The 72,089-nt window shown below is 36.3% G+C and overlaps 5 protein-coding genes across 8 annotated transcripts in view; 2 read left to right on the forward strand and 3 right to left on the reverse strand.

The window, feature by feature from the left end:
* Positions 1 to 6,127: 6,127 nt before the first annotated feature.
* LOC122282175 (MDIS1-interacting receptor like kinase 2-like) lies at positions 6,128 to 7,708 on the reverse strand. Its single transcript, XM_043094130.1, has 2 exons — positions 6,520 to 7,708; positions 6,128 to 6,435 (listed from the first exon to the last, which is right to left on the reverse strand). The coding sequence occupies exons 1-2, from the start codon at positions 7,520 to 7,522 to the stop codon at positions 6,128 to 6,130; spliced, it is 1,311 nt and encodes a 436-aa protein (XP_042950064.1). The 5' UTR covers positions 7,523 to 7,708.
* An 18,273-nt stretch (positions 7,709 to 25,981) lies between these two features.
* LOC122282176 (uncharacterized mitochondrial protein AtMg00810-like) lies at positions 25,982 to 26,862 on the forward strand. The gene is made up of 2 exons (XM_043094131.1): positions 25,982 to 26,104; positions 26,512 to 26,862. The coding sequence occupies exons 1-2, from the start codon at positions 25,982 to 25,984 to the stop codon at positions 26,860 to 26,862; spliced, it is 474 nt and encodes a 157-aa protein (XP_042950065.1).
* Positions 26,863 to 33,797: 6,935 nt separating this feature from the next.
* LOC122280759 (galactose mutarotase) lies at positions 33,798 to 35,896 on the forward strand. Its single transcript, XM_043091773.1, has 5 exons — positions 33,798 to 34,050; positions 34,149 to 34,198; positions 34,380 to 34,503; positions 34,622 to 34,720; positions 34,926 to 35,896. The coding sequence occupies exons 1-5, from the start codon at positions 33,867 to 33,869 to the stop codon at positions 35,543 to 35,545; spliced, it is 1,077 nt and encodes a 358-aa protein (XP_042947707.1). The 5' UTR covers positions 33,798 to 33,866; the 3' UTR covers positions 35,546 to 35,896.
* Positions 35,897 to 39,523: 3,627 nt separating this feature from the next.
* LOC122282709 (vacuolar protein sorting-associated protein 29) lies at positions 39,524 to 44,340 on the reverse strand. Of its 3 annotated transcripts, none has more exons than XM_043094699.1 (4): positions 44,178 to 44,340; positions 43,848 to 44,002; positions 41,559 to 41,696; positions 39,524 to 39,982 (listed from the first exon to the last, which is right to left on the reverse strand). In XM_043094699.1, the coding sequence occupies exons 2-4, from the start codon at positions 43,977 to 43,979 to the stop codon at positions 39,677 to 39,679; spliced, it is 576 nt and encodes a 191-aa protein (XP_042950633.1). In that variant the 5' UTR covers positions 43,980 to 44,002; positions 44,178 to 44,340; the 3' UTR covers positions 39,524 to 39,676. The 3 variants fall into 3 exon arrangements, with proteins under 3 accessions (XP_042950633.1, XP_042950634.1, XP_042950635.1); XM_043094700.1 differs by lacking the exon at positions 44,178 to 44,340 and adding an exon at positions 44,140 to 44,166; XM_043094701.1 differs by lacking the exon at positions 44,178 to 44,340 and adding an exon at positions 44,108 to 44,165.
* A 21,823-nt stretch (positions 44,341 to 66,163) lies between these two features.
* Positions 66,164 to 72,089, reverse strand: part of LOC122282615 (probable serine/threonine-protein kinase PBL3) — an 8,407-nt gene continuing 2,481 nt past the window's right edge. The window contains exons 2-7 of one of the 2 annotated variants that reach the window (XM_043094556.1): positions 70,449 to 70,626; positions 68,770 to 69,110; positions 68,554 to 68,689; positions 68,088 to 68,224; positions 67,605 to 67,728; positions 66,164 to 66,919 (exon numbers count right to left, since the gene is read on the reverse strand). In XM_043094556.1, the coding sequence (XP_042950490.1) occupies positions 66,468 to 66,919; positions 67,605 to 67,728; positions 68,088 to 68,224; positions 68,554 to 68,689; positions 68,770 to 69,110; positions 70,449 to 70,482 (1,224 nt within the window). In that variant the 5' untranslated portion in view covers positions 70,483 to 70,626 and the 3' untranslated portion in view covers positions 66,164 to 66,467. The remainder of the gene's footprint in view (positions 66,920 to 67,604; positions 67,729 to 68,087; positions 68,225 to 68,553; positions 68,690 to 68,769; positions 69,111 to 70,448; positions 70,627 to 72,089) is intronic. The other variant, XM_043094555.1, reaches the window with a different exon arrangement.

Raw genomic sequence — 72,089 nt, forward strand, 5'->3', positions numbered from 1 at the left:
ATAGATTTTATGAGGTTTTGGCAAAGTTTTAAAGTTTAGGGCCTTATAGATTTTAGGAATATAAGTTTCTGGTAATTAAGGTGTTAGGTTCGACAAGCCTTGGGGGGAAATAATTAAATTTCGAGTTTTAGATTTCGTGATTCGAATGAGTACTTTGGTGGAAATTGGGGCTTTAGATTTTACAAGCTTTTAAGGTGAATGTTTTGGATTAAAACCACCAATCTTGAGAATTTTAGAAAATGATTTATTATCTATTAATGTTTTAGAATTTGAAAGATTTGAGAAGTCGATTTTTTTCTATTATGGGATGTAAGTTCTTTGATTTTAGAGGTTCCGGAAGATGATTCTTATTTGATTTAAGGTTTTAGAATTGCAAAATTGAAGGACTGATTTATAATAGGAATTGAGTTCTTAGTTTTACAGACTTAATGCTGTAGCTTGATCTACTCTAGTGAGTGATTAGTTTGTAACCATTAAAATGGGGTTGATTAGAGTTGAGTTATTGATATGAAAATTTTTCTAGAGCAGATTTCTTTGAGGATTGGAGGTAATGATCTAGTTCGTGTATTTCTTTGAGGATTGAAGATATCGAGCTAGTTTAGAAAATAATTATTGTTAACTCAAGGTTGTAGTAGCAGATTTTAGGAAATGATTTTATCGATTCGAAAGGTATAGGTTCATCAGGGTGCTGGAAATAGTAGATTTTGTGTTGGTATTGAATACGATTGAATTTGAGGTTATATGATCCGTAGACTTTTGGGAATGGATTCTTAGTAGGTTTAAGGTCATTCTCGGTACCAAACTTTAAGCAATGGCTGGGTGTTGATTTAAGGATATAAGTTGAGTAGATTTAGGAATGATTCTTTCTGAGTCGAGGATATAAGTCCAGATGATGGAAATGTTATAATGGATCACTTGTACGTTTGAATGATTTTTGGTGTTGGCTAAGAGTGCATGGGATCAATGAGTAGTAAGGGTACGTATGTATGGATTTCGGAGAGTGCTGGTCCTAGTCGCATCTATTTTTGGCTTGGTAGGAGTTGAAGAGGAATCTGCGTGGTAATATTAAATTCAAGAGATTTTTGGCTTTGAGTTGTTTGGTAAGTTGAATGGAATGTGCAGTCGAAGTGGGTTACCCATTGGGATGGTGGTTTGAAATGATCGTTGTGTTTATCTTGAGAATTAATTGCGACTTGAAGTCATAGGAATTTTAATTGGTGAGGCTATACTTTTCTTTGGAGATCAAGTATCTAGTTGGGAGAATTGAGGATATGGTTATTCAACTTGAAAGGAGATCGTTAGGTCACCATGTGTGGTGTATGAAGTAATAAATCTTGGAAGTTGAATTTGTGCATCAACGGTGGGTAGCATGATCATATGTATGAAGTAATGAAGCAGCAGAATCCTTGAATGTTGTTTAATAGTTTTTGATGGATTGAAGATTTAAACAGTATGGCCTGTCTTGAGTTTTTTTTGTGAAGTGCTATTGAAGGAATTAGTTGTGTTAAAACTAGAGTTTTTGAGAGTACAAGTAGGTGGGTGAGTTACCAAGAGCGTTTCGATTATGTCTGGGTGAAGTCAGTAGTAGTTTATAGTAAGTGAGTTATTGCAAGATTAGATGTTATTCAAAATATAGGAAATGAGCTTGAAGTGTGGGATATCGGATAGAGGTTATAGGCGCTCTTGTTGGTTGGCTGGGAAGAACTTGGGCCTTTTGGAAATGTTCCTTATCTTTAGAAGAGACAAGTGTATTTTGGGATGAGGTTATGTGTTTTCAAATTGGGGCTTAGAGGTTGATTAGTACTGGTTTCTGTCATCAATCAATGTATGTATTTTTGCGAAATGTTGGTTTTTGTTTAAGGCAGCGATGGTCAACTGAGGAATGAATGAAAATTTGTGGGTTTTGGAGGTATATGATTTTCTATGGAAATGTGGTAAAAGTTTTCTTGTGATTAGGTGTGGATTGAGCTTGTTCTTCATGATATTAATTTTTTAGGATATATCCTTTATGTATTTTAGTGAGTTATCAGAGTGCGCGCAAAAGCATGATATTTGGAGATTTTTTAGAAGTTTCAATTTTGTGTTGATTTTTAGAAATTAGTAGTAGTTCAAAGTTTTAATGGGAGATTAATCATTTGCTCGTGCAATTTGGTTTATGGATGGTTAACTTTGGAAGTGGCTATTAGGTTACCAAAGTTCGAATGGAATGAAAGTTTGGAAGTAGCAACAGTTGAGGTCCAAGACGATACCTTTGGTTAAGGTGGCATGGGGAGATCCGTTAGCTCAAGATTTCTCTTGGGAGCGAGTAGCGGACATGAGGGAGCAGTACCCATACTTGTTTGAGTAATGACAGTACGTTTCTTAATCTTGGTCATAGGTGGTTTTATGTGGAATTATGTGGCTCGTTTTTAAGTTGGTGTTTGATCTTGCAAATTTCGAGGACGAAATTTGTTTTTAAGGGGGGGAGGATGTGATGACCCGCTTTTACGTGTATTTTCACTAAAAGGTTGTTTTTAATTTAATTAATATATTAGTTTATTTATTTTAAATTAATGTATTTTAATTGGTTTTTAATTTATTTGATGTTGTGTTTAATTTATTTTAATCGTTTTACGGTTTTTAATATCGTTTTCGGCGGATCGGTTTTTGGTTTCCGAAGTGAGGATTGGACCTCATTTCTTTTCTTTTCTCTTTATCTTTTTCCCTTTTTCCTTTTCTTTTTCTTCTTTTCTTTCTTTTCTTTCTTTTTCTTCTTCTTTCTTCCCCATTTCCCCTCTCCCGCGCGCTGCCCCTCCTTTTTCCCCTTACTGTCGCTGCCACTTCGGCCGCCCATCGCGCCGCCGTTCGGTGGCTATGTTCTACACCACCCCCACCATTCTCTTCCCCCCCCCCCCCCACCAGAGTTCATCCCCACCAATTTTTAGAGCCATCGGACCAGCCGTTAGCCGCCACGAGCCCCTAGAAGTCACTGCACCTGCTCTGTTTTTCCCCCTGTCGCCGGTTGCTTTCGCAGCCCAGAACCGCCACTCGCCGGCAGCGTGGCCTACACCACCCACCCAGTTTTCTTCCCCTCTCACCGGTGAACATCCCCACCAAGTTTCACCTCCATCCGAGCCACCGTTAGCCACCACGAGCTCCTCCAAGCCATACCGTCGCACCACCTCCAGCCACCATCTCTTCACAGCTCCTTCCCCTACCTCTTGCCGACCTAAACCACTTTCTGGCCTCGATCCATTGCCGGAGCAGCTCCCACGAGCTCAACTCCATTCAGCCCCTTTTGGCCTTCGACCTCCATTTTCACCACCACCCACGGCCAAAACTCGTTTCCCTTAGCTTCATAAATATCTCAAAGTCATTCCCTATCAATCCCGAGTCTTGGTTTGTCTCCGTTCGAAAATGGATAATTTATTACCCACGGCCACAGTGTAAATTACACTATTACGTTGCTTTCCTTCCGCCGTTTGTAACGCCGCGAGCTTTCTAAAAATACCATATAGCGCTGTAAGTAATTTTCAAACTCTACTTTTAGATTTAAATATATTTTTCTCATTCAATAATTATTTGTTGTTGGTTGGCTGATTCCGGACTGAGTCCGAGGAGTTCGGGGGTCGGATGGATGGAGGACGGAGTTGCTTGTTTTATTGATTTATGGATAGTTGATTGTTTTGTGCATTGATATCGCATTTACATGGTGCATGCACATGCGTTTTATTTAATTTGAGAAAATCATGTTTTATTGGCGTAAGTGGAGTTTCGGGTGCGTGTGTATCACGACCCCAAGCCGGGATGGGGTATTATTCCGATGGAGCTCCTCTGGTCACTCGGGAGCATAATAAACTGAGTGACGTCCCCTGGGTTGTCACTGGGCGATGACGGGAGCGGGGGCTAGAGGATGCTTGGCTACAAACGCGTCGGGCGCAGAACCGGGCATCGCTCTACGCACCGACTCCGTGGCCCTTCGCTGGCGAGGGCTAGAGCATGCTTAGCTACGAATGCGCAGGGCACAGAACTGGACATCGCTCGTTTAAGTGTCACATGCGTGATCATTATCTGTGGTGTGGTAGTGGAGCCAGAGTGTGCGGATGACCCCTAGGGGAGGTCATGGTGCATACAAATGAATTGGTTATGGTTTGAGTTTGATATGGGCCAAATGTGACTTTTGGCGTGATATTTGGAAAGGTTATGTTTTTGGGCCAAATGGGATTTTTGGCGTGTGTGAAAAAAAAAATATGATTTTATGGGTTTTGCGCATTGGCATCCTTTCATGCATATTGTTTGAGTTTTATATGTTTTTATCTAGTGGTATTTGGATTTTACTTACCTGCGGCACCATTTTTTGTACCGTAGATTTTGGTGCAGAGTTCGAGGAAGAGGAGGAGGCCGAGCCCGAGGATACGGCTCCGCCGGGGTGCTGAAGTTAAAGTTTAAGGTTTGTTATTTGGTTTAAAAACTATATTTGTGTTTTGTAATATTTTATTACGTATGTTTTGAACAGTTTTGTATTAAACAAGAAAAATTCTGGTACTTAGTTATGACTTCATTTATCCGCTGCGTATTTCTTTTTACACATTTGTTGCTTTTACACACACTTGGCACACGTCGGTAGGGTGGTGACCCGTGATGTCATCATCCGGACGTCTCGATTTCCCCATATCCGTGCGTGGGGATTTGGGAGCGTCACACAACACATCTTTCACGTGTATGTTCTCCATAGCCAACAGCGATGATAGTGAGGGCATGAAATCACTTGGATGCTTTCCTCTAATGACTTCAATTGCCAATACACCCAAGTTATACACGTCACATTTTTCAATTACTTTTATTGTATAGGCGAGCTCTGCAAAGAAAAGAAATAAAGGAAAGATGGACAATAACATAATTTAAAAGCTGGTGCAATATATCCGTAAGTGCTTGTAGGGGAAGTCCAATTGGACGAGTTTAGCTCTTAAAGCTTAGCATTTCAAAGTCTGAAACATGAGCCTCAAATTGAGAATTCACAAGATGTTGCTACTTGATATGTCACGATGAATAATCAAAGGGGAGCATTCATGGTGCATGTACAACAAGGCATATGTCATACCTAACAATACTCAATCTCCTAGAACTAATTTTATTGCATTATATTTATTGACTTATTTGACTTATTGCAACATTTGAACAGTTATGATGTTTTAATTATAATTTTTAAATATAGTTTTCTTATTTTAAATTTGATATAATTGCAACTTCTTTCAGTTTGAACCTAAAGTTTAATAAAAACTATTAAGTACTCAAAGAATATAGATGATTTGGTACCCTCATTCTATCACAACATGCAATGTAATTAAAGTTGGTTAAGTAAGCATCAAACTTAACTATCATGCCAACGTATATATAATAGGATGTCAGTACCACGTGTCCATATTCCAAGACTACCAAATAATAACTCTTCTATCAGGTTAAATTTTTTCATTGATGATGCTAACACAATACATTTATAATAATAGCTCTACTAGTGTTAGTGGGGAGGATCCTCCCTCAACTTGGTAGCCTCCCCATGTGTGGTGATTTTCCGGGGCCTCCATATGGTGGCAACTGTACGTAGGGAATTACCTCCCACCCTTTGCTATTTCTAGTCAAAAGCTACGTACTATTTGTTTTTCATATTTTATAGAAGATATAAAAAGTATCATGCAGCTCTAAAAAATTATATATAAGAGTACTTCTAAATTAAATAAAAGGTAAAAATTAGTGTCTCAAGCTCCCACTTTTTAAAATTAAGCTCTTCAACTCCAAAAGTTTCAAATCACATGGATTTCTATTAAAAAATTTATTGAGAACAAACAAACCTTCAAGTTGCAAAAACTTGCAACATTTATACTCCCAAAAGACATTTTGATTGATTAATATAGCTGGAATTAAATTGAAGGACATGAGATGATAAAAAATAAAAAATAAAAAGATACGTTAACACTCATACAACTGAAAACTAAAGTTACACATAAATACTTGGGATGGAAAGAAAATGCTCTAATAATTATCTTAGCCTAGCACATGATTTTAGTACTTATTCTCATTAAATATTATCTCGATAGTCTATAACCTTCAATTCTTAGCTTTCATGTTGGCAACGCACATCTGGATGGCACTAGGAATTTGTAATATCAATCAATAACACTTGAGAAATCATGTGCATGGTCGACCTTGATTGGGGATAGACATTTAAGCATTTCATGGCAAGTTGTATAACTATTTTAAGTTCATTTTCAACTTGAGCTGTTGGAAATGGAAGCCGTTGCTCCAACATATCTTTCGACTGTATGTTCTCCAAAGCTAACGGCATTGATAGTGTGGAGATGAAATCACTTGGATGCTTTCCTCTAATGACTTCAATAGCCAATACCCCAAAGCTATACACATCACATTTTTCAGTTACCTTTATTGTGTAAGCAAGCTCTGCAAAGAAAAGAAATGAAGGAAAGATGGACAAAATCAATACATATGCATACTATTCTTTGATAGGACAATTAAATAACTTACCTGGTGCAATATATCCGTAAGTGCCTGCAAGGGAAGTCCAATTGGATTTGTCTAGCTCCAAAAGCTTAGCAGTGCCAAAGTCTGAAACGTGAGCCTCAAATTGAAAATCCAGCAAGATGTTGCTACTTGATATGTCACGATGAATAATCGGAGGGGAGCAATCATGGTGCATGTAAGACAAGGCATATGCCACACCTTTAACAATATTCAATCTCTTACTCCAGCCCAATACTTTGGCAGCATCTTCGTTACCCAAGATTAGGGACAAGCTACCCCTCTCTAGATACTCACAAACCAAAAAGGAATGTTGCACATGGGAACAAAAACCATAAATTTTAACAATGTTTCGATGTCGTATGTCCATCAATGCCCTTATCTCATTCAAGAACTCCTTTTGAAATTTGCTCTCACTAGCATCATGCAGTGGTTGATTGAATTTCTTCACAGCTACAATGTCACCTAAAGCTAGCTCTGCTTTATAGACAGTTCTATGTCCTCCGTTCCCAATGCAATATAGAGCATCAAAACCATTGGTCACTTTTATGATTTCATCATACAATGTTCTTCCATTGAAATGTAATATTGAAAGAAACGATACTTGGCCCTCGGTCTTGCTTTGTTTGGATTTTAGATCTGTCTTTCTTCTTTGCATAAAGAGAATAAGCCCAAAGAAAGAAAGTAGTACAAAAATTGCTCCTAAAAGTGAGAAAACGAGAAGAAACACGACTTTGTGTCCCCTTTTGGAGCTATGTCTGTATATAATGGAAGCATTGCAAGGTTGTAGTCCAGTAACATTACGGCACAATCCCTTGTTCCCTTGTAATGCTTCTACAGGAGCATATAGAAATGCGTTGCTATTGGGAATGGGACCCTGCAACTCATTGTAGGATATGTCAACATACATCAAGCCATGCATTTGTTCAAATGCTTTCGGAATCAAACCAGAAAGAGAATTGTGGGAGAGATTTAAGATCACTATGCTCTCCAATTTCTTAATTTCCATTGGTATCTCTCCATTTAAAAAGTTGTAACTTATATCTAATTTGGAGATATGAGATAAGGTTAGGAGGTGGGCTGGAATCCCTTCGCTAAAATTGTTGTGGCTTAAATTCAAGACGATCAATTTCACAAAGTCCCCAAAATTTCTTGGAATTGACTTACTCAGCTTGTTTGAGGACAAGTCAAGGTATTCAAGATTTGTCAACGATCCAAATTCAAAAGGTATAGCACCAGAGAGTTGATTGCCATTCATTCTTAATCGCTCTAAAGATATCAACCTTCCGAATTCTTTTGGAATCATTCCAACTACATGATTTGAAGAAAGATCAAGTTCACCAAGCCGAGTCCAGTTTCCAATCTCAGGTGGTATGCTACCAGTAATATTGTTCCTACCAACTAGTAGGGTCTGTAATTGATGACAGTCTCCCCAATTACTTGAGGAGTCCTCAATGGGCTCAGGACTTGGAGTCAGTGGAGGAGGTACATTTCTTCTTTGTCTTTTTGGCGGCATACTTGGAAATGATTATATATAACAAAAAATATAATTAGAATAAATTTATTATTCTTATAAAATTCTATAATGGTTGTATATGAATAAACTTTTTAGTACTTTTAGTCTTCATCTTCAGATGTATTTTCCATATTTGTTTCAGAATCTCTCTCTATAACATCTTCGTCATCATCATCAAGCTCTTCTTCGTCATCCTTATCCACTTCCCCCCCGGATTCTTGTTTGTCTTCTTCTTCTGACTCTTCTTCTGTACTTTTCTCACTTTCTTCAATTGAATGATAATTTAATGAAGACGGGTCGAGATGGATGAGTGGGACGTCATCTCTACATAAGGGGAGCAACTCGAGTGCACCGAGGTCAATAAATAAGTTAATACCCCCTCCTCCATCTTCCTGGTAGGCAGCTCTACATTTGGAGTGTCATCTTCATCTCCACTATTGTCGTAATCTACACTATTTCCTACTTCATATATATTTCGAGGGACAAATTTTTGTACAACTCGCCAAGTTATCTCTCCATTATCTTCATCAATACTTTTCATTGGATCAATCAAGTAATAGATTTAAGTAGCTTGACAAGCCAGTACGAATGGATCATCTTCGTACCATTTAGATGCAATATTGACACTCGTAAAATGATTATCCCTAAATATCGAATCCCGACCACCGCCTAGATCCCACCGATCACATTTAAAGATATATGTTATAGACCCACCCAGATATTTCAATCCAATAATATCACGAATGACATCATAATAATCAATATCATCTGTTCCATGACTCCCCTCGACCAAGACACCACAGTTTTGAGTCTTTCTATTATGTTCACGGTCCAGAGTATGGAATCTATAACCACGGGCCAATGCATATAATTCAAAAGAGACTGATCCGGGATCACGAGCACGTTGTTCCAATATCTAACAATTTAAATAATGTCATTTATTAAATATTAACTAGAGTTAAAACTTTCATCATGTAACATATACTATAGAGTTTAGTTCATACACGTTGTTCAAACCATCCAGAAAATTCTGACTCGTGTCTTGCCACTATATCCTCTACGCCTTCCATCTTAAGTTTGTCCATGTGCTCACTGTATAAAATAATTTATCATATTATTTTACATAACAAAAGTTATAGTTAACCTTATTATCTTTAGAATTATTTAAACCTTGTACAACGACATACCTCAGATAGTGATCAATCTCCTGACAATTATTTAGCACGTACCACCGAACTTTACCCAACTCTGTATCAAGTAAATCATAACCCGTTTTTGCACCCAAAGGTCGTACATTCTAAGAAAATACTGATAGCTCACGAGGAGGCAGAGCAGCAAGATCAGCATTTTGTTCTTGACGAATAAATCTTGTCTCAACACCACAAAGATATAAAGAGCAAAATGTTAACCATTCATCGTGTATATAGGCCTTTGCTATTAAACCCTCAGCTCTGGCTTTATTCCCAACAGTGCGCTTCAGTCGACCTAAATATCTTTTAACTGGATACATCCAACGGAACTGTACCGGTCCACCCAACATTATCTCTTGGGGTAAATGTATTGCTAAATGGACCATGACATCAAAAAATGACGGTGGAAAGATTTGCTCAAATTTACATAGTATAGCAGCAATGTCTTCTTCCAGTTTCTGTATCATATCTCAATTCACTACCCGAGCACACAAATCCTTAAGAAACATACACAGTTCGGTTATGGCAACACATACAGCAGATGTAAGCTTCTCACAAATTACCACCGGTAATAACTTCTTCAAAAATACGTGACAGTCATGACTTTTCAATCCGCCAATTTTCCAGTCATCAAGGCTTACGCATCTACTGATATTTGAAGCATAACCATCTGGCAACTTCACACCTTGCAACCATTTACAGAAGTCCATCCTCTCCTCCCTTCTCATTGTAAAACATGCATGCGGCATGACCACCCTCTCACCTTCTACTCGTAAATGCAGATTATGTTTAATTCTCATTCTCTCAAGATCTTTCTTTGTCTTAATTGTATCTTTCATCTTTTTATTGATGCTCATCAATGTACCCAGTATATTATCACAAATATTCTTCTCTATATGCATTACATGCAAACTATGTCGCAACATGCAGGACGACCAATACGGCAACTCAAAAAAAATACTACGCTTTGTCCAATTCAATTTTGCTACGCCTCGTTTTCTCTTGTTCTTTCCCTGACCTTTGCCAAAATTGTTTGTTGCCACATGTACCAATTGTTCCAGGATCTCTTCCTCAGACAACTCATTTGGCGCAATTCTATCTTCTACTCGTCCATCAAACTTAGCGGATTCTGTTCTCCATGCATGATTTGTTGGTAGATAACGTCGATGACCCATGAAACACAACTTTTGAAAATATTTTAACCACTCACTAGTAGTTTTTTTATTACACATCGGACATGCTAACTTTCCTTAAGTACTCCAGCCGGAAAGATTCCCATATGCTGAAAAGTCATTTATTATCCACACTACCGCATCATGCATCTGAAAAGTTGTTGATGTGGATGCATCATAAGTTCTGACGCCTGCTTCTCATAACTCTTTCAACTCTTCAATCAACGGCTGCAAATATACGTCAATGTCATTCCAGGTGATCTCGAGCTGGGGATAAGCAAAGTTAACAAAAAGTTGGGCGCCTTCATGCACCTCCATGGTGGAAGATTGTACGGAATCAATACTATAGGCCAAGTGCTATAACTTGTACTCATATTTCCAAAAGGGTTGAATCCATCAGTTGTGAGTCCGAGGCGCACGTTCCTTGCTTCTATCCCAAACTCTAGATACTGATTATCGAAAGATTGCCACGCAAGTGAGTCAGCTGGGTGCCTCATAAATCCATCATTTGTAACTCTTTTCTCTTTGTGCCACTTCATATCGTGAGCTATTTTCTTACACGTGTATAATCTTTGCAACCGGGATTTCAATAGGAAATATCGCAATACTTTAACCGGCACGCTTTTTTTATCCTTCCACCTCGACTCTCCGCATATAGGACATGCTTGTTTCTCCTCGTTCTCCTTCCAATATAAAACACAATCATTCTTGCACGCATGTATGGACTTATACTCAAACTCTAATCCCTTTCTCAACTGTTTCGCTTCATAAAAGTTCTTCGGCAATCCAGATCCTTCAGGAAGCACTTCATTAAATAAGTCTAATACCATGTTTATTGCTTTGGTTGATATTCCACACAATGACTTTATGTGAAGCAACTGCACAGTAAACGACATTTTAGAATGTTTTGTACAACCTGGATAAAGCTCGCGCTTTGCATCTTCCCACATTTTCGAAAAATTTTCTGAATCATTCCGTCGCCCACTTAGGCCATTGTCATGAACCTCATCCATAAACATTCCAGCTCCAATGTCACCCAACATCTCCTCCATCTCATCTCGCTCATAATCATCATCCACGTGCCGCAAATTTTCCCGCTAACTGAATAAGTCATCCGCTGATTCTGCATACGGCTCACCATGAAGTACCCATCGAGTATACCTCAAATCCATACCATTCACAAATATATGACTTTCAGCTTCATCCAATCCTATCGCACACAAATTTTTACAACCTCGACATGGACACTTAATGTAACCACGACTATCAGTAGAGGCCTTTGCAAAATCAATGAAGGTTCTTACTCCACGCGCATAGGGTATGTAATCTTTTCCAAGTCTATTGCGTAGACGCATCCAACTTTTATCCATTTCTAAAAACATCTAATTTTTTAGTAACCCGTATAAGAGTTAAATACACATGCATGTCATGATACATCATGTTCAAAGTACTCTTTCTCAACGTAGTTGGTCCTATCCCATTCGAGATTATATTCTCCATATTGCACAAGACCCGTCACTCTACTACTTTGAATGTTAGTAGAAATTTCGGCAGCATTTCTCCATAATTCTCCAAGTATACATGTTCACATATAGGGATTATGACCCTAAGAACAGTATACCCGAAGAACAAATGAGGAAGATACCGAAACTTCATACTAAAAGTTCAAAGTAGGAATAACGTTTATGTGCAATACAGATAATATAATCTTAAACTGTCCACACTGGACAATTCAGGAATTAATGTACACCTAAATGTACACTAATTCCCAAACGGGTCTAAGGTTATTTATGCAATATTATACAACATCTAACAAAAAAGTCTACAAATAAATTAGTACACATTGTTTGAATTAACATTATGTACTAATAATATTTATATTATTAATGATTGATAACACTTAGAAATTATTTGTAGACTTATATAATTCCTAATAACCAATTATACTTATTATCAGTTATATAATATATAACACTACTACAAAATACATTATAATTAATATTATAAATTACTGATAACACTTATATTTTATCTGTTATTATATAGCATAAAATAACAATTTTTACTTATTTATTTCCTATTTAATAGAATATATAGTAAATTAGATTATAATTACTAGTTATACTATATATTGATAACACTTAATTGTTATCAGTATTATATAATTATTACTATTATTGCCAAAATTATTATTATTAAATAAGTTATTATTATTATAATTACTTATCTATTTCTTATTAATCCTTCTTTAATACTATATATAATTACTTGATAATTATTATTAGGGATTGATACTAATAACACTATACAATATATTATTAGATAAAATATTTGTTATTATTGAGCTATTAGATTTTTAGGAATTATTATTTTATAATTATAATTTTTAATAATTGTTAATATATAATATAGATACTTATTTATTGATAATTTTACTAATACGAATTTTAATTCTTACTATATAATTATGCCTTATAATTGACACTTATATTTATATAATATTTATTATATTAGTTATTTAACTAATTATATCGATAATAGTTGTAAATAATATTATAACTTATAATTATCGTAACTATTCAAATATACTATATATATTGCATATAGTCCTCCAATTATATTATAATATCTACTATGCACAACAAATAATCACACTATTTACTTTTATCGAAATTGTTATATATATTCTTTAATCACAACATATTACTAAAATAAACACATAAATTCACAAATAATTATTATTCAACACCATACACTATACTAAAACATTATCACATTAAGAATAAACATATTCAATAGCAACAATTTTTCATTTCAATTCATCCAAACAACACAATCCATATCACAAGTTAAATCCACAATAAAAATGTAACAATAGAGTTTAGTATATATACCTTGTGCTCAAAATAAATTCCTCTTCAAAAATCACAAATTTTCAACAATTCCCAACAAATGATCCTTCAAAAAATACACAATACTAGTTAGTTAAATATATATAAAAAAAATTGACAAATATCATGTAAATTACAAATAAAATAGAGAAAATTTTATTACCTTAATGCTTAAAAAAAGCCTTTGCAAACTCTCTCTTACACTAACTCTCTCTCACTCCCTTTCTCACTCTAACTCTCCATTTCTTCTCTCCCTCTCTCTAAAACTCTCTCTCTCTCTCTCTCCGAATTTCACGCACGCTGAAAGCATAAATGACTCTGCTTTCCTGTGCGTGAAAGTTTTATATTCTGATTGTTATACAATTAACGTTCGGACGTTCATTAATGAAACGTTCGAACTTTAATTTACCCACCGAACGTTCACACAGTAAAGTTCGAACGTATAATTATCCCGCTTATCATTTATACCATACGTTCGAATGTACAATTCTCCCACCTACGGATTCGCTCATCACGTTCGAACGTTATACTAAACGTTCGAACGTACTGTTGATTTTTGGTTTCAGCGGAAAAATTTCCTCCGAATTTATTATTACGTCCGAGCGTTATTCAATAAGGTTCGAACGTAAATTAGATTATCTCATTTCTTCATAATAGAAGTTAGTATAATTAATAAATAATTTAAATATTAAATTATAATATTTAATATATTATTTAATATATAATTTGTACCAATTATAATATATATAACATAACTATTATATAAGAACGTACTATATATATATTATAATATTATTATTAACTAATAATAATAAAATATATTATTATATTATAACTATAATATAATAACTATATTATATATTATAGTTATAATAAGTATATATGTAATATAGTATATAGTACTAATTGTATATTATACTAGTATAATAGTAGATATTATAGTATATCTAATAACTATATTAAAGTAACATAGTTATTAGATAATATAGTATAAGTATTATATAGTATATTATCTATATATAATAACTATACTATATAGTATCTATATTATATAGTATATATTATAGATATAATATGCTACTAGTATATTTGCTACTTGTATAGTAATATAGTATATATGCTACAAATATATACTATATTATAGTATATAGTAGTGTATATATATATCCAGCAATATATATATGGACTATAGTAGTATATTAAAGTCATTTACATATAATATATAACTATGATATATATATTATACTAACCTATTATATATATAATTATATTAAGACTATATGTAATAACTATATGTAATATAGTAATAACTATAGTGTAAAAAACGTTCGGACGTTACCATTTAAACGTCTGGACGTTTTGATTAACGTCCGAACGTATACGTTATACGTTCACATGTCGATATGACGTCCGAACGTATAATTTATAACGTTCGCATGTAGATGAAACGTTCGAAAGTTAACTATATATAAAACCAAGCCCGACGGTTTCCAGGCCATTTCTCGCACTAAAACTCTCACTCCCTCTTCCTCTCCGCCACGCACGCCGCCACAACCGTCACTAAAAGGTAATGTGCCCTCCCCATCTTCTATTTATTACCATTTTAATCGGTGGGTTTCAAAAATTCGAAACCCACCGTAGGCTGGTTATTGTTCGTTGCATTTCCGGCCACCATTCACCGTAAATTGATAAAATAGGACCGTAGAAACTATTAGTAGATGCTTATTTTGGTTGTTTGTGGCTTCGAAACATGCGTTTTGAAGCTTTCAGAAATGGTTGAGTCGACTCAGCGATTCCGATTCGTAACGTTCAGACATCACGACCCAACGTCCGAACATGTGACCTTTACTATTCCTTACATTCGCACGTTAAATTGTAACGTGTGCACGTAATTTTTGACGTGCGAACATTTTATCCAACGCTTTAACATAATGTTGGATAAAACGTTCAAACGTAAACTGTTGGCCTTCTTCGGCTAGTAAGAATGTCCGAATGTATGACGGTTCAAATTCATTAGGTTCGAACATTGATATCATACGTTCGGACATAATGAACTCAATCGTCCCTTTTTATCAAACGTTTAAATTAAACGTTCGATAAAACGTCCGAACATATCATCTTTGTACATTCGCACTTGACATTGTTAATTTTAACGTGCGAACATACTTTCAATAACGTTCGAACGTTTTCTATTAAAATTTTTTTATATTGTTTCTTTTTATTATTGTTATTATTGATATTGAAAAAGTGAAATTATTTAAAAAAATTTCTATCAAAATTATGTAAATTTATAAGGATGATATTTTAATTTTCTTTATAATCCATATATGTCATAATACGTATGTATCTGTGATTCTAATCATTTTTTAAAATTTTATAACTTACATTTTTTTTAATTTTCAGGATATAGCTCGGTATATTGCGACAAGGAAGCGAGGGAGGGATGGAGGCAATCCAGACATTGCTTGACTGGAGGCACGAACTATTATGGGGGAACGAGAAATCCTCATTAATGAGTTTGATGAGCTCAGCTGGGAGCAGAAGACGCTGAGAGACGTCTTCGTCACCAGAGGCTGGGGCCCCATATGCACATTGAGGGGAAAGATTTACCCCTCAATGGTTCGAGAGTTTTACATTGGGATGGCCACCATGCCTAACGATGCATCATCCCATACTCTCGAACTACGTGGTGTACAGTTTCAGTTCTCGGCGGATGTTATCGTTGACTTACTCCAGATTCTGCGTATACTACCTGAGTCGATAGCTGCTCAGGCTGGTGACACAGCAGCTGCATTTTCCCCGAGCATATTCGCGGCAGATCCAGCCGCTTCTGCTTCATCTTTGGGCCCTGTTGAGTTTACGCCCAGTCATGAAGAAGATCGACCTGAGGGCGATCCTATTGCTACTGAGGTTGGTGATGATGAGCGGGACCAGGATTTCTACATCCTCACTGGCACGGACCGCACGAAACCCGATAGGCCGAACTCGTTCAGCTAGAATCAGCTATTGCCTTTCTTTCGCATGTTACACATTTTTGTTGCAACAAATGTAGACCCTGTGGCACAGAAGAGCACATTCAGTTGGGCTCATGCACAGTTCCTGATTCTCTTGGCACGTGGTGAGCCCATTGACTTGCCCTCATTATATTTGAGCGGATCCGTTACGAGGCCAGCATCGTTACCATGGATAATCTCCCATACGGAGTCATCATCAGTCGCTTATTACTAGCCTAGGAAATGCCACTCCAGGCGGAAGAGATGATGATAAACCAGATGAGCCCCATCGACATGACCACACACTGCCGGAGCATTAGACAGGGGAGAGGTTCAGCTTAGCGTCAGTATGGTCTTACGCCAGATCTTGTTTCCCCGACCGAGTCTGGGCCGATGTTGCTCGCCCGTCGGCGAGTACTAGTCAGCAGTCAAGAGTTACATTTGCTGGGGATGTGCGACCTGCTTAGGTTGATGCAGTGATGACAGATATGAAGGCGCATATAGACCGACAGATCGATAGACAGATTGCGCATATAGATCAGGCTGTCACACATATTGCACATCATGTAGATGTGCTAAACAATAAGGTTGAGACATTAACTGAGGAGTTTCGATTTTTTGTAAACCAGCAATTCTAAAAGTTATTTGTAAAAATTTATCATATTTTATTTTTTATTTTTGACATATGTAATGGACACAAATATTTAATGTATGTATTGTGTAGCTTAATTTCTACTCTTAATTTTTTTTTAATATAACGTTACTCAACCTTACGATTAAAAATATATATATTATGGTTAATTTATGCAAATTAACATATAACGTTTGAACCTTATCACTTTAACGTTCGAACCTTGACGCTAATATATTCACGTTCGCACGTAATTAGATAAAACATTCGAACGTTCGTGCTAAAAATTTTACGTTCACACGTCAATATACGTAACATTCAAACGTTATTGTGACGTGCGAACGTATTATGTGAAACGTCCGAACATTTTAAAATTCTTGCCCAACATTTAGTGACAGATCTCACAAACCGTCACAGTAAATACGTTTTAGTCACAGTTTGGAAACCGTCACTATTTATAATCTGTCACTAAAAGCCATATTTGTTGTACTGTTACAATATTATCGAATATTTAACATTTATTGAATTCGGCAACAATAAATGTTGTAGGACTTAATTATTTTCTCTCTCTCTTTTCTACTCAGAGGTTTCAAGTTCAGACAAGAACTCAAGAGATCATGATCTCATCCTTTCGTATACGTACAGTACCCTACTTCCTCGCGACAATTTTGCCGCAATTCAAGGTTGAAAATTATGGGAAAAGGAAAATATGTAGTCTTGGAAGAATATTTGTGCCTTCATCGACTATCTTGTGTTGTGTAAGGAGAGGTTTGGGGTCCATAATCGTGTTGAAGGAGGCAGTACTCTTCCTTCCAATTATTTTAGTTCCTGTCCATGTACGTACAACTAGCGTTGGGAAAAGAAAAACATGTAACCTTGGAAGATTATTGCATTTTTGTGCACTTTTGTCAAAGTCTTGGTCCCTCATTTTGTAGAAAGAGACATTTGTGTTTCATGATGGTCTTTATAAGAGCAGTAAATAAATAAGCCACTTGAGATGGGATCGATCAAATTCAACTTTAAGTGCTCGATTTATTTTTCATGATGCTTTATTTTTCATTCAGTTTTGTTTCTTAATTTATTTATTTATTTATTTTTTTCCACGATCGAGCACTTTGAGAAGTGATCAGAACTTATTCAGTAGCTCCATTTTACTTTCCACTTACATGTTTTTAGGAACCGTATGTAAAGTCGGTTAAAAAAAGTACAAAAATGAAATAAAAGAAAACACGCAAGGGATGTAGGAAATGCCATTAAAAGAGAGGGAGGTCTAATGTAAGTACTCCATGGGTGCTTGCCATCCAACTAGCTATAGAGTCGATGGAGAAAAGAATTTGGGAAGGGTATTTCCTGCTATGCCCATTCTGGTTGGCGTGAGCCTAGCAATGAGTCCCGGTCCAGCCCGAGTCCCACTATTCCAAGGCCCCACAATAGCCCAAAGGGGGCTAGTCCTCAAGATCATCTCAAAGAAAGAAGAATGCATCATGTGGAACCATAGACAGGGACAAATGGGACCCGCCGACTCATGCTTTACCTACTAAACCTAGAATCAATTAATTATTTAGTAGATGAACAGGAGACGCTATGATGCCCTGACTCCCACGTACAAAAATGCGAGAATCGTGACGTCAGTATGATGACAACACGAGTCACGCATCCCAACATTAAGTGCTCCAAGCGTATGTAACATACAAAAAGTGTACAACAAAAGTCCCAGCTGGTAATTTACATTTAGTCAACTATGTACCAGAAGTTTAAATACACGCATATCAAAATAAAAATATTTCAAATATCATACAGTTATCTAGTGAAAGTAAAGTAAAAAGTAACCAAAAAGTATATAGCCAAAAAGCGATACACAATCCTAACCAAAGTGATCACATGTCACTCATCCAACGAAGCTGATCCCTCAAGCTCAACATCTTCATCTACATCAAAATCTACGATTCCATAAAATGGAACCATGGAATCATAGGGTATTGAATACCGTGAGTTTATGAGTCTCATAAAGTAACTAACCAAAACAACCCAAGAGATAAAAATATATTCATGCAATCAACAAACATGCGTGCACAAGAAAAAACATGCATATGACCCAAAACCATTCCCCAAACATAACCACCAGCCATTTTCCCAGAAAATGGCCCAATCATAGGATCCACCATTTGGGCCATTTTTCTAGAAAATGGTTCTCATAGCTATTTATTAAAAACCTCAATTTTTTCAGAAAATTGCCCTTTAACCAATTAGGAATGTAGACGAGAATCGTAGGCGAGACTCTACCACCATCCCTACCATATGCACAGTAGGCGGGAATCACAGGTGAGACTACCACCATCCATACAGCTCCCATTGTCGACGAGAATCGCATGCGGGACTACCATCATCCCTACTACGCGCACTGTAAGTGGGAATCACAAGTGGGACTCTACCACTGTCCCTACTTACCACTGTCTCTATAGTTCATTTATCCTCTCTTTCAATCTATCAGAGCTCTGTAGGCTAGAATCACAGGCGAAACTCTACCATTGTCCCTGATTACCACCATCCTTATAGTTCATTTCTCCTCTCTTTCATTCCTTTCAATCCATTCAAATACACATGTACCCAAAATCTTTTTTCAACATGAAAACCCAATTTTCATCCTTAACACATGAAAATGCATGAACATAATGATGAATGTCATCACACCAAACATAACATATAAAAACTCAAGCATAAATCAATTCACAAACAAATCCGTCCTCCTATCCAACCCGACCTCCATACTTCTCGGACTCAAAGTCCGGCACAACCAACCAAACTGCAAAAGATTTGTTAGTGCAAAAATATAGGAAATCTCAAGAAATTCTTTGGAAAATTATTTATATTGATGAAATATAATTTTCAAACGAACAAGGAGGTATAAGAGGTGGTTACACAACAACGTAACAGTGTATTTTAAACTATGGCTGTGGATCTTAAAACTGATCCAACAAAAATAATTTCAAAACAATGAGTTAAATAAAATAATTTAAACGCAGTGACTAAATAGAAATAAAATAATAAAATCTAATAATAAAACAATAAAATATCTTAGAATAAAGAGCAATTTAAATGATAAATAATGATTAATAACAAGAAAGACACATTGAAATAAATTTCACAACTTAAAATATCATAAAATAATATAACAAAACTCATAAATTTTAAAACAAGAGGACCAATAATAAAATAAATGAAATAATTATTTAATTAAAATACACGTAAATACGAGGTATCAACAGACACAGATAACCCACATTCTCTGATAGAGGGGACCAGAAGTGATTGCGTCATTCATCCATGGCCGGGACTCTCCCTAGGTGCCACACTGCATTAGTGGCGTCATCCTAGAAGTCATGCCGCATTAATGACTCTACCATAGAAGACTATCGCATTAAATGTCCAGACTATTACAAACATGAACGAGACGATTCCACCCTGAAAAGGGGAACAAAATGTCCCCTCGAGACCTCTTATAAATGCCCATCCCATGTGCAAAAAACTCTCTCTTAATTCTAAATACTCAAGCTATCACAATACGTACGAAGAGACAAACTTAAGTATCGGAGGTTCCCCAGACAACCCCAAGCCACTTTCTTCTTTGTGTTCGCATGTGAAGATCTTGGCTCGAGCTGTTAGGACCTTGCCTAGACGTACAAAATATGATGTTAATAGTGTCGCCATCTATGTGATCTTTTCTATAAACATAATGTGTCCTTTTTATATCGGTGACAACAATGGTGTACAGGAACCAAGAGAACCGACCAACACCAACGAGAACCAACCGCTAGAGTCAAGAACTAACCATAATTGGTCGGGAGGCAGTGTTAATTTGAAGAACCAACATAGGCCAATTTGGTCCCGGCCAATTAAACCAAATGACATCGTTTGGAATTAGGGTTCGAATAAATCCCTCCCCTTCCTCTTCTTCTCCCACCCGATCTCATTTCTCTCTCACTTTCTCACTCTAAGCTCTCTGTTTCTCGCTCCTCTCTCTCTCTCTCACGCAGCAAGGCTACGAGTCTGCAACCTTTATTTCGGTGTTTCCCCCATAAGTTCCTCTTCATGTCGGACAGTAGGTGTTTGTGTCATTGTGAATCTTGGCAAACAGAAAGATTTCTTCCATGAGTCTGTAAGTTCCTCTCCATTCCTCATTGTTGAGTCCGTGAGTCTATCAATCAATGATGTTTGTAACTTTGTGAATCTGTAATGATTGCATTTGATTGTTTGTAACTTTGTAAATCTATGAATCTCTGTTTCTCATTCCTCTCTCTCACATTGCGCCACCGACGATGTCAGTGAACCAGCCGAAAGAAAACCAAGACTAACGTCAACAGTTTTCTTCTGTTTCACCTGCTGATTTCAGTTGAGATAAACACATTCTCACCTTATCGATGCGGTTTCAGTTTTGGACCAAAACCACATCGATACCTTCTATTTTCACCCCTAGGTGACAACCCGTTCTAAGACAACTCGAGGACCATAAGCCTTATTAGAAGGCATGGAAGCACGCTTTTTGAAAATGGAACAGTTGGGAAAGACACTGATGGCATAAGTGCAAACACCCAAGAGGAAAAACAAGGCCATGCGGGTTGATACTAACAAGTTGCCCAAAGACATTAAACCCAGCCATAATAGGCAAGACGAGTCACGAGTCATTGGGAGCAGGGGGAAGGGCACTGATGATGAGGAAAAAAAAGGATGTAGCATGAATTTTGTGACCTCATGGACAAATACGAAGTGATGGCCAAAAAGGGTGGAGCCTCATCCTTGGTGGACCAAATGCTCATAGCACGAACCTGCCTTATAGCATGAAAGTGATGGTTGTGTTGTTGCCATTAAAATGCAAGGTAGCCTAAATAGACTTATACAACTAATCCAAAGACCCCTTGAAGCACTTGGATACCTTCAAGACTTACATGACCCTTCACGGATTCATTATGGAGTTCGCATGCAAGGCCTTCCCATTGACTTTGAAAAGATCGATGCGGGTGTTCACATCACTAGCACCGAACTCAATATGCAACTTCAAGGACCTGGCTCACCTTTTCATCACATAGTTTATGACTAGCAAGATGAGAAGACGACCCACAACTTACCTCCTAAACATCAAGCAGTGAGAGGACGAGAGCTTGAAAGCCCACTTGGCTAGATTTAACAAAGTGTGCATGACTACTAATGACTAAGACGAGAAGATTACTCTCGTTGCCATGTTGGGTGGTGTATGGCTTCAAAACCCCTATATGGTTGAGCTAGCTAATAAGACCCCCACTACGCTACAAAAATTCATGGACCAAGAGGATGAGTTCATAAATGCTAAAGATAAGCTATGGGTGTTGACAACATGAAGAAAGACAAAGCTGGAGCAAGCCGACAAAAAGACCAAGATGTTGACCCAATCCAAAACAGAGGAAAGACCAAGGGTGAACACCGAGGCACAGGGCGAGAAGATTCTCGACCATCGAAGGGGGCAAGCACGAGACATGGCAAAACAACATTAACCATAAAGGAGGAGAATAGGCTCGCTCCCTAGGAAGTCAACCACCAGGATGGTGGTCGCTGATATTACACTTATCACCATTCTATAACTCAACACTACAAACTGCAAGTGCCTGGAGGGAGAGAGGGGGAGAGGGTGATACCTAGCTCCCTATATATATGCATTATTTACTATATATATCTAACGTAAATATATTTCTATATATTTACTATATATATATAACATAAATATATACTGTACGCATACCCTCAAGGGTAGCCCTTTTATTTCTGTTAGTTTTATGTTCATCTAGTATATTTCTATTTAGGTTTTTTATTTTCACAAGATTGAAAATAAGGAGTTTGAGAACTCCACCAGTTTTCAAGGTTGTCATATTTAACGGGTCAAATAGACGAATGGTGCAACTTTAAGATAAACCTTTTCTTTTTTATAGGTAAAAAAGATAAAACTTTAAGAAATTTTATTGATAATAGGAAATAGTCAGTACTCCAAGTACACATGGAAGATATATAAAAGAGAGAGCATCTAGTCAAGAACTTAAAATAGATACAAAAAATTTCTAAAAGCCAAATCCATGAATTCTATAGCAATCTCCCATACCATTAGTGTGTTGAAGAAGAAGCATCTAAGTTCATCCAATAAGCATTCGTTCTCCTCAAAGTTTCAGTCATTCATTTTGCTCCAAATAAGCCACAATAGGAAATAGTCGTAGTCCAAGCACACATGGATGATGTATACAAGAGAGAGCATCTAGTCACGAACTTAAAATAGATGCAAGAAATTTATTACAGCAACCAAATCCCATAATTTTAGCAATCCCACCAATTTAGTCCTTTTACAGTTACTCAATTTTTTTTATAGCTAATTTATATTTCTTTCCATGTATAAATCATCAAACATGTCTATATATTTGTATACGAGATCAACGAGAAGTATGTGGAATTATTCTACCAACTTTTCTTAACATGGTATTAGCAAAAAATCGTTCCTGACATACTTTCACCTTGCCATAGCTTCCTCTTCTGATGCTTCCCCACTTTCCTCTCCATACCTACTCCATCCCTCTGATTCTCCAAGCCTTGTTCTTGTCTCCAACCATCTCATCAAAGATAATTTTTTCAAATGGAAACGTGCCCTTTGCCTAGCCCTTAATGCCAAAAATAAACTCTGTTTCATTGATGGCACCCTCAAAGCCCCTGCCAAAATTTCACCCGATTATGCCCAATGGAGCAGCACCAAAGATATGGTCCTGACGTGGATTCTTAATACCATAACCCCTTCAAAGCCAATTCTCTAGACTACCATGATGACCCTTGAGATGTATGGCTCGACCTTGAGTCGTATTTTTGCCATGGCAACAAAGCTCGTCTCTTCCATCTCAAACGAGAAATTTTCAACCTCCATCAAAACCAACTCTCCATACCTAACTATTACAATAGCAGCAAACAATTATGGGATGAATTGGGCAATCTCCAACCTCTCACCGATGCCAGTACCTTGGAGACGAGAGTTAAGGATGAACATGTGTTCCAATTTCTACTGGGACTTAACAACTCGTTCACTGCTCTTCGAACCCAAATTCTCGCCACCAACCCTCTCTCACCTCTGAATAAACTTTTCTCAATCATCTTCCAAGAGGAACATGAACTCCTTCTTCAAGTCCCTCGTATGCCATTAGAAAACCTCGCACTTGTTGCTCGAACTTCGCACCCCAGTCGCCCACCTCTCAAGTGCACTGAATGTGGGAAAGATGGTCACCTCCATAACCGTTGTTGGCTTCTTGTTGGATATCCTCCCTGTCATGAATCCCGCAATCAACGCCAACCATCACTTCTTGGAAAACCACTTGCTACTGCGGCCAATCTCTCTGGATCCACCTCATGCCCAATCCTAGGTCTTTCGCTGGAAAGCTACTAGCAACTCATGAACCTGCTTTGGCTTTCATCTCCAACGGCTAATTTTGTGGTAACTCCTCATCACTCCCTTGTTTTTTTGACTCCAAGATGGACTGGATAATCGACAGTGTTGCTAGTGACCATATAAGCCACTACTGATCCTCCTTTTTGAGCCTTCAATAGCCACCCATGGTTTGTACGATTAGATTCCCAATAGGAGAAATTGTTCTCGTTGAAGGCATCAGCTCTATTTCCTTATCCAAAAATCTCATCCTCCCAATTGTCCTTTATGTCCTTGCTTTTTGCTATAATCTTCTTTTTGTCCCTCAAATCACTAATAATTTATCTTGTGTTGCAATTTTCTCATCTTCTAAATATTTTTTTCCAGGACCTTTAGTTGAAGAGGCTGATTGGAGCAAGTGAAGCTTGCAATGGGCTCTATATTCTTCAGCCCCATTAGTCCACTGCTTTCTCTGTTCAAAATCTTGATAATAAGACCTTATGGTATCAACGTCTAGGTCATCCTTCTAGCTTTACTATTCCTAATATTTTTTATAGTTCTTATACTCTTTCTCATTGTGATATTTGTGCTCGTTCTAAGCACACTCGCTTACCTTTTCAAAATCATGCTAATAAGACTATGACTCATTTTAATCATCTTTATTGTAATATTTGGGGTGCTTATTCTACGGCCTCCATTTGTGGTGCACATTATTTTTTTTACTATTGTTGATGATTTTTCACGCATTACATGGATTTATTTAATGCATTTTAAATCAGAAACTTTTAGTCATTTGATGCATTTCTTTGCACTTGTTAAAACTCAATTTAATTCAATAGTTAAAATTATTCGCCCCGATAATGACCAAGAACTTCTTTCTCATAATCTCCAAACCTATTTTCATAATAACAGCATCATTCATGAGCATACTTGTGTTGAAACTCCTCAACAAAATGGTATTGCAGAGCGTAAACATTGGCACCTTCTGAACATTGCTCGTAGCCTTCATTTTCAGAGGCACATTTAACCCTTAAATTTTGGAGAGATTGTGACCTTACTGTTGCCTACCTCATCAATAGGACTCTTAGTCACTCCCTCCAGAATCAAACTCCTTTTCAACTTCTTCTCAACACTCCACCCGCCTACACCCATCTACGTGTTTTTGGTTGCCTTTGCTATGCTTAGACCCTTACCACTCATCGAGATAAATTTTCACCTAGAGCATCCCGCTATGTCTTTCTTGGCTATCCTATAAATCATAAAGCTTATAAGTTATATAACCTTGACACAGACACCATTTTCTACTCACGAGATGTCACCTTTCATGAAGACCAATTTCCTTTCCAATCTCATGTATCTTCTCATACACCCAATTCCACCATTCTTTCTTTACCTGTTCAAGAACCCATTCCTCCTTCCAACCCCTCCTCGGTCATCCATTCAGACCCTACACCTACCATCCCTATTTCTTCTTGTCCCCGCTGCAACATTACTCGTCCAGCATATCCTCTTAATTATGTTTGTCCTACCATACCCATGGAGTCCATTGCTTCTTCGACCACTGCACAGTCCTCAAGTACTTCTCATCCCTATCTACTTTTCTGTCATATTCTCATTTTTCTCCTACTCATTATTCATTCTTAACTGCCCTTACGATGTTTATTGAACCTACTTGTTACTCAAAAGCCACTCACCACTCTCACTGGCATGAAGCTATGGCTTTTGAACTCCATGCTCTTGAAGAAAACTCCACTTGGACACTAGACCCTCTTCCTCTGGTAAGAAACCCATTGGTTGCAAGTGGGTTTTCAAGACCAAACTCCGAGCAGATGATACCGTTGAGTGCTATAAGGCCCGGCTTGTGGCCAAAGGCTACACTCAAGTGGAAGGCCTAGACTATCATGAAACTTTTGCTCCAATAGCCAAGATGACCACAGTCCGCTGTGTTCTCACAGTTGCAACCACTAAAAATTGGATTATTCACCAAATGGATGTTCATAATACTTTCTTGCATGGTGAACTTGATGAAGAAGTTTACATGCTCCCACCACCTAACTATTGTATTAAGGGGAAGACACGTGTATGCCACCTCCAAAAATCCTTCTATGGCCTCGAGCAAGCTTCTCGAAATTAGTTTTTTAAACTAACATCTATTCTTCGTACTGCAAGTTTTGTTCAATCACAGGCTGATCACTCTCTATTTACCTTGATCACTGCTACCAATCTCACCATTGGTCTCATTTATGTTGATGACATCTTGGTTGTCGGCAATGATCTTTCTCAGGTTTCTTACTTCAAGTCTGTTATTAATTCCACTCACTTTAAAACCAAGGACCATGGACCTCTCAAATATTTCCTTGGACTTGAAGTTGCTCGATCCCCTTCAGGCATTTTTCTTAATCAGCAAAAATATGCCCTAGACATCGTTGCCGATAGTGGCCAACTTGGCTCTCACCTTGCGGCCTTTCCTATGAAACAAAAATTGAAGCTCAACGACACTGATGGTGAACTTCTCCCTGATCTCGGCCCTTACTGACAGTTAGTTGGGTGTCTCATTTATCTCACCATCACCAGACCGAATATTGTCTTTGCGGTGAATATTCTCAGCCAATTCATGCATGCTCCCCATATTCCTCACATGACAGCTGCCACCTATGTTCTTCGCTACATTAAAGGCACTCCAAGCCAAGGCATTTTTTCTCTTCCTCTAATGATCTTCATGTTAGTGCTTACATAGATTCTGATTAGGCCAGCTGCCGCGCCACTCGGCACTCTACCATTGGTTTTTTCATCACACTTGGTTCTAGCCCCATTTCCGAGCGAACTAAGAAACATACTACAGTTGCTTGCTCCTTTACAGAAGCCGAATACAGCACCATGGTCGTCACTACATGTGAACTAGTCTGGTTATAGCAGCTTCTCCATGACCTCAACATCTCACACACTGCTTCCATGACCCTCTATTGTAACAATCAGTCTGCCATCTACATTGCTCACAATCCAGTCTTCCATGAGCGAGCATATTGAGATTGACTGCCATATTATCCGTGATAAACTCCCCTTGGTCTCTTCACCACAGCTCATCTTCCCTCTTCCTAGCAAATCGCTGATATCTTCACCAAAGCCCTATGTTTTGATCCTTTTCATCATTTGTCTCACAAGTTGGGCATTATGGATCTTCATGCACCAACTTAAGGGGGAGTATTACAACAACCAAATCCCATAATTTTAGCAATCCCACCAATTTAGTCATTTGACAATTACTCAATTTTTTTGTATAGCTAGTTTATATTTCTTTCCATGTATAAATCATCAAATATGTCTATATATTTGTATATGAGATCAATGAGAAGTATGTGGAATTATTCTACCAATTTATTTCTTAACAAAAATATTTGCTGAAAGCCACATCTATTAACGAATTCTATAGCAATAGCCCATATCATTAGTGTAATGAAGAAGAAGCATCTAAGTTCATCCATTAAGCCTTGGTTCTCCTCAAAGTCTCAGTCAATTTATTTCCCTCTGAATAAACCACAATAGGCATATAAGGACCATCTTCAATATTGCTACTATTTGCAGATTAATGCCGTGTAGACCTCTTCAGATGGCTAAGAGATCGACCACCCTGCCAGTCATAACCCATAGTACTAGCCGGCCGGACTCTACTGAAAATATCATCTCTTGGAGCCCTAGTCACCTCACAATGAGGAAGCATTAAATGATCCATTGTCTTCCCACTTCTCTACTCATTTAACACCAATCAATTATATATTAAGATGAAATTTATGCAAGTGGAATCTTTTTGTTGGTTTTGATAGTCTGGAATGCGATTTGAATATATTATTGGGCATTTGGTTGGTGCATATTAATTATTACAAACTTCCAGCACCCAAATAATCACGTTAGCCATTTTCAAAATTGTGCAGCCATCACAAAAATGTTAATTCCACTTTGATATATATGGCTGCCACCCACGTCTAGTCTTGAACTACAAATTCCTATATATAGAGATGAAAATGTCGTCATCGTCATCGTCATCGGTATGTATTTAAGTTAACTTGAATTGGAGAAAAATTAATCGAGACTAAGTGAGTTGTGTGTCGATAGAGCATGTTTAAGTTGGAGAAATGGGAAAGAAGACAAAGATCAAAGAGGAGGAATTAAAGTCAAAAGTCATATTACATGCCTAGAGGCGAAGTGGTGGCGGTTGCGAGCGGGGAAAAGGATGATCCACGGCAAGGGATAGTGTAGGCAAAGTGGTGGCGATCGAGTGGAGGTGGTATGATTGTTTTAGCACATGCATGAGGTTAATTATTACTCTAGAGATTGAACAGGCCGGGAGGGAGTGAAATTTGAAAGGATCGAGAGAATCCCTTCCACACTCCACGTTTGCATATTGGAAGTCTTATATTGTACTAACAAAATTATAGGGGGAGCGGATATCGGGGGAGCGGATATCAAGGGAGCCAAAGCGAATCTCATGTTGGGGCTTCCAAGATATAATGTTTGTGAGTGTTATTTAATCAGAGAAGCTTGCCGACAGTATGTAGAAGACTTTTGTTGGCCCTCCTTCTTGTTAGACATGGACGCGTTGGTCTTGTTCAAAGCTAGCTTGATGTTTTGTTTTTCAATTTTTGTTTTTAGAAATGGTACTGCAATTCTGGTAAACAGAATCTAATAATTTCCGAGTAGATTCGCAATCCAGCTTAATTTCATCTCCCTTCCAACTTATGCTCGGGGAAGATGACTAATGAAAACAAAAAGGACAACCATATATATCAAAGGTGCATGGTGGGTTGGCTCAATGGTAGTACTTGAATTACTCTTGAGTTATTTGGATTGAATGTTTAGATTCAAGGTTTGAGTTTAAAATTTAAGTATGGATTCACCTCAAACTACTGGTATTAGCCACCTAAATATTTATTGAATGGATTTGGGGAGTAATTAGCTATGGCTCAAAATGTCAAAAATTAAAAAATCACTTACGACTTCTTACCGCTTAGGCCCCTATGTCCGGTTTTTCAACTAGTAGGGTACCATTATGCAGGTCACGACTTACTGGCATTTAGGCCCCTCACGGCTTTGACCCATAAAAGAAATACATATATATATATATATATATTTTATAATCTTATCTAATTTGTATTTTTTCCTTAATTTTTTATACTTTTGTTATTGTCTATAACTCATAACAAGCACTGGCCAATGCCTTTTAAATGACCACGTCTTCATGGATGTCTTGCAAATTGTCAATAATTTTTTAATAGATCATTCTTGTATCATCAAATTAGAATTTTGACTCATTTAAAATTTTATGGTAACTACATTTTTCTCCCTTTTTATTTTAAGAAACTAAATTAGAATATAATATTCTCAGTAGATTATTTCCCTTTCAAAGTAATTTGTAATTATCTAGGTGAAACAATATATTTAACAAAAAACTCCACGTTCACTAGATAGATGGCTACATGTATAGTATGCAATTGCGTTACTTAAAAACTTTTAAATATATAACATTAATGTTTTACATTATTAAGTAAAATACAAAATTTAGTTTATGGTTTACATATATAACAGTAAAATACAAAATTTAGTTTATGGTTTACATATATAACTCTAGATCATTTTATAGCTCAACATCTTCTCTTAATTGCAACATATGAAAATTTTAGTTATCAAATTATAACCAATAGTTATGGAAGAATATAAGTTTGAAATGCGTTCCTAAAAATTTTCAATTCAATTATTGATTCTAGACCTAAGAGTCCTCGGTCTTCCAAACTTATATAGTCCTGACAATATCGTCTCTCCTAGTGGATATGGTAAATATTACTATGATTACGTCGTGGCAAGATGGCCACCTTATCTTTTCCCCAATCCCACCTACTTTTTTTGTGTGTGGAGTGCCTGCTTTCCAAATTTCTTTGTGCTGGGTGCCTTCCTTTCAGTGTGACTTGGTCCTGATTTGAAAGTGGCGACTCCAAATTATTTTGTGGCTTGGTCAAGTTCATATATAGCTGGCTCCCAATTTGAGCGTAGCTAGCTAGAGCCTAGCTTATATTAATCAACCTCCCAGTGGGGACTTCATGTATCATGATTTATGTATGATTTTAATTTCATTGTTGGTATAGAACCGCAAATATTACTCTAATTCGAAAAATTCTTTTCGGTGCCTACTGTTTTACCTTAAAATCTCCACTTTTAGTTATTTTTTCTTTTTATAGTAATATTTCATTTATCCTTTAGAAAGTAATTATAAATCCGATTTGTACTAGATTTTTGACAGATTATTTCTTTTATTACGTATTTAGTTTTGACATTATTATTGAGATTTTACTATTTTTGATAAAATTCTGATAAAGACAATTTTTAGCTATACAGCACAGTTTGTGAGCTGATTTTCGATATTCTAGAATTTGATAATTTTAAATTGAACATCAGAAGTGTTTCTCTGTATTTTTGGGTGATTCTTTTGTATTATTTCCTATGAATTATTTGTTTAAACTAGTTTACAAAATAATCGCTATTATATATGTCCGGTGTCAAAAATATGATCAATGTTGCTATGATATCTTTAAAATTTTCTTACTTATTATTTACTTTGATCGAGGGAGATCGAGAACGTTGACATATTGAAAACTAAACAGAAAACAAAAAATTAAGTACTACTGGAAACTCGCAACTCTCAAGCTGCCCAATTGCCAGCTTGATCAGCTGGTGTAATACAGTAGTACTTCTACTCATGCATATATGAAACGCTATTTAAAGAAGAGGAGAATTGAAGGAACATTAATTGCTCCAATTAATTACTCAAGATATATGGCTTTTAAGGTTTCCTTTGCTCTTGCATTCTACTTGATCGCATCGATCATCTTTGCTAAAGATGTTGCCTCCCGAGAAATCAAGGTTGTATATAAATAAATATATATATATATATATACATAATTTTCACTATTGATTTTTATTCAAGTAAGCAATTAAGCAAACTGTTGACCTTGTGCCTGCTCCTAGATCGTATTTGTCGCGACCTCAGCTTGTTTTCTTCAAAACAAAAGCAATTAAAATTGAAGAACCATTAATTATTAATACCTGAATTTACTACATGTAATTTGAATCTGCAGGTCACAATATTGCAGAACAAAAGAGTGCAAAGCATGGCAGTATTCATACCCTCACGTCTAGTTTTAATAAATCCAGTGCCATACTGCCCCCCTTTGGGTGGCGGTGGCCGCGGTGAATTGGAGTATGGCTCCCCGTCCGGATGAGAGGCAAAAGCCCCCCGTAGAGCCATGGGACAGAAATCCTTCATATATAGCTTATCTATATATTTTCATCAATTAATGTATCACTAAGGCGCGCGCCAAGTGTACGGATATATATGAAATATATGTAGTTTTCATGTCGATCGATCCTTTAGTAATATTTATAATAAAATTTAGTAATTTGCATGATGAATATCCAATTATATATACTGATGAGAGTTTTAGCTAAAACGGCTTGATCTATAAATTTATGAATTTTAATAACATGGTAGTTATATAACGAAATCTTGAAAACTGAACAAACATACAGTAACAACGTACGTACGTGGCACAAATACATGACTAATTTATAACGATAAGAATTCCGAAACCCCATCCATAATCCCACTTATCACGCATATTAATTGTCGTGATCCATTTCGACATCCAAGCTTTGCACCTTTACCTTTTTTCCTTAGCTTGCCGGCCGCTTATCTTGACAGGCCAATTAGTCAAACATGAGTTATCCTAGAATTCTGCCAACAGAAAATTCTTCAAAAATGTTATATCTTTATATGAAAATACTAGTAGCTTACTCTTATCTTTATCTCTTGGGTATATATATGTTGCAGTAATTAATAAAATTGTTGTTTATTGGATAACGTCGCAATGTCCGTGTTGTACGTTATAAAATGAATTCATCTTGCGAATGGGTGTTAAAAAAAGAGGGACATATTAAGGACGAACTCACCCAGACACTGATCTTCAACTAAACGAAAGAAGGAAAGAAATCAAGAATTCAAGAAATGTCCAAGAACTGACATCTTGGAACGTAGGATTGGATTTATTTGAGGTAAATCACACTCCAAAGGGAATCAAACATTAAGCCAATTCGATACCTTCTTACTCAGACTACTTCCCCTTTTATACTCAGATGAATTACGAGTTGATTTCTCATGAGACGCCCTTGTTTAACCCAACATTCAAGTTCCTATATATTAAACTCACCGTTTCATTAATCTCGTCTAAACACTCTACAACAACACAACTCACCGTTTCCTACTTACAACACACTCAACTAAACGCCTCGTTTTACAAAATTGAAACATATCGTTTCACTCTACTTTTAAAATCCCGTTACTTCCATAGCCCATGACAATTCATTCCTGCTTCAAAAGCCTTGTCCACAAGGTAGTAGCTGAGACTTCCCTACGGCTTCATGCTTCATCCTTGCACCTCTTCCCTTCCAAATAGCATAAGCCTTATTCACATGAGTCGTTCATAGGGCTATCATGAACGAGTCATCGACAATCTTTTTAAAATTTAAATTACATTCCGTATTATCTGGAAAAGCACGTTTGAAAAAAAAACATCAAAATAATATTTTTCCTCAAATGTACCTTTTAGCTTATTTGAGATTAAAAGTACTTTAATATGTAACACTCAAACGATCTAATTTTTTCATTAAAGAGCTTTTAAGAATATTTATGCACTTTTTATGATTCCTAACGCAATCCCAAACAAGCCTTTAGAAACAAATTAGAAAAGTAATTTCTGAGGTAGAAATGACAATCATTGATCTTTTAAAACTTATGATCATATTTTTAAAAGTTTAAAAATTGTAATTATTTAAAAATTATATGAGTATTTTCGTCTATTGATATTAATTTTAAAATTTGAACTACATTCTACATTATAAAAAAAAAACGCGTTTGGAGAAAAATATCAAAATTTTAAAACACAATTTTTTAATTTATATGAGATTAAAAAATATTTTAACATGTAAAACTTAAAACAGTCTAATTTTTTATTAAAAACTTTTTAAAATTTTTAACGCTATTCCAAACGGCGGCAAGTATAGGCATTATCAGGATCAGAAGAAAAGTTCTGTTACGTACGGGTTATGATGACCGACGACTTCAATTCATTGGGTGACTGAAGCTGAGAATATCAGGTCATGATAAGATGTCATGGAGTTCTACATTATTCATTCTTCATATTTTAACTATATATCATGAATACGTGGAATTTGTGTATAAATAAGATTTCATATTATTAATCAAATCATTTTATATTCAATAATTAATTAGTTTATCTTAAGTGATTAGTCAAACACTTATCCTAAAAATCTGCTAACAGAAAACTTTTCAAAAACACGTGATCGATCCTTATCTAAAAACACCGTAAACAAATTTCCTTCCTCTACTCTATATAAATGCTGACCGCCTGTCTGCTCTTTGACGTTGTAACCATTAGTTTTGTGTATTTTTCCTTTTAATTATTATCGTTGTTTATCATGGCTAAAGCTCATGTATCCTCGTCACATGTCTTCTTTCTGCTGTTCTTTTTGTTTGCTAAGATTAATGGTTCCGAGTCGAATGAAGAAGTTGGAGTGTACGAGTTGAAGAGAGGAGATTTTTCTGTGAAGCTCACCAACTATGGTGCAGTTGTGATCTCTGTCATTCTCCCTGATAAAAACGGTTCGTTGCATTCCCCCCCTCTTTTATGTTTTTTTGTTCCCTGGAGTGAAAACATGATTGTCGTTTCCATATAAATCCGTTTTATTTTCTTTGATTAGGGAAACTAGATGATGTCGTTCTTGGATACGATTCAGTAAAGGAGTACAAGGTGCGATTCGTCAGATTCCTTTCTCTTAGTTTTCCTCTTTAATTCCTTCCTTACTAATCATATATATATATATATATATAGCTTTAGATCATTTGAAATCATGTTCATCATGTCGTTTTCAGTTACTTGTGTATATATATTTTGCTAGTCTTAATACTGAATTTCGGTCTGACATTCGAAGAATGATTCAACCCACTTCGGAGCCATTGTTGGACGAGTTGCTAACAGAATTGGAGGGGCTGAATTCACTTTGAATGGAACCAAATATAAATTAGTTGCTAATGATGGAAACAACACACTCCACGGTACGTATATTCAATATCTAACATATGTATATATATATATAGTTTGTACTTCGATTTGGGAATCTGAATTATTTATAAATATTGGAATAACTAAAGTAGTTGTATTGTTTAATATCAGGTGGCCCTAAGGGATTTGGTGATGTTATATGGACAGTAAAGAGTTACAGCAAAGATAGTCATATAACATTCACCTATGACAGTTTTGATGGTGAGGAAGGTATATAATATGACTCTCTCTCTCTCCCACCTATTATTAAATGCAGTTTTGATCTTCATTGCTTGTATGTATTGTTTCTTTTATATATATATATGAAGTGAATAAAAAGCATATCGTTGTTTAGCTTGTAAAATCGACGGGAAATTGTTTTGAAACATGAATGATACTCATCATTGCAGGGATAATGTGTCTTGAATTTATGCAGGCTTTCCTGGAAATCTTTCTGTCTCAGCAACATACATGCTCATTGATGCAAACAAATTAGCCCTAAAGATGGAAGCTAAGGCTCTCAACAAGGCTACACCGGTGAATTTAGCACAGCATACTTACTGGAATTTGGGTGGACACACAAGTGGGAACATTTTCTCCCACAATCTCCAGCTTTTTGGGTCACATATCACTCCAGTTAATAAACAACTCATCCCCACCGGTGAAATCCTCTCCGTCAGAGGAACACCATATGATTTTCTCGAACCCCGAACGATTGGTAGCAGGTTCAAAGCGCTACCTGATGGATACGACATAAACTATGTGCTAGATGCTGCAAGTCCCTTCCACTTGAGGAAGGCAGCTGTTGTGCAGGAAAGTGTTTCGGGCAGGAAACTGGAGTTGTGGACAAGCGCACCTGGTGTGCAGTTTTACACGAGTAACATGCTGCACGATGAGAAGGGGAAAGGCGGTTTCATTTATAAGCAATATGCCGGTCTTTGCTTGGAAACACAGGGATTCCCTGATTCTGTGAATCACCCAAATTTCCCTTCACAGATTGTAAATCCCGGAGAGACCTATAAGCATACCATGGTTTACAGATTCACAGCTAATTAGGAATTTTTTGAGCAAAAAGTTCCAAGGGTAAAGTAGTGCGAATATTCATGAACTCTGGTTTTTCATTTTCAATCGTGTTAGGAAAAAGGTTATAATGATGTTTAGAAATAAGGTTTTTTTTTTTTTTTTTTTTTTTTTTTTTTTTTTTTTTTTTTTTTTTTTTTTTTTTTTAATGTCCCTCGCAGACGTAACTTCTAGAAGTTTTGTTTATTTTGCTTTCGGAGAAAGAAAAAAGGGATTGAGCATGATGGCTCTCTTCGAGTCATTTTATCTCTTTCAACGTTCTTCGTATGTTAATCCGTTTGAACATCTTGTGATAGAAATGTTGATCGATGTGGTTGGCAACCAAAACGACCAAGAACAAGGCCGAGCGATACTGGGGTATTTTTATGCATGGATTCCATGTCAATCTATAAATCGAAATACTCTAACTATAAAAATATTACACTAAAATAATTCCATAAACTAACATGATTTGATGAAATTTGTTAAATTGTAAAATTATTTTTATTATAAAGTATATCTAAAAGATCACATGAAGTCATATGAATTTATATGATTAAATTGATTTTACACTCACTGCATGAAATATTGATGTAAAATGGAAAAACATTACAAAATCATCAAGTATAACTGTATATAAAATTAAATCTCGATAATTTGTCAAATAACGTAAAAATAAAATTTTAAAAACACAAGTGATCTTTTAGAATGTCATCTTTCATTCTAATATATATCTAATCTAGTTTATCAAATTTAATGTAAAATCTATCTATTTTGATGTCACATTAAGTATAAAATATTACAGTTGAAACCTTAAATAAACTTTCCTTGCTCAATGAAGTTTAGAGGATAAATCATCTTCCACTATTTTGTATATAAATCAACAAAATCCTAAATGGCTTTTCTTGTATTTTCACTTTAGATTTTATATTAAAAAACTTAATATTGTATAATAAAAATTTTGGGATCAATGTTAATAGTTTATTATTTCTCCTAATCTTAGTTTTAATTAAATTTTGCCACATCCATGAAAATAGATAATATATAAAAATTATATAAAATCTAGGGGTTAATAGAAAAAACTAGAGATATATTTCTATGTATATTGGAATTTTACAACATTTTAGAAAGCATATGAAAATGAGGAAATTATAAATTTTTTTGGGGCCCAATTTATATATGAGAAAAAATATTTGTAATTGTGAATTATATCATCACCGCGTAATCAATTTGAAAAAAATGAATAAAAAATAAAGACCTACATAAAAATATATATATATATATATTTAACAGTAAACTTTATTCTTTTTTAAAACTCTTACGCAGCGTTTATGCATTTTACGGTTGAATGAAAATTGAGGAGAAAATGTTAGGTACAAAAGAAGAATATTTAATTGTTTCCGTATTTCACCAGCAATTATATCCACTAAGCCAATTTGTTTACAAAATTAAAAGGTGAAAAATATGCATGGTTCGAATAATGCTATTTTAAAGTTAAATCTCATAAATCAAATTATACCATGTAAAACATATATGATATATATATGAAAAAAATTAATTTTTTAATAGTAGACCCTACTCTTTTTTAAAGTGATTACACAGCATTTACGCACTTCACAGTTATATGTAAAATTACTCATAAGTTTTGTAATAGCAATAGCGATCACGAAAATATTTAAAAGATGATAAGATAATATAGTTTGAATTTTAAACATTCAAGAATATTTGAAAATTCAAACTAATGTTTGTTGTTGCAGGTGAGTTTATCCTGCGAGAGATCAGTTGACTGAGAGATATCCGGGATATATAGTTGTAGAGTTTGAATTGATCTCTATGTGAGGATGTCTCAACGAAATCTAAACATATATAGGCGAGTAAAAACCAACTGAATTCATGTGATTTAACCTATTGCATTCCAATATTCTCACATCTATGAGTAGATATTGTTCTTTAACTTCTGAATCTTTCTTCTAAAAGAAATTGAAAAAAAAAATCCAAAATTGATAAAATAATCACATTTTGTATATAAGTAGAATGAAACTGAAAGCTAGGATGAAGTTAATAAATTGGGAACGGCTCGAGCCACCGAGAGGTGTCACGAGTGTTCTCACCGATAAGTGTATTTTGCACTTTTTTATTTTTGTGTTTCTTTTTTCAAGTATTTTTTATATCACCTTAATCATTTAAAGAAAATCAAACTAAAAAACACTTTCTTAACCAATAAATAAAGTTCAAATCGGTAGAATTTATTTGGATAATTCATCCGTGGCTTAAGGATTTTCCTAATAATTTTGTCTCCTAAACAACTACAAATAAGGGTGACAACATGTGACATGACTCATAAATCTAATATGAATATAATACAAAATTAGCGAGTTTGTATTTGATGTTAACGGATTCAAATCAAAACGGGTTTACCCGTTAAAACACGATTTATAAATGATCAACCTACTTAACAGGAAATTAACTCGTTTTGACATGTTTAGAATTTATTTTAAAATTAAAATTTTATTATTTTTAAGCTGTAATATTGATATTTATCAGTATGCTTATTTTTTACTTTTTTAATTGTTGGGATTGTATGTAATTTTAGACTTATGATCATATTTGTTATTATATGATTTGTAATATTGGTTTTATTATTTGTTAAAATTTGAAAAATATTGATACATATTTTTTAATATATTGTAATTTTTAATAAATATAAATTTTAACTTTTATGTGAAATATGTTAATTAGATTAAATAAGTTATGCGTTTTAGTTCAATCCATTTACATGAAACAAACAGATTTAAATGAGTCATGTCGTGTTAATATATTTCTAAGTAGTTATTCAATAAATCAAAAAGGATGACACAACACTACTCGTTATCTAATTAGATTTGGTTAAGATTTAGAAGTTTGACATGTTTCATTTAACGAATTGAATTCAAATTAATTTATATAGTCAAATATTTATAACTTGACATGACACGAACACAAGATTTAGCAGCCCTAACTACAAAGTTTGTACACTGAAGCCGAAACCCGACTTCACTGTGATAATTCTACCACCATCTTAGGTATCTGACACCAAGTTTACTGATTTGGTTTAAATAGGCTTTGTGGATTTACAAACGGTGATTTTTATGGGTTACCATATATGATTATCAAAGACTTAGCCGTACATAGTGGGGATGTGTGCCTAGCTGGCACCAAAGGAACATGCTTAGATTTATTCTTCGACTACTTAGAGAATCTAGATTACGTTTTCAACCAGCAGAAAACCAATATACATGATGCATATAGAATATTAATCATTCCTATTCTAAGATTTGATTGAAAACATCGATCGGGCAAGTTGTCAAGATATTTTTCTATCTACAATTAGCACCACCACGCTTAGAGAATAAAGCCTCATGGTGACTGAATTTTTTCAACCTCCGACTATTTATTACATTTTGCAAAACTTTATGGTTTAAATTACTCCATTTGGTCTTGTCGCTCGTCACTTTGGAAATTAATGGTGCATGACTACATGTTCTATTTAAACACTTTTTAAGACTTCTACCACAATCCCAAACGGACCCTAAGTCCCTAAGAGTCGATTTCAGTGGAAGGTCCAGCCCCAGGGTAATATATGCCCCATTCGCCCCTGAGGGCACCTGATCCGGATGCATCCGCATCCGCCACTCTAAATGAGGAAGGGGATATATTGCTCTTATCCCAGAACCAAAACCTGTTAGCGACCTGAGCCCTGTATTCTCCTTAGCCTAGCTGTAGATCACTCATCTTACAGACATGAATAGACTTCAATACAAAAATCAGAACTAACTAGGGTTAAACGTAAGTCCAGGACTCCATGCTAGTTGGCTCCAATACCCAGTTGCCAAGTATTCAGCTTCACTTTGTGTGTATAAAACCAGAAGCCGTAAGTTTGTTCACTAATGGATCGCAGCTACAAACAGATTCCAGAGATCATACAAGGCCGTCCTGTAAAAGTTAAGAGTCTCCACTATCTTGCACATACACAAATGATGTGATCACCATGCATCACAGAAACACCAGATTTACCTAAATCCCAACAAAACATTAAAATAAAAGAAAGAAATGAAGAAAATGTCTATATGACTACAAAAGAAGCTGTTTTCAATGAGCAGTGTGACTTGCAGTGGTTGTCTTCTTAAAATCGATCTTGTCAACCTTAACCTCTCCATCAATGAGTTCGTACACGTAGACCACGACGCGTAGGCCATCAATATCCATGAGGACAAAACTAGGGTTAACATCATAAGTGATGCTGCTGTAGGCACCCGTTGCAGACCCTGGGTTTATCACGACACCTCCCTCATGTTTATAGGCTGTGAATTGATGTGTGTGACCTGTTACAAGGATATCTACATCCAGCTGCCTCTGGAGCATGGCTAGCGAGTCTAGGTCACCCCAAGGAATAACCTTCAGATAAATCAAAATAATTATGTCATCACAACTAGCTTAAATATAAATACTCCAAGGAATAATCATATACGTTCATAGCAAGCTCTTGACTCAGGACCCTCTTGCATCTCTACAAATATTTATTTACCAATTTTCAAGACAGGTCTGTTTTTCTCTCTTTTTGTGTGTTTGATAACCTAGTTTATGGTGGGCGTTTCATAGTGTCATTCTACCCAACCTCTCACAGTTCAGGAAATGACAAGGTTTTACAGGCATTTTACATGGCCCCATCATCATGGAAGCAGATCCCTCAATAACAACAGAAGAGCGGACGTAAGAAAATGAAAGTGGAACAAGAAAGAAATCTTACTAATTAAAACTAACTACCACGGTGTCATGACTTTTTCTTTTAATTTCATTTCAATTTTTCATAAAAACTAAATGATAATATTTATATACAAAGGGAGGCAAGCAGGTTTCTAAAAGTCTGTTTTTTTCCCTGAACCCGCCACCCCCGCCCACATTTACTAAAGTAATCATCCAGCCACCTGAGGACAATGGGCCCCCATTACTTTTTATCTTTAGGACTATATTTTACAGCATAATACCAAATCCTACTTTTCAGAATAACACATGCAGCAAAAATCTGTTTTTTATTGGCACTAAGCGTCCAGGGCAAAGTCTCGACTAATCCAGGGGATGCACTTTTGGGTGAACAGGCCCTCAACAAGAAGTTCCCGCAAGTGCTCCTCAAGTAATTTAAGGGAAAGTCCCCAGTCCGAAAGAGTGTGAATGCAAAGTTTCAAACCCAGGACATCCAATTTATATGGCTCACCCCAAAACCAACATGCCACCCCTTGGGATACATTCAGCAAAAGTTTATCCATGAAAATTTCTTTTAGCCTAATCCATTCTTCCTGGCCAGTTTACCAAATGCTACCTTATTCTTTGCAACAGATTGTGAATTTCACCAAATGGGCAAGAGAATGTTACCTCGGCGCAGAAAGAAGAAAACAAATTGAAAACAAAAACAGATTTAAAATGCATAATGCAGTGAATGAAATTTTCAGGAATCATGGAAGAATTTTTTTTATTCTAGACCTGAGCACATCTAATCAATATCCATATATTACAACCAAGATCAGCTTTGAAACAACCATAGTAGTACCGCAATGAGGTCACCAGTATAAGCTCTGTTTTCTTGCATAGCATATAAGCTCTAAAACATTTTCCACAAAGAATTTTCCAAGGCATCTGACCGGAACAAATGATGTCAGGCTTATAATTTCTATCAATTTTACCCATCATCATAAGCATCCTCCTGTTGAATCGACGGTCTCTTAAACTTAATTTTCATTATACCTAAGTTGAATCAAAGATTCAAAGATGGGAAGTAATATCTCATAAAATTAACAGAAAAAAACAATAACTTGCACCTCTTTATAAGAAAAACGAAATTAGATTATGCTTTAAGGTCAAGAATGATTGAAAGCAATAAAGAAATGCATATCAATTATCTGAATTGTGAACATTCTTTGAGACAATGAAGAAAGAAAGAATTTATAAAACAATAAAGAGACAAAGGGAACCAAACCTGATGACCATGACAAAGTCCCAGCTTAAACTGGCCAATGGTTAGTGTTTTGGTCTCTGGATAGCGTGTTTCTTCATCATATTCACCTCTGGTAATATGCAAGTCAGGACAAAGAGTCTTCAAGTAGTCATGAACTTCCTGGAAATATCAGTGGAAAATTATAAGCAAGTGCCTAATTATTCATAATCAGGAATTAATAAGTATTGCCAAAATGAACTAAACGATCAAATTCACTATAGTTATGTAGTTTGGAAAAAATAGTCGGGAAACTTGCACAAATACTTAAATGTGTATGGTACGGTAAAACTAAGTATGGAATGAATGGCATAAGATACACAACAGAAGCAAGGACTTAGTTTAAGTAATAAATGTTAGAGACAATCTACAAATCAGGTGCAAAAAATCATTTTTCAGTCAACCATAATCAGAAGGGCAGAAAAAAATTACATATGCTAGAGAAAAAATAAATAAAAATAAAAATAAAAATCCAGGTCTGCACAAGTCAGAATCACAAAGCAACCATAATAAATGATTCAATAAGTAAAATCAAGAGGAAAAAAAAACTATGCCATGTCAAATGGCATCTCCTGATTAATCACCTTTAGAAACAGAATTCCTATTTCAGATGGTTGATCACCAATCAAGCACAGATGGGGTGATGGGGGACTACAAGCATTCATGACACACAAACAAGCAGAGCACATAAGGAAGGAATTTGAATCCACAATAAAGAAAACGAAGCAAAAAGTTATACTTCAAAATATAAAGTTCCAAAAGTTGAAACCCATAGCAAACTCTTTCCAGACATTTCAATCAGTTTAACCAGAGTGTTATTAAGATAATTAGGCACAATTATATTTCCCAGATGGCACGTGCCAAACCAGAATCACATAATAGCTGCTGATTGCAAACTCTCTAGAAGCACGAACAAGGTTGTCTAGTTAAATATAAAATCACCAATTTTATTCTGAATTTCATCTTTGGAAATTTGGACCATAGAAGAACTTCCAATTGTTGAAGAACTACTAAAAGAAAATTAAAAAAGAGAGAGGGCTTCATGCCAAAATGTGCAGAAAAAACTTGTAAACAAAAAAGAATAATAGAACTAAAGGGATAAAATCTAAAGTGAGAGTAATATACTGCGGGAGTAATATGCTAATCCATTTGGGGAAATTGCCACAGCCTGGCAGAAACCAACTTTTCCAAATAGCAAAATTGGCACCAGGTTACAAGAAAAACTGGGCAGCTCTACTAAAACTGCTTTTTAATTTGCAAGGTCCAAAACATAATCCAACTGTTGCCTTCTTTTAGAAAAATATGTACAGAAAAAATGTTAAACTTGACATGTCTTTTACAAAGAGATCTAAGGGTGAATTGCTTTAAAGTAAAGAAAACGTTGATTCGTTTAGAAGGGGGGAAAAATAAAATTATATATCACAGAATCGAGGTGAATACAGACTTTATTTGCAAAGATGAGGTTCACAGCCATTTGTTAAATAGAAATATTTGGGTAGGTGCAAATAAGTTTTAAATTTCATTTCTCCAAACCCGTAAGCGATTTATTAACAGAGTTTCTCAACATTTCATGGGAGATTGAATCAGCCATTTTGTTTTCTGTAACATTTTACCAAAATCCATACCACAATCGTAAAGTCTCACCCAAACCTCCCATCATTTGAAGCCATCCCCACCTATCTAGAGCTTCCCTTACATTGAACTACTGTTGACAAAACAAATAAAAACGCATTTAAGCTCTAACAATAACGAAAAGCAAGCATACAGAACCGTAAGCGAAGATCCAAGAAGTGACTCTACTACTTCCAAAACAAATACAAACTCCCACTAAGCATACCCAGAACACGTCTTACGAATTAAGAAAATGCTGCAAAGGATTTAACGACCTATAATTCTAAAAAAAATCTTGCCATCTTTCTGGCTCCTGAGAATATATAAAATGAAAACAAAAATTATTTTGAGCCTAATCGTCCGTCTCATTCCGGTTTCTAAACATGCAGAAGCATAAAAGAGAAGGAGAGGGAAAAAAATTCGATTAATTATATTAGCCTCGATTGTGCTCACCCATTGTTTTCCAGGTCCCAGTTAAAAAAGAAGACCACAATAAACTAACAAAACCCGGAAGACAATTCTTTGTCTTCCCCCAACCCCGAAAATTTTCTGAGGAACCAAACAGAAAGAAAGACCCAGTCAATCTAACTCAGGAACCCATTATAATAAATAATAAAACAAGCCCAAAAAACCATTAGATGGATCAAAGGCATGAAGTCATACCTTGATACAAAGATTTCCAGTGCAAATGATATGCTGGATCTTGCCAGGGACAAGCATGGACTTGAACTTTGCAGGCAGATCAGGTGCCCTGTGGGGTACATGTAAATCCCCCAAGGCCAACACCAGAACCATCCTCAAAAACCCACTTCGGAAATCTGCAAAAGACAGAGAAGTTTAATCATCCTCGAACGTAATAATTTAATGCCTGATTACCTAAAAAATTTACCCCAAAAAGAAAACTGTCCGATCAGATACGAAACTAAAATTATTAGAATGGATCAAATACTTAAACTGAAGTAGTTAAAGATCGGAGTAGCAAGAAATTGTTACCGGGAGATTGACTGATTTGAAGAAACTGGCATGGAAATTAAAATACAAGTCCCTTGGCGTATTAAGGACAATCAAAACGGCAACTTGTTCCAGTTGCACCGGAATGGGGCGTGTTGGGTCGGGTATATTCTGTGATATCCGGGTCAATTGTCAAAGGCCCCGTTTTGATGTGTCTAGTTTGGAACCATATCCGAACTTTCATGACTCACCCGCATCGATCCGCTAATATTTTAATTTTTAATCCTCTTGTTTTCTTAATTACAATTTTCTTCCACGCCTATTTATTTTACTTTGCGTTCCAAAGCCATAATATTTTAATTTGTATCCTAAATTATTAGAATTGTGAATAAAAATATACAATTCACAGTTAATTTTACTTTCATCTGAATAAAAATAATAATATTTATAATTTTAAAATATATAAATCTCACATATTTTATTTTAAAAAATAGTTAAATTTAAGATTCATATAAAAAATTATTTTTAAATAATAAATTTTACTTTTTTAAAAATTTATACACAAAATTTACACGATCTAAAACTCTATATAACGGTAGTCACCGTGACATTTTTAAATCCACAAAAGCCAACACTAGAACAGTGAAATTGAGTGTTTGTAAATGTGCATCCTTCTCCAACTGCACCTTCCACCATGATCAGTGCCTCACCTGAATTACCAATTCCTTATCTGCCACCTGTCCAGAAGCCCACTCACTCACTAGAACCCAACACCTAGATGTGCTTTGTGCATCATGTTATTCCCACTGAACCGACATCATTTTCACAAGCAGTAAAGTTTGCTGACTAGCAGTAGGCTATGCAGGAGAAATTTGAGGCACTTCATACCAATGACATGTGGCCCCTATCCTTCCCCCTTTAATTGAAATATTATAAGAATAAGAATAATAAATAAATAAATAAATAAATAAAGTTTAACGGAAATATTAGAAGGTTATATACAAAGTTTAATGCTAGATTAGTGGCCAAAGAATGCCAACAACAAGATGGTTTGGATTGTACTGAAACTTTTTAATTATGTTATTAAACCAGGCACCATAAGAGTTATTCATGCTCTTGTTGTTCACTTCAACTTGCATCTTATATAGTTGTATGTATCAAATGCCTTTTTGGCATGGAAGGCTAGAAGAATAGGTGTTCATGGAACAACTAATTAGATTTGTCGATTCTCACCACCCTACTCATCTGTAGGCTTTACAAGGCTATCTATGGCTTAGGGGTGTCAAATCGTCTTAACGGGTCGTGTTCGTGTCGTGTCAAAGTATGTATATTATACTATATAAGTAAACCCTAACCTGACCCGTTAAACTTGTCATGTCAAAATCTCAAATCCTAACCCAACCCTTTAACATAACTAGTCGTGTCGTGTCAATCCGTTTTGACCCATTAGTGAATATTACTAAATAGTTTGACACGAAACAATATGACCAGTTTTAAATTATTTATGTAAATGGGTTGAATATGCTTGAAATTAACCTGTTTGACTTGATTAAATTTAACATAATTTTCTATAAATGTTAAAATCATAATATCTATAAAAATTATAAAACTAACTACAAGTCCAAAATCATAATCTAAACAATAAAAATATCAAAATTAAAATTCTAACAATTTTACTTTTGGATAGAAGGGTATAATTATAACTTTAACTTTCTTAATGTGTCATAACGGGTTATAACGGGTCAAAACGGGTTGACCCGTTAAGTAATCGTGTCGACGGGTTAACCAGTTTTGACCCGAACCCGTTAAAACTAAACCCTAACCCGCTATTATCGTGTCGTGTTCGTGTTAGGTTAACGGGTCGTGTAACATATTTCCACCCCTACTGTGGCCTAAACAAGCCCCACGAGCATGTTTTTTAGAAATTTTTCCAAGCTCTAATTGGTCTTGACTTTGAGCAATCTCAGACTGACTACTCTCTACTTTCTTTTCATCATTCACATGCTCATCTCTTTGTGTTGATCTATGTAGATAATATCATTATTAATGGAACTTGCATCACCTGGATTTGTAGTCTCATTACTCAATTGAGGAAGGAATTTGCTTTGAAGGATCTCAGTTTACTGCAGCACTTCTTGGGCATCAAAGTTCACTGAGATTAAAATGTCCTACACTTTTCACGATCCAAGTACATTACATATGTACTTCACAAGGCCAAAATGACAGATGCCCAACCTTATCCTACACCATTATCATCCAGCATTAAGTTGCCTTAGTGATGATCCTTTTGAAGACATCACTACTTACTGATAGATAGTTGACTCTTTACAATATTATATGTTTAAATAACTAGAAATAACATACATAGTGAATAAATTATGTCAGTTTCTTTATGCCCTAAGCATAGCTTATTGGTCTACAGCCATGAGAGTGCCATGGCCACTATGCTATCTCAGAGGCATACTTCACCATGGGCTACAATTTGGTAAAGATTCACTTCACTTTAATGTGTTTTGTGATTGAAACTAAGCAAAATCCATTGATGACCATCGATCAACAATAAGCCATAGTGTCTTTTTCAGCACCTACCTTGTCTCTTGTTCTACCAAAAAAAAAAAAAAAATACAGTCGAGTCCAAATCTAATATTGAATCTGAGTATCGAGCAATAGAATTTGTAACCTCTTAATATTTTGGGTCAGTATGGTCCTTAAGGAGCTTCACATTCAACACACAAGGAATGTCCTGCGCTTTGGTATGACAACTTGGGTACATTGGCCTCAACAGCTAATCCCATCTTTTATGTTTGATTCTAAGCATGTAGAGGTAGACTATCACTTTATTAGGAAAAAGGTGATCAACAGGGATTTTCAGCTCAGGTTTATTTCTACTCATGTACTAGAGAAAATATGGCAGACCAAGAAATGCAATTACTACCAAGAAAGACACAATATCCTATCATGAAGCACTAGGTGAGAGAGCATACAACCCAATCTACTTTAGAAAAAGCATAAAAATCAAGTGTAGAATTGAAGCTAAAATGACGATCAAAATCAATCCTGCCTCTCACATATCTAAGTAAACGTTTGACCATTTCAAAATGAGCTTCGGTAGGAGGGTGAATAAATTAAGAGATAGGAAATATCAAGTCTAGTGAGGATAATATATTGGAGAGCACTGACAAGGCAATGATAATGAGTTGGGTCAGAAGGTTAAGGCAAGGCCTTTGGTCCTAGCCATCATGGGAGTGCCCATGGGCTTACAGTTGGTCATTTGGGCACATTCTAAAATTTCAAGAGTATATTTAGTTTATGTCAAGGTAAGGCCATCAAATATTTGAAGCCTAGGCGATCTAAATACTCAAAACATGGTGGAGAGGACCCATCACAGCAAATTGACTGCTAAGGGTCAAAATAAATTCATGAAGAAAATCAATGGAGGAGCCAGTGAGTAAAATATCATCAACATATAGGAGTAATATAAGACAACCATGAGATAAATGATAATTAAAAAAAAGGAAAAAAAAAAAAAAGAGAGAGAGGAATCAATGGTGCTACAATTAAAACCATAAGTAAGTAAAAAACTATTGAACTTATCAAACCACACACGTGATACTTGTTTTAAACCATACAAAGCTTTATTTACTTTATGTAATGAGAAGAGTGAATTTTATGTATAAAATCTCGAGATTGTTCCATGTGGATAGATTCATGGAGGTCACCGTGGAGAAAAGCATTCTTGATGCCTAGCTGGCAAATGTCCCATCAATTGATCAAGGCAATATTGATAAGAATCCAAATAGTGCTCAGTCGGATCACTAGGAAGAAATTTTCCTGGTAGTTAATACCATCTATTTGGTGAAAGCCTTTAGCCACTAAATGAGCCTTCAACCGATCAAGACTTCCCTATGCATTGAGTTTGGTTTTACAAACTCATTTGCAACCAATAACATCCATGGACGAATCACGGGGAATAAGAGTCCATGTATCATTAGTGATGAAGCGCTAAAATTGCATGATTAAGTTACTTAAGTGAACAAATTGTTTAATAAAAAATGATTTAAGTACTTAATTATGCAATAGATCACATTACTTGAGTCAATTGATACATTCTAGTATTTTGGTGCTTAAAAAGATTTATAATGCAATTGTTTCACATGAAACAAGACAAGCACCTCACATGCATACAACACAAGCTCACACATGCTAAAAGCAAACAAACTCACTCGGACATCACATGCACACAGCTGGACCCACAACAGCACTCATGCAAAACACATGCACATGTAGAACAAGAAGAATCATTCGGATGTGCACACATGCAGAACACATGCAGAACAGAAAGCAGGAGAAGAATCTGCAGCACATCACATGGACAGCAACTCACACTTGCAGCAGCACATGTACAGCAGAAGAAAAATCTTTCAACACAGCAGACAATCACGCTGAAGGAAAAGCACTTGGACAGCATCAGAAGAAGATCATTCGGATCATACCATGCAGCAGGTCAGCAGAAGGAAAAAAAAAAAAAGAAAAAGAAGCAGAAACTCAAAGAAACACATGCTGGAACCGAAAACACCTGGGGACCACTCGGACGTGCAGTTCAGTAGAAAGTCAGCAGATTCTTTCTCGTTCAGTGGTAGCCTTTAGCAGTTGAAGACAGCAAGAAAATCACATGGGCTGCCTTTACTTTTCAAACCTGTTTTATACGGAGGTGTAGTCTTCGTTTGGCAGCGGGAAGGGGGCAAGCAGCTGTTTTTCTTGACTTACTTTCATTTTTTTTCTTCTGGCTTTTCAGTTTGACAGCAGCAGGAGTTGGAGTTTTCGGGAGCAGTTTTTGTTTACTTTTTTTTTTTTTTTTTTCGTGGAGAAGCTGAGCAGGAGGGCAGTAGCTTGTTTTATTATTATTCTTCTTTCTTTCGGCTACAGTTCAGTAGCTTAGCTTAAAGTTTTCTTTTGCTTTTCGTTCAATTTTTGGAGAACAAGAGTTTAAGTTTTTAGTTTTTATGTTCGGTTGTAGCTTGGAGCATCTTGATCTCTTTTCATTTTCAGCGTCTGGAGTTTCTCGTTGGTACTTTTGCTATCATTTACATTAGAGTGCCTTAAGTTTTCAATTTTTAATTTCCTTTCCGTTAAGCAGTAGCTTAGTTGGAGTTTTTTCCTTCTTCCTTTCATTTCCTTTGGGCAGCGTTAAGTTTCATTTAATTTTCTTAAGTTCTATTCATTTAGTTAGTTTTGATTTGTTTTATTTCTTTGAACTTTGACCGTTTGAATTGCTGTTTTTTTTTTTTAGTATAGATCATCTATTTTGCATTTTAAAATTTATTCTATGTTAGTAATTTCTTTAATTTTTAATATGAGTTTATTTAGATTACTTTTTATTGTTAGAAATATTATGCGTAGCTAATTTCTTAAGCTTGGGTTGCGGAATGGGACGTGATTTGTTTTGGATTTTAGATCGATGCAATATTTTGTTGATAATGTTGATTTCACTAAGTTACTAGTTGGATTTGAATTGAAAATAGATTGAAGCTCTTGCTCTTGTTTTGTTGTTGACGTAAGGCACATCAAAAGCTTGAAAATTATCAAGGCTTCTCTCGTTTGTTTGTTAATGTGTGTTCGGCTAGTAAAATAGAAAATCCCTTAGGAAAATATTGCAAAACCTGAACTTAACCTTTTTATCTTCCGATTATCAATGCCTTGATTGGGTTGTTAATCGAGAAAATTATCTAGAATCCAAAATAAAGAGAGTCCCAAACCCAACCCAAGTGTTTGTTAATTTGTTATTTTTAAACTCTAATTTCAACTTCGATTATCTTCTTGCATTGCATTTGAATTTCATTTTCATCTCTTATACTTGATTCATTTGTTACTCACAAATCTCTTATACGCTTTGATAACCCATTGTCCCTGTGGAATACGATCCTGGACTTATCCTTGATACAACTTGACACTTCTACACTTGGAAGCACATTCGAAACCGAGTCAATTAGCATACAAGGCTTTCAACTTATCAAGCATGGCTTGGGACCAACCAGGGTGATTGAGGGGAAAGCAAACGGTTTTTGGCTCCTAGGGTATGGTAGAGATATCCTGGAAGTTGGCATATTTTAGATTGGGTTTGTCAATATTGGCCCTAGATCAGGTAAACATGGTGTGTTCAATGGGCCTAAGTGGAGTTAGGGAAGTCAAATTAGATGGGGGTGTAGGAGGAACAAGGCCATTAGGATTGGTTAAGGTGGGAGATGGTGTCCGGGCTAGGGGTGGAAGACGTGTAGGGTGGTGGTAAGGGAATAGTCACATTAGGGAGAGGTGAGGGGTAGTAGTGGGTGGAGGTTGTGCCGAGGGGGGTATAATCTAGATCTCAAAGATGTACAGAGTCAGGTCAGAGGGTGGAGGTAGGTGGAGATTCCCAAGTTGTTAATAAAGAAAAGTAAGTTTATCAGAGACAACATGACAAGAAATGTAAGTATGACAATTGGGAGGGTGATGGCATTTGTACCCACAATGTTGATCACTTAGCCTAAAAAGACACATGGTAAGGTTTTTTTTATCAAATTTATTATGCTTAGTGTCCCAAGTGTAGGGATAGCATTTGAAGCCAAAAACATGTAAGGAACAATAATCAAGAAAAGTCCCATGAATTGAAAAAGGAGATTGTAAATAAATGTTAATAGTGGGAATTCGATTAATAAAAAAGGTAGAAGTGGCAAAGACTTTAACCCAAAACTTTTTGAAACACTACTATGGAAAAAAAAATCATACCAAGTGATGCGAACTCCACCAACTATTGTGATGAAACCCGAAACAATGATGGCTTGGAACTCCAAGATCGTGAAGACAAGATTTGTTGAACCTTGACCCGTCACCTAAATAGATGAAAACCAAGACTACGAATGATTGAAAATGCCACACCAAGAAAACCTAAGAATCTCTCAAGGATTCAAGCTGATAAGTTTGATTGCTTGAATGCCACAAGATTAACTTGATAAGTTCAAAGAATTCTTTTTAAGAACCAAGAGGAACACAAGACCTCTCAATGAAAGTAATTTTCTGAATCATCAAAAGTTTCTTTCAAATTTGAAATACTCCTCTATATACTTGGAACAACCCTACAAGAATAGGCAAAAGTCATAATTACAGCTTTAAAAATAGCACAAACATTAACCTAAACAAGTCTCCATGTTTTTTAAGACTCCTGGACTTCTAAAAGCACCTAAAAATAGTTAAATGACTACATTTAATGTATTTAACATGCCCAACCAAGACCAAGTCCATTCTCCTATTTAATATCCTTGAAACTCAACAAACTCATGCTATTTAGTGGACAGACAATGCTGGTTACGAATTTGCATGCTAATTAATCTCTTCAATTGCTTTAATGACATGGACTAAACCTTGATTATTATTTGAACCCATCTTGGTCTTTTTGGAATCAGCCCAATTATCTTGGATTAGCCCATTTATTGCTATCTTGAAACGTTTGGCTCTAAATCTTGTAATTGGGCTACTAGGAAGTGACCAAGGGTTTTGTGCAAATTCAGCTTCATTTCCACGTGTATAATCAGCATATCTAGCTCCTTGGTTTGCATCATTCTCCCCCTCTTGAGAAGGATTTGTCCTCAAATCATCCCCTACATCAAAAGGAGACAAATCAACAATATTAAAACTTGCACTAACATCGTACTCACCTGATAAGTCAAGCTTGTAGGCATTATCATTGATGCATTCCACTACTTGAAATGGTCCATCACCCTAAGGTAGAAGTTTTGAACGTCATTTCTCCGGAAAATGGTCCTTCCGTAAGTGCAACCAAACCCAATCTCCTGGTTCAAACATTACCTTCTTTCGTCCCTTGTTGGCTTGATGAACATATTGTTTAGTCCTCCTTTCAATGTTCAGCCTTGCCTTTTCATGAATCATCTTTACAAATTCTGCTTTCTTTTTGCCATCTAAGTTCACGCGTTCACTCAAAGGTAAAGAAATTAAATCCAAATGTGATAATGGGTTAAAACCATAAACAATTTCAAATAATGAAAACTTAGATGCAGAATGTATACTTCTATTGTAAGCAAATTCAACATGTTACAAACAATCTTCCCCTATTTTCAAGTTTTTTTTAATGATAACACACAACAAAGAAGATAAAGTTCTATTCACTACTTCAGTTTGACCATCCGTTTGTGGATGACAAGTAGTAGAAAATAACAACTTGGTTCCTAACTTTCCTCACAAAATCTTCCAAAAGTAACTCAAAAACTTTGCATCCCTATCAGAAACAATGGTCCTAGGCATACCATGTAACCTAACAATTTTTTTGAAAAACAAGTCAGCTATATGCGATGCATCATTAGTTTTATTACATGCAATGAAGTGTGCCATCTTGAAAAATCTATCTACCACCACAAAAAATGAATCTCTCCCCCTCTTAGTCCTAGGTAAACCTAAAATAAAATCCATAAAAATATCAGTCCAAGGTTCACTAGGTATCGGCAAAGGGATGTTCAAACCATGGGCTTTCAACTTAACCTTAGCTTGTTTACACGAGATACACTTCTCACAGATTCTTTGCACATCACGTTTCATATGAGGCCAAAAAAAAAATGTTCATGCAAAATTTCTAAAGTCTTAGCTACACCAAAATGTCCCCTCAAACCACCAGCATGAGCTTCCCTCACAAGCAATTCACGCAAAGAACTCATAGGCACACAGTTTATTTTCCCGAAACAAAAATCCATCATACCTATAAAACTTACCAAACGCCACTTTTTCACATGCTTTGAACATATCACCAAAATTAGAATCTTGTTCATACAAATCCTTAATGTATTCAAAGCCAAGTAGTTTTGTATTTAAAATAGAAAGTAAAGTATACCTTCGAGACAATGCATCAACCACACCACATTTTCCTTACCTTGCTTGTATCTGATCATATAAGGAAATGTTTCAATGAATTCCGCCCACTTGGCATGATGTTTGTTCAACCTTTGCTGTCCTTTCAAATAATTCAAAGATTCATGATCTGTGTGAATCACAAATTCCTTTGGCCATAGATAGTGTTGCCAATTTTTCAAAACCTTACCAAGGCATACATCTCCTTATCATAAGTGGGGTAATTTAGGGCTGCCCCACTCAACTTTTCATTGAAATAAGCAACTGGATGACCTTCTTGCATCAAAACAGCTCCAATACCTATTCCTGAAGTATCACACTCAATTTCAAAAGTTTTAGCAAAGTTAGGTAAAACAACCAAATGTGCATTAGTTAACTTTTCTTTGATCAGATTAAATGCCTTCTCTTGTTCTTTCCCCCACTTGAACGACACATTTTCCTTGATGACTTTAGTAAGAGGGGCGGCTAAGCTACTAAAATCAAGCACAAACCGTCTATAGAAGCTAGCTAAGCCATGGAAACTCCTCACTTGGCTGATTGTTGTAGGCGTTGGCCACTCTTGGATTGCCTTCACCTTTTCCTCATCCACCTCAATTCCTTTCTTACTAACAACAAAACCAAGAAACACAAGGTTATCTGTGCAAAAAGTGCACTTCTTGAGGTTAGCAAACAACATTTCTTTCCTTAGAATTTCCAAAACAGATTTCAAATGCATTACATGTTCTTCCAAGTTTTTGCTATAAATTAGGATATCATCAAAATACACAACTACAAATCTACCAATAAATGCATGCAAAACATGGTTCATCAAATGCATAAATGTGGTTAGAGTATTAGTAAAACCAAAAGACATCACTAACCACTCATAAAAACCATATTTAGTTTTAAAAGCAATTTTTTATTCATCACCTTCATTCACCCTAATCTGATGATATCCACTCAAAAGATAAATTTTTGTAAAGACACAAGAGCCATGCAATTCATCTAGCATATCGTCTAATCTAGGAATGGGATGATGATACTTTACCGTTATGTTGTTGATGGCTCGACAGTCAACATACATCCTTCATGTTCCATCCTTCTTAGGAACTAATAGCACCAGAACCGCAAAAGGACTCATGCTTTCACACACATACCCCTTCTCCAATAATTCACATACTTGCCTCTGAAGTTCTTTGGTCTCTTCGGGATTACTCCTATAAGCAGGTCGGTTTGGAATTGATGCACCAAGTATAAAATCAATTTGATGTTCAATTCCTCAAATTGGAGGTAAACCAGAAGGTACCTCTTCAGAAATAACATCTTAAAACTCTTGCAAAAGAGAAACAATATCGCTCAACAAAGCACCGACAAAATCATTATTATATAAAAGAACCTCCTTGTACATGAGTACAATAAGGGGCTGGTGTGAAAATAATGATCTTTTGACCTCACTTTTTTTTTTTCAATGCAATTGATTTTTTCCTCTCTTGCTCTCACTATGGCCGAAATCCTCTCACTTTCTTTTTCACTATGATCAATGTTTTTCTCTCCTTCTTTTTTTGTAAACTCTTATTTTTTTCAATTTCAGCCTTCCTTTCTTTTTCCTTCTTTTTTTCATTTGATCTTTATAACTTTAATTGGTCCTCCCTGACCTGTTTTCGAGTTAATGGCACAAGAGTAATAGGTTGCCTTTTAAGATTGAAAGAATACTTATTTGTGAATCCACCATGCGTAACCCTCAAATCATACTGCCATGGTCTTCCCAACAATAAATGACATGCATGCATAGAAACCACATCACAAAATACCTCATCCTCATATTTGCAATGGATAATGCTACCAACACTTGTCTTGTCACCTTGATTTCACCATATTCATTCAGTCACTGAGCCGATAAGGTTGAGGATGTTTCAAGGTAGTTAAAGCCAATTTTTTCACCAAATAAGTGCTAGCTACATTTGTACAACTCCCTCCGTCGATAATGACACTACAAACTTTGTTATTTACAAAGCACCGAGTATGAAACAAATTGTCCCTTTGATTAATTTCTTCCTCCTTAACTTGCACGTTCAGAACTCGCCTCGATACCAATAAATCTCCAACCATAGCATTTTGCTCATCATTGGCATCCTCCAAAGATGGCATGTCATCTTCATCTACTTCTTCCTCATTCTCCGACTCAAGCTCTCCTTGAGCATCTATCACCTTCACTCTTTTGTTTACACACTTGCTGGCTATGTGTCCCTGCCTCTGACATTTAAAATACTTAATATCACGTGTTTTAGAACTTGAGGCCTCGGTATTCCCTAAAGTAGCGGCGATCTTTGAGTTGGCATTCTTAGATGGTTCAAATTTTGGCTTATTTTGTAGCTACTCGTCCTTTTTTGGAGTTGTCTTCCATGGACTGGTGGTAGCCATAGGTTGTCCCCTCCTAACTAATCCCTTTCATTTGAATTGTTCTTCTATATTAGCCTGGATCATAGCTACATTCATCTCCTTGTGATACTCATCCACACTCTTGGAACCTTGAGTTAACCTCTACAACTTTTGATACAATCCCCTATAATAGTGGTTGGGTACAAGACGCTTTCTCATAAGCATTTTCATCTCCTCCCAAGTATCCACGGATGGCTCTCTATTCCTCATCCTATTAATCAGTAATTGATCCCACCAAATAATGGCATAATCAGTAAATTCAATTGCAGCCAACTTAACCTTCTTTATCTCTAAGTAGTTATGACAATTAGACACCATCTCCATTTTAGTTTCTCACTCCAAATAAGCTTCAGGATCATTTTTCCCTGGAAAAGATGGAATTTTAATCTTTATGTTTCCTAAATCATCATCCCTCCTAGGCCTACCCATCCTAGCTTCTCTATTCCTATACCCACGCTCAAACGTGCCTTGGTTCAAATATAGCTCTTCAAACTCTTCCGACTCCGCCTCTTCCTCAACATTCCACTAGGGAACACGCCCACCTTGCTGCCCGTTAGGGATGTCTTGCTGCTGGCTCCTAGGAGTTCCCGCTTCTACCCTATCCAACCTCGCGTGAATAGGTTCTAATTCAACTCTCATCATACGTCTCATCTCCCTAACAACACTTGCATTTGGAGGTTCAGAACTACAGGTTGTCGAAATTCTTCAATTGTGTCTTCTTGTTGATTATTGTACATGTTTAAAATCTACAAAACAAGGTCAGAATCCTCCCAAGCACTCCCTCACTTGTTTCACTCAAGAATTGATACACTTGCACTCTTATTTTCACTCTAAATGGCTTTTACCCTCTGATGGTCTCATACACTCTTGCCTTTTTCCACTCTTTTGTGTCTTCTTTAGTTCTTAACCAAACTCCAAGAAACTAACTCAAAATAATCCAACAACAATTCAAAAATGAGAAACAACCAAAACTCTTTAAATAGATCAAGAACTTGAATAAGGTGAGAAACAAGATTGAAAGGAAGAGATTTTTTTACTGGAATCATGTACTCTTCTTTTGTTTTTTTTTTCCCTGGATGATTTTTTTTTTTTTTTTGAACTTTTCTTTTCTTTTCTCACTAAATCAATCACAAACAGCAACAATGAATTCAAAAAAAACACAAGAATTCACAAAACCCTAAGAACAAGTATATATTAGCAGCCCGTGGAACAAGGAATTTTGATAGCCCCTTGGAAAAAAAATGAATTTCTGCACTTTTTTTTTTTTAGCAAGAAATAGGAAATAAAAATGAAAATAAAAGATAGTCAAACTTATCTTAGAACCAAAGCTCTGGTACCAAAATGATACGAACTCCACCAACAATTGTGATGAAACCCGAAACAATGATGGCTTGGAACCCCAAGATCGTGAAGACAAGATTTGTTGAGCCTTGACCCGTCACCTAAATAGATGAAAACCAAGACTACGAATAATTAGAAACGCCACACCAAGATAACCTAGGAATCTCTCAAGGATTCAAGGTGATAAGTTTGATTGCTTGAACGCCACAAGATTAACTTGATAAGTTCAAAGAGTTCTTTTTAAGAACCAAGAGGAACACAAGACCTCTCAATGAAAGTAATTTTCTAAATCATCAAAAGCTTCTTTCACATTCGAAATACCCCTCTATATACTTGGAACAACCCTCCAAGAATAGGTAAAAGTCATAATTACAGCTTTAAAAACAACACAAACATTAACCTAAACAAGTTCCCATGTTTTTTAAGACTCTTGGACTTCTAAAAGCACCTAAAAATAGCTAAATGACTACATTTAATGTATTTAACATGCTCAACCAAGATCAAGTCCATTCTCCTATTTAATATCCTTGAAACTCAATAAACTCATGCTCTTTAATGGTCAGACAATGCTGGTTACGAATTTGCATGCTAATTAATCTCTTCAATTGTTTTGATGACATGGACTAAGCCTTGATTATTATTTGAGCCTATCTTAATCTTTTTGGAACCAGCCCAATTATATTGGATTAGCCCATTTAATACTTTCTTGAAACGTTTGGCTCTAAGTCTTGTAATTGGGCCACTAGGAAGTGACAAAGGGTCTTGTGGAAATTCAGTTTCATTTCCACATGTATGATCAACATGTCCAGCTCCTTGGTTTGTATCATTTCATGGATAATGCGATGACGAGACACTCTATTCAGGGGTACAAGAGTAAGAAAACTAGTGAATAATACCTTGTTTTAAATGAAAGGTAAACTGTGTTAGCAAATTCACCACCCCCATTGGTTTGAAATTTTTTTTTATTATTGAATTGTCATTCAACATATTTTTCAAAAATAAAAAAGGTCAAGAAAAAAATCAAATTTTTTCCAAAGCGAAATAAACCACATGAATTAAGCATCAACCAAGCATGCATAGTAGTGAAATTTGCCAACAGAAATAATTGGGGCAGGACATAAGTCACAATAAAATTTTATCAAAGATAGCATGAATTAAACTAGAAGAGGGTAAAAAATGGCAATAGCTCAGTTTTCCTAACTGGCAACTTTCACACACAGGCTAAGTTTTATTAGAATTAGAAATTTGAATGAGTCCTTTGGATTTGAGTACTTGGATAGCAGAAGCCTGAGGATGTCCCAAATTCTAATGTCACACTTCCTCAAAGGTAGTCCAGAAATGAGTGGAGAAGTGTGCTTCATAAGGGGCAGATAAAGTGTAAAGATTATCCTTCCATCGTCTGCTCATTAGGACACTATTGATCTCTCATTCCTAAATAATAAAACCGACACTAAGTTGTCCAATAGATAAAATATTTTTTTGCAAGTGCCAGTACTAAAAGTACATTACGTAATTTAATTCTAATGGTACTATTATTTATGTAAGTGTCATCAACATGTGTAATAGCGTGAGAGCTACCATCACCGATAATTACATCATAAATACCAAAATAGCAAAGTAAATTCTCAAGCATACTTGAATTACCTTCATATGGGCAGATGCTCCAGTGTTTACAATCCATTTTCCAATGTCAAAGCAGCTAATGCTTGAGAAATATCATAAGGTTGGAAAGATTAGTTAAATCTGTTCCAGCACTTAAGTGCAATGTGGCCTTTTTTACCACATATTTGATAGATATCTAGTGGGTCACTGACTTTATTTATGATGGGTCAATCTGTGGACTCACACATAGTAGAGGAAGCCCCTATATTATTCTCTTAGGTTGAATGGCTTGAAGCCAAGCTATTGCACAAGCCCTTGAAGTTTTGTAGATGATTTGCAAGGGGGTTCATGGTTCCTTCCTTAGGTATGTTAACTATTGAGCGAGATGGAACTCTTGCTCCTCAAACTCGTAAGCATACGCCACCTTGAGTGCCGCCCAAACCTAATAGGCGGAGTCTAAGCCCACGACGAGGTGGTGGAAGCCTCACTCACACTCAATTGATTGTGGCGTGTTGAGTGATTAGATCTAAGGTTTGTTGCTTGTTGGTTGGCTAGATCTAAGGTTACCTCAAGGAAACACAAAGATCCAAGTTGGTTTATGTGTGAAAAATAAGACTAACTCAAATTAGTACTTAACTCTCAAAAGAATTGAAGAAAAAATTCTTATTCATTGAAAATAACATAAAATAATTGATGAATAAACAAGCAAGGCCGAAACTTATATAGAAACCTCTAGGGTTTCAGCAACAATAGATCTAGATCTAGATCTATATCTCATCCCAACATACATCAATTCCAAATTTAAAGGAAATCAAATCAAAAACCTAACATAAAGGAAATAAACTAGGAAATAATCATAAACACACTAAAACTAGACAAATCTCTTTTTTTTTTTTTTTCTCTCTCTAAGCAAGGTTGTAGATATATAATAAAAGAGAATTACAAAACTATCCAGGAGGATCCTTTCCACTGTCAATAAGCAAAATAGTAGAAAGAATAAAATCCACTAGAATGCTACCAAACAAAGAGTTTGTAGCTATCCATTGCACAACTGAGTGTGCAAGTCGATTTTGTGATCGATCAATTTTGTTATAGCTCCATCCAGGGTGGAAATGTAAGGAATCTGCAATGTCATCCGAGGTGGTGAATATTTTCTAGACCACTTCCATTTTAGAGATAGAAGAGATAACCAACTGGGAGTCCCCAACTAGAGAGGTTGATGGATAGTTGATAGATTCTACCATCTTGAAAGCTAATTTTGCCGCTAGAGCCTCTACCAAAACCGGGATAGTAGTGAGATTTTCCTCAGTCCATATTTAAATGATTTTCCCTTTTGAGTTTTTGCTTACTGCTGAGGCCAAAGAAAAGGAGTTTCTAACCGCTGCATCAAAAGATATACAGATTTGGTTTGTAGAAGGATTCTTCCATTTTTCCTCCCTTTTGGTGCTAATCTTTTCTTCCCAGGCCCATAGATTTTCTTCATAAGAAGAATTTAGCTGCTGTGAAATCTATTGGAGAGATAGATCTTTTTCGTTGTGAACCAAGTCATTTCGTAACCTCTAGATAAAGTCTAAAATTAGCCCTACAAAAATTTTGAAGGAATGTTCTTCCCGTGAAGTTAGACCCAGCTTAAGCATGGGGTTTAAGATGAAATGTAGCTAATCCTTCATTGAAGTTATGCCCAAGGAGGTGAGATTCAAAGGCCATTTGCTCTGACTCCAAAGTATTCTAGATATGGAGCATTCTATAAAAAGGTGAAGCAGTGTCTCCTCTGTTTCATCACATATAGGGCAATTTATGGAGATTAAGTTTGGAATAAAGCGTTTGAGACGCTCCCTTGTGGGTAGAATATCCCAAATAATTTTTCATAAGAGGAGTTTGTGCCGATCATGGATTCGAAGGCTCCAAAATTTTCTCCATTGAATATTGGGAGAAGCTTCCACAAGAGGGAGAGCCAGATTGGAAGTAATGTGGTGGGTAATCCTAATAGTGAAAAATCCATTTTGTGTTTTGGTCTAGATGAGGCTAGCCGGCCCTTGGTTGGAACGAGATAAATGGATTTTTAGGATTTCATTGATGCTATCCTGTTGAAAAAGAGAGGTTAAGATAGGAATATTCTAGCATTTTTTATTTCCAACCATCCAATTTTTTATCTATTTTCTCCAACAATTCCTTGTAGTCCTCTTTTTTGGATCGACCAAATGTTTTCATCACTCCGAGGTATTTCATTTTTTAGGACGATTCTTTGTATGGTAGATTTGCTGAGATTAATCTTCTGGTTGCTTGACTTGTGTTTTGTAAAATAAGGTTGTCATCCCATCAAGACCTGAAGCTTTATTGTTTGAGATTTGCTTTAGGGAGCCATGAATTTCGGTTTCTGAGGGCAAAGTTGTTAGAAATTCATTCTCTTCGTTTGAAATCTGGCTTTCAAAAAGATTTTCAAGTTGCTCCGGAAAAATTGGATTTGTGGAGGTATAGGTGGAAACAAAATGATTTATGAATGTAGCTTCAATGATATCCTAATCCATAGTCCAAATACCTAGATTAATCTTGATCGAATCTATTCCATTTCTTCTGCGCCGGATGGTAGTTGTCAAATGATAGAATTTTGTGTTTAGATCCATTGTGGTGAGCCAATTGATTCTTGACTTTTGCTTCCATAGAATTTCTTCGTTCTTTTGTTGCTCTTGGATTTTGTGATGGAGAATTTTTTCTCTTTGTAGACTCCATTGAGTTGGGAGATTGCTTTGAAGATTACTAAGCTCCATTTCTAGCTGCTGAATATTTGTTTGGATTTTTCCAAAATGATTTTTGTTCCAAAGTTTGAGAGCCCTTTTTGTTTCTTTGATTTTGTTGCAGAGAATGAAAGCTGGATTTCCATAGAATTAATGACGGCAAGCCTCTTGAATATGACATTGTTGAGAGGTTCTCTTATACAAAATTCCTCAAATTTAAAGGATGAGTGATTCTTACTAGTCTTCATAGTATTTAGTAAGAGATGATTATGATCCGAAGCCGCAGAGGAAATGTGTTGGATTGTTGCATCTTGAAAGAGTAAGCACCATTGCGCATTTGCTATTCCTCGATCCAGCCGTTCTCTAATCAACGCTCTTCCATTCCTGTTATTAGTCCAAGTGAAAGAAGGTCCTGAGAAACCAATGTCAATTAAACCATAAGAATCCATAAGATTTTGCAAACCTCCTATGGAAGTTGACGAGACTGGTCTTCCTCCGGATTTATCTTGTTGGCTTAATAAGTCATTAAAGTCCCCTATACAGAGCCAAGGTCCTATAAAAGAACTAAGAGTTGAGCTCAAGTGATTCCAAAAGCTTACTTTAAATTTCCATTGAGCAGGAGCATAAACGAAAGAGGCTAAACAAGGATGATTAGGGGGATCCAAGTAAACCAAAATAGAAATAGCATTATCATTAGTATGTACCGGTTCTATATCAACACTCGGTCTCCATAATAACAAAAGGTCTCCTTTTTTTCCTGAGGCTGGTATGTTTATAAAAAGATGGAAACCTAGTCTATTTACAATAGGAGGGGTGCTATCATTAGCCACCAAAGTTTTTGACAAAAAGATAATATTTGGGTTAAACTTATTTATAAAGGCCTTAAGACTTCTGATTGCTTTGGGGCAAGCTAAAGCCCTGTAATTCTAAACTAATGACTTCATGGATTAACTGGAGGCATGGTTGAGCCCGCCTTGTTGGCTTTCTTAACAGATTGTGATGTATATGATGAGATCCTGCTATAGGGATTTCATCTCGCTACATTCTTGGTTTTTTTGGTGTCCCCCAACGACTTTGATTTTATAGATAGGAGCATGGTTGCTGCCTCCTTTTCCTCAACCCCCATTTCTTTGCTTTTAATTTCTGAAAGTGGGTTCCCAACTTCAGCTAATTTTTGCATTTTTTATCTCTGGGAGTTCGGATCAATGGGATCAAAATTAGCCAATCTTTTTTGTGGGGCTTCCATCTCAGATAAAGGGGTGTTAAAAACTGGCCCTTCAGTATAGGAGTGGGTGAATTCATGATCTATAGAGCTTTCTGAAAATGGAGTTCTATTCTTTGCCAAATTACGAGCTATTGACCCTGGTTTTTTTGGCTTCTTTGACAATGATTTGGAGCTAGATACATAATCTACTTGAGGAATTAACTGGACTAGATGATAAATGATGGAGGGCTCATAAAGTAGTACCTTGGGCTTTGCGTTCAATGGTGCATTGGCATTGTACGGAGGGCCTGACTTCCTTTGAATGTGAGGAACTCTGCTGTCCGAAATGGGCTGGGTTGCATTTGGGCTTTGGACGCCCTCAATCTTCATTTTTGGGCCCGGTATAAGCTGCTCCACCGCTGGGCTTTGAAAGCCTTTTAGAGTCATGTGTTCTTGCTGGCCCAACCGAATGTGTCCAGTTGTGTTCGTGCCTTCAGTTTCTTCAACTAGCTTGATGGCCCTAGGTTTGGTATGAGTAAGTGTGTCAGAAACATGTTCCCACCATTGAGAGACCCACTCTTCAATCACTACAGGTTCTGCCCCTTTTAAGTTGCTTTGATTGGTCTGTTGTACTACAAACTGCTCTGGAGAAAAAGCTTGAGTGATTGATGGACATTCGGTAGGTGGAGATGCATTACTTCCAGAATTGATGAGGAGCTTCCGGTTGGTGAGGAGGAAATAACTTTTGCATTCATGTGACTACTATAGCCTACAGTAGATGGTACAATCTTCTCCAATGGATCTGAAAAAGGGAAGTTGCCTTGAGCTCCACCGCCTGGAGAGTGGGAGACATGCCAGAAACCTGTAAATGGGATAGAGAAATTCGATTTATCCAATTGCTAGTAAGTGAGTTGTGTATTTTTAGTGATGCCAATTGCTCTTTTCTTAGTATTGTAGTGAAAATCCGATTGGATTGGGCTTGAAATTAATTCATTGGGATTTTTAACTCTGATCAGTTGCATGAAATTATTTTTTTCCTGATAAAAATCCATTCTATTTTCACATGCTTCTCTCACAAATGAGTTTCCTCTAATCGAAAAAATGCTATCCTCGACCACTTCTTTGCCTTTTCCAATCGAACCTTTTGCAAGTGGATCTTTATGTACTTCCATGGGAGGAGGCAAAAGCAAAGTTGGTGCTGAGAGATTACTTACCCTGTTATCCATTAACTCATCACTAAAAAGTGGAGATTCTTGTCCCATGTCTTCTTCTACCCATTGAGTGAAAGGGAGTCTAGGAACCTTTTCCTAACTACAGTGCATTGGGTTAACTGTTATGAAAATAGGAGATTCTGCATGTTGCCATGGTCAAATGGCATTTGTTCTGGAGTAGAGTTGAGGTAGTTGCAAAATATTTGTGAATGACCAATCCTACTGCATGCATAGCAAAAGTCTGATAGTCGTTCATATTTGAATGAAAGCCAAGTGTTAAGATTGAAATCTCTTGGCTCCCAGAGGCCTTGTTTCAAGGGCTTTGTAATATCAATCTCCACTTTAATCCTAATGAATTTCTTGCAGGATAAACCAAATAAAGGGTCCACATCCACACCCAGGAACATACCAAGAGAACTCCCTATCTTGGAAGCAATTTTCTCTGTCATGTGGTTTCTGGTTAGGCCGTGTATTTGAACATGAAATGATGATGTAGCTAGACTAATATCTTTCCATGTAGATTTTGTAGGGCAATTTTTGAGGATGAGCAGATGACCTTTGAAATTCCAAGGAGTTTGATTCAAGATTCTCCTTTTGTCGCCATCATTTTGAAAAGTTAAGAGAAACAGGTTGCCATCAAGATCTTCAATGTGGAACTTACTGAGAAAGCTCCAAGCAGCTTTGAAAGAGGCGTGTAGAGAAATTTTGTTTAGGGGCCGTGAAGCCACTATTCTTTCGATGAGGGTTAGCTCAGGATCATCAATGGTTGGATCATCTTCAAGGGATAAGTTTAAACCTTCCCAAGAAAGAGCTTCTGTCTGATGGATTAAATCTTCCATTTCCATGATGGAAAAGAAATTAGTGAGGATGAGTTCAAAGTTTCACTACTAAGAGTTGCAGAGAGAACTCTATTCTAGAAAGAAAGAGTGAGAGAGATTTTGCCCCTGGAGTTTTTAAGTTTTTTCAGTTAAGGCTTCGACTAGACAAATCTCCTAATTAAAAGGAAATAAACCAAGTGAAAAATAAACAAAACTTTCTAAAATAATGGAGATGGCCAGCCACCCCTCTAGATGGCGCATCCATTTTTAAGGATCTTGTCATCTTCTCATGCAACTTTCTTATCATCTTGTCATCCAACCCCTAAAATTAAGGAATTAGCTAACACATGAAACTCTTCTAGTTGCACTTGCCTTGGATGCCCAACGTCTCACCACTCGAGCCATACATGCTACCCAATGCAACCCTCCTAGTCTCGGCACACCTAGCCCTTCTAGTGGCATTGTGAATAACTCTTCTTGGATCTCCATCACGAGGCCAAGAGCCTCTTTCGAGAGGCTGCTAATGATCCACCCCCATAGTAGTCTATCAAATTTACGCCATTGAGGCAATCTAATGTTGATTCTGTTTTACCCAAGCCCGATGCTCCAGCAAGAGTGGTTTCGAATTCTGGAGGGGCAAAATTTTCATTTAGAAGATGTTACACTAGATCTTGGCTCTCAGCCAAGGCTAGGATTTGCTCATGCCAGAGGGGGTAGTTATTGTTGTTGAGTCATAAGCTAACAAAGTTACCCACATTTAGAGCTATGGTGGCTATGGAGGAAGACTCTTTTCACTCACATGAGCTCTGATACCATAAAGACAATATGCATGCAAAGTGTTAGTAAAACAATCTCAGTAACCATGAGTGTTTTGAGAGTCTTCTAGTTGTTATTATATATGTGAGGTACAATATTACAAGGTGTATATTGCCGTTAAACGCAATGGTTTATACATGGAAAGTCTTATAAAAGTCATGCACATTGGGTCAAAAAGGAAGGTCCTAGCCGTTGCCTGTGATGGAGTTTCCATTTGGATGTTTGAGAGGATTTTCTGCTGTAGCCGTTGGAGATCTTGTTGTAGCCGTTGCATGTGTTTCATTTGGTAAGTGCTCTGATTTTGTGGATTTGTCTGTTGATTGATGAATATTGTTAATATGTACATGCAACTTGCTAACATCTTTCCCGAAGACCTGTCTACTGCTCGATTCAGTTACTCAAAACCAAGCTTCAAGTCACTGAACTGCCCCTCAGCTCGAAGGGACGTTAGCATACTAACTCAACTCACGCCAGGAACCTCAGTTGAAGACTCCCAGTTCAAGTCAGCAATCCTAGTTGAAGGTTCCCAGCAGCAACAAACATCCTGTGTTAGAAGTGTCGAGTGATAAGCATTCAATTTAAGTGAGGATCTTTTGAAGCATTTGGTTAAAGTTTGGTTAAAACTTAACCAAATTACTCGCCTTTTGATGAGCTAGATGGGAATGCTCGATCTAAAGATGGTTAGCCAAAGGAACAATTTACTTGTATAATATAACTTTTGAAAAAGTTCATTCGAAACCAAACGTTATTGTTAAATGAGTTTTCATTATGTAAATTTTTAGATTATCAACAAAGATAATTTTGCATCATACCATGTGGAAACCAAGCCGCCCGATAAGATTTTTCTCCCATAATCTTCCAACGAAGAAAATAAAAGCCAATCAAGGTGAAAACGAAAATGCAGGGAAATTTACATCATCGGAATGCAACGAATTGGCCATGCATTGGAACACTGAAGATATAGGACACATGACACCAATTGGTTTCACGCATGTTAGAAAAAAACAGCAGTCCCCATGCTAGTAAGGTAAAATCACCTCGCTAAACTAGTTAAGATTCATGACAGTGTAGGTAGCATGGAAAAGCAAGACATGTCGCTAATGACATTGCTATTGAGTGCTTGGCAGAGATTAAAATTAGGCCAATCTCTCTGATTCTCTCTTACTGAAAAGATTCTATCTTAGATACTCGGTCACAAAAGAAGCTCATAAAATGTCCTCATGGAACTACCAACTAAAGAGCGCCCAAAAATAAATGGATTTACATTAAGGAAGTCGGTTGGAAAATCTGGCTCCTGCTCATCTTCCCCGCGGGGATTTCAAAACTGGGGATTGCATCTGTGATGATGGCAGCGGGGATCTTCTGGGGCTCATATTAAGAAGTGAAGGGTGACTCTTTCTCAGAGGGGACTTTGGAGAAAGACTAGAAGTAGGGCTGTTTGCGTATTTGGCAACTGGGAGCTGTTCTAGGATAGCTAAAACCTCTGGCATTTGTGGACGGAGTTTGGCCTCACTAATACACTGAGATGCAATGACAGCAGTTGCATAAGCTGCTTTCTGAGGGTACTGGCCCTCCAACTTGGTGTCCATAATCCGGAATAACTTTCTCCTATCACCCAAATAGGGTTTTGCCCAATCCACCAGATTCTGCTCCACACCAACTTTTGTTTTATCGATAGCACGTCTTCCAGACAGCAGCTCCAGTAGCACAACCCCAAAGCTGTAGACATCGCACTTCGCAGTTAGCCAACCTGATCACAGAGAAGGATTATTTAGGGTACAGTAGCAAGAAGGTGGTGCTATGACATTCCCAAGTAATGAGGTAGGTACATTCCTTTCTTTAAAAGAATACATACTGTAAAGTAGAGTAATCTCAGAAAATTGATGTAACCACCAGATTTTTGCCACAGAGCTATTAAGGTCATCATTATTATGGGAAATCATTTAAAAAGCTTGGTGCGGAGAGAGTGCAGTTATTATATGCAACACTATTAATAGCTTTTATACCATAAAAGCTTGTTGTAGTGCTCCAGTGATTATTTTCGAGAATCAAAACTAGAAACAGCCAATCATTCACCAGCAACAGATTTGTGTAGGAAGACGATTGGTAGTTTAAACTCTGTTGAGGGATGGATGTAGGAATTGTGTGTGTTTATAATACATATGTAGAAAAAACAATCACAATAAAGGAACTTTAATGCAGCACTCAATTTTCCAGTCGACTTGCATGTTAATCATGCACAAGACCTGTAAAGTTTCAAGCACAAAACAAGTTCTATTGCAAATTCTGATCGACATATATGTGGAATTACAATTCTTTGATTAGTAAATGGACAGCATTGGCCGCTTAGACATTAACCAGCCATGCAGAAACTAGGGTCCAACTGCTTTAATCATGCTACAATATAGTTAAGAAAAAGGCAGAAAAGAGCAGACCTGTGGCCATATATTCAGGAGCAGCATAGCCTCGAGTACCCATGACTTGAGTGGAAACATGAGTATGATCACCAGTGGGGCCTGCTTTTGCAAGACCAAAGTCTGAAAGTTTTGCATTGAATTCCTGCTTAGATAAAAAAATAAAAATAAAATAAAATAAAATAAAAAAATAAAATAAAAAGAAAAAGAAAAAAGAAAAGAAAAGAAAAGGCACTATAAATGCAACAAAACTTGGAACGATAAGAAAATTATGGAAGCTATGGAGACAATGATACGAGTGGGTCAAGCATAAATGATGTATGTAAAATTGAATTTCCATAAACCGATTTAAATGAAAGGAATGAAACTTTGATCATGTCTCATCTTTTCTTCACTTCCTCTTTTTCCACCATTTTTTCCGTAATATTTAACAAGATCTCACACCCATGTGATCTTAAGCCTATTGTTACCACACCAAAATACTACCCTTTTTAATCAACATACCGAATCAAGTAGAATATTAGAAGCCTTGAAATCACGGTAAATGACTTGTTGTTCAGAGTCATGCAGGAAGGAGAGCCCACGAGCAGCATCTAGGGCAACTTTGATCCTAATTGTCCAAGAAAGAGGTCGGGCACCCCCTGAAATAATGCAGGTAAGATGTTATCAATACAAGGTACATATTTCTTGCATCTAATTTTTTTCCCTTTTCTGGTTTGGTGTTTCTCATATATACTTCCTTTGTACTAAGGAAATACCCTTTCCCTAACTATTAATAGATATTAACTTATTTATTAACAAACGTACATATAACTTGTAGGGTCAAAACCAGTAATTCAATAATTCCAAACAATTTCTTGGTAGCTTGTTAATTGATATTAGCGAATTTAATGATGGAATACAAGCATAGTATATCATGCTGGATAAATCATGCTCTAAAAATTATCTTGACTGGAAGTGTTTGATGTACTTCTAAATAGGTGATTCTCCAAACTTCCTTTGGGCATATACTCGTACACCAAAAGCCGATTATTCCCTTCCAGGCAGTATCCAATAAGTTTGACAAGATTTGGATGATGAAGTTGACCAAGATGTTCCACTTCAGACTGCAACCAACAGATATTAATAGATGGACCAAGGCAAATATCTAAACAGAAGGAGTAGTCAGTTCAAACAAAGATCCTACCAACCACTCCTTATGGCCTTGGAAACCTTCAGGTTTGAGCTTCTTGACAGCAACAACCATTCCACTTCCAGGCCTTCCAGCACTAAGGGTATGGTCATCAATCCACCCCTTGTAAACATAACCAAATCCTCCTTCCCCCAGGAGACTGTCAGGACGGAAGTTTCGAGTAGCATTCTTAAGCTCATTATATGTGAAGGCTTTCAAATTTGGGGATGCCAATATGTCACCTTCAGATCTTGAAGTAGGAAGCGTTCCAGATTTATACCTTTCACTATGTGCTGGGACTGATGGGCTCAAAGGAACAAAAGAACGGCTGCTTCTACTGGTAACTTTTGTAACTCCTGAAAGTGAAGGGTAGTCCAATGATTTGTGACACTAAAGAGTAGGCACCAATAGGTATAGAGCACATATAAGCACCACACCAATTTACAGAAAGAAAACAAAATCAGAAGCCCAGTGATGGATAGAATTAGTCCCGAAAGCATGATTAATTTTATTAGGAACCGTACTGTAAAACAAATAGCACAAGTTGTAGTCTGAAACAAGCACATGTGCACATTATTTACCACTTTCTATAACATGCAGATCACTTCCACTTCCTAATGATTGGCTGTTAGCTTTTGAACACAAACCCCAATTAATAGGTGGCATCAGTGTTACAGACCATATTCAACATACCATTAGACAAAGATGCATAACATGCCAATGAAGGGAGGATCCAAGATCCAAATATTAATAGGAAATAATAAACTCTTAAACGATTATACACTCATATATTTCTGAAGTTCAGTTATTAATGCAAATGCGGTGAATAATCTTCTATTCTTAGAGTGCCTCTTTGTTTCACTCACCAATGTTGTTTAAAGTTTGGTTATGATGAAGACATCTTATCATCATATGATGTTTTACTCATAAAAAATATTCATAAAACTAATGATGGAATGTGAGATATTGAATCAAATTATCATGTAGAACCCTTGCCATTTGGTCATATTTCCTCTTCACAAATATAAACTTCTAATCAGCTTCATATAACAGTACTAAAGTGGGACCAAAATCACTAAAATTCGCTATACTTATCCCCTGGATGTTTACAGCCGATGTTGATCTGAGGTAACTCAGATCATATGTTGATTTTTCGTGTGCTTATGCTTTTACAGGACGAGTCATAGAACCAAAATTAATCATCCATCCCCAATTTAAAGACACAGACACATCTAACTTTCAAATATCCAGACTTCTGTTTTCAATGTTAGGTCTAAAGAAATTCTGGTGAAGTAGTACACATCTTACCATAATGATATGCTAAATCTAAACATCACCTACAAGAACAGTAAAGTTCAGATGGAAATTGTAGAAAACAAGGAATCTGCTAGTCAATTTACTAGAAGCTTGTTACATACAAGAGATCAGTATTTTTTTTTATATGTAAACAAGAGACCAAGTATAGTATGACCCATTCATCTCAAGACTATCGCCATATTTTTATTTGACAGGAGAGCTTGTATTTTAGTGTGTCCATTAAGACTTTTAATGGCTCTTTGAAGCAAAGATTGAATGATATCCCAAGTCCTGTTTAAGTAACCTTTAATATAGATCTAAATGGATGCCTAAACCAAGTTTTCAATACAAAATAGAAGCATCCCTCGATAATATGTCCCTCTAACTAGACATCAAACCTGAGAACCACCTCCACACTCCTGCTCGGATCATCACTTGGTTCAAACTGTTGAGTGGATTGAAAGCACTACAAACTTGGCAAAGTTGGTTTTTGTTTCAATATATGTCAGGTGCATAAACTAAGCCATAATTTCTGAAGCCGACCCTCATGGCTTTCCATTTTGATCTCTTCAGTACCTGATAAAGTAGCTTGTTCAAATTATTGAGTAGATTGAAAGTATTACAAACTTGACAAATCTGGTCGTGTTTCAATAAGTGTCAGGTATATAAACTAGGCCTTAACTATTGAAACCAACCCTCATGGCTTTCCATTGATCTCTTAGTATTATGCTAATGTAGGTTCTCCAATGGGACAACTTGATAGAGACCTTTCAATCAATGTATAGGAAAAAGAAAAAAGGTTGCAACAAGCTGATCCCTCAAACTTGCAATTGACATAAAGATTTTATGTATTAGGTTGATGTTTATACTTCATAGGATTGGATTCTGTGATGTATGTATTCCAATCACCCTTCTCTTGGATTCTAAAAGACAGTATGCCCATTGGGTCCAATCATCAAATAAAACAGTGATTCTGGAATTGTGCTCAGCAAGATTCCTAATAATCTATCACTCACAAGCAGATTACCATTGTTTTCTTGAGTATTCAGTTTCTTTGCAAATCCAATGTATGGTGAAAGTAGTAGTGTTGGAATTGAAGTCAATAATTATGTTTCACCACTATATCAAGTTGCAATAGTCAACATGCATGTCCAATGCCAGTTTTATCCCAAGTATGACATTTCAAATTTTGTGGGTTCTCACACTAATTAAGTTCCCTTTTAAAAATGTCCATCCATCAAAACTTACCATTTTCAAAAAGAAATTAATGTTTCCCATCCTAAAATGTCATTCTAACTCACAAATCAAACCAAGTAGCCAACTTTTAATTCCTTGCCTCTTGACTCATGCCCTTAATTTAGAAGTTAGTACTGTAGCAGTCATCAATGCCTTCCCCCGCACCTTCTCCCCCTCGTCCCCTTCTTTGGCATCCCAAAGAATTTGTAAGAACCCTCCTTGGTCCTCTAAACTTCTGAAAATAAAAAACACTCCAAGTCTTCTCCAGATCTGAAACATTTATCTAAGTTTCTTTTCCTAAAACCCGGAATTTTTTAGTCCCGATGTTAATCTTTATACATGTATGACCTTTCTTAAGACCTCAAAATGCTGCCCAAGCATGGATGGGGTTTGAAATATCCTTCTCTTTTTTTCAAATGTAAGACAATTTTACATTGTTTTTCTGTTGATTGTGGTGTTTAAATAGAATTGAGAATTTGTATTAGACCGTTTTTACGTAGCTGGTTTAGTTTGCTTCCAGATTAGTTGTATCAATTTATAAGTTCTCAACATCTTCTGATCATCCCAAACCATCAATCAAATTTCTGTATTTGCCCCAAAGGCTTGTAGGAGAACAATGACTAGCACCATTCTGGGCTATAAGCTAAAAGACAGTAACCTATTTCATTTAAGAACCACCACTGGAGTTGCTACTGCCACCTCACCACCATTGCCATCATGCTGTGCAGGCTATGTTGCTGCAGTAGTTACAGTGAACCCCTATTCTTAAGGACATGTTTGGGTATAAGGATTTCTTAAAAAAA

The sequence above is a fragment of the Carya illinoinensis genome, chromosome 11, assembly GCF_018687715.1.
Source record: "Carya illinoinensis cultivar Pawnee chromosome 11, C.illinoinensisPawnee_v1, whole genome shotgun sequence".
NCBI classification, from domain to species: domain Eukaryota; kingdom Viridiplantae; phylum Streptophyta; class Magnoliopsida; order Fagales; family Juglandaceae; genus Carya; species Carya illinoinensis.

Coding starts and splice junctions, on each gene's coding strand:
- LOC122282175 (XM_043094130.1), bottom strand. CDS start 7,522: ATGGAAATTAAGAAATTGGAGAGCATAGTGATCTTAAATCTCTCCCAC. Junction 6,436..6,519: donor TTACGGATATATTGCACCAG/GTAAGTTATTTA, acceptor TTTTCTTTGCAG/AGCTTGCTTACACAATAAAG.
- LOC122282176 (XM_043094131.1), top strand. CDS start 25,982: ATGTTTATTGAACCTACTTGTTACTCAAAAGCCACTCACCACTCTCAC. Junction 26,105..26,511: donor CACTAGACCCTCTTCCTCTG/GTAAGAAACCCA, acceptor GTTCAATCACAG/GCTGATCACTCTCTATTTAC.
- LOC122280759 (XM_043091773.1), top strand. CDS start 33,867: ATGGCTAAAGCTCATGTATCCTCGTCACATGTCTTCTTTCTGCTGTTC. Junction 34,051..34,148: donor CATTCTCCCTGATAAAAACG/GTTCGTTGCATT, acceptor TTCTTTGATTAG/GGAAACTAGATGATGTCGTT. Junction 34,199..34,379: donor ATTCAGTAAAGGAGTACAAG/GTGCGATTCGTC, acceptor TGACATTCGAAG/AATGATTCAACCCACTTCGG.
- LOC122282709 (XM_043094699.1), bottom strand. CDS start 43,979: ATGGTTCTGGTGTTGGCCTTGGGGGATTTACATGTACCCCACAGGGCA. Junction 41,697..43,847: donor CTGGAAATCTTTGTATCAAG/GTATGACTTCAT, acceptor TGATATTTCCAG/GAAGTTCATGACTACTTGAA. Junction 39,983..41,558: donor GACTTTGTCATGGTCATCAG/GTTTGGTTCCCT, acceptor ATTTATCTGAAG/GTTATTCCTTGGGGTGACCT.